At 36.3% G+C, this 72,089-nt stretch overlaps 2 protein-coding genes across 3 annotated transcripts; both read right to left on the bottom strand.

The window, feature by feature from the left end:
• Positions 1-31,300: 31,300 nt before the first annotated feature.
• On the bottom strand, positions 31,301-34,873 carry LOC113277426 (ankyrin-1-like). 2 transcript variants are annotated; one of them, XM_026526525.1, is made up of 8 exons: positions 34,732-34,873; positions 34,553-34,618; positions 34,165-34,337; positions 33,480-33,611; positions 32,722-32,846; positions 32,334-32,417; positions 31,805-31,930; positions 31,301-31,648 (listed from the first exon to the last, which is right to left on the bottom strand). In XM_026526525.1, exons 5-8 carry the CDS (start codon positions 32,836-32,838, stop codon positions 31,484-31,486), a joined length of 492 nt encoding a protein of 163 aa, XP_026382310.1. In that variant the 5' UTR covers positions 32,839-32,846; positions 33,480-33,611; positions 34,165-34,337; positions 34,553-34,618; positions 34,732-34,873; the 3' UTR covers positions 31,301-31,483. The 2 variants fall into 2 exon arrangements, with proteins under 2 accessions (XP_026382310.1, XP_026382311.1); XM_026526526.1 differs by lacking the exons at positions 34,553-34,618; positions 34,732-34,873 and having other exon boundaries at positions 34,165-34,363.
• On the bottom strand, positions 33,314-39,727 carry LOC113279056 (serine carboxypeptidase-like 46). Its single transcript, XM_026527768.1, has 11 exons — positions 39,478-39,727; positions 39,288-39,392; positions 39,121-39,216; positions 38,941-39,033; positions 38,773-38,858; positions 38,574-38,672; positions 35,885-35,996; positions 34,553-34,618; positions 34,165-34,269; positions 33,480-33,611; positions 33,314-33,357 (listed from the first exon to the last, which is right to left on the bottom strand). Exons 1-11 carry the CDS (start codon positions 39,725-39,727, stop codon positions 33,314-33,316), a joined length of 1,188 nt encoding a protein of 395 aa, XP_026383553.1.
• Between the last annotated feature and the right edge of the window lie 32,362 nt (positions 39,728-72,089).

Genomic DNA, 72,089 nt, shown 5'->3' with positions numbered 1-72,089 from the left:
TTCCCCCACAATCCAAGGGCCATTTTGAATGACTTCATCTCTTTCTTCTTTAGAGTTAAGTCTCACCAGCATTAGATTATGACCCATAACTCTTATCTTCTTATTTCTATATCTCCTCCAAAGAGAGTTGATTTCTTCTCTTATGATTCTCATATCAATCTTATGTTTCCATATTAGCTTTCCAAAAATTTCATTCTTCTGCTGCTACATTAACTGTTTGTTGTGATCCAACAACTCTTCTTCTTTCAGGGAGAGCAATTGTTGCTTTCCTCAATTGCCTTGACAGTTGATTGATTCGGTTCTCAGAGGGTTGAGCCATTTCTAGAAAAAGTTTGTTTAATTCTACTGATTGGTATCCTGTTTATGATATTAAATAATCCTTAGTGAAACATTCTCAAGATTTATATTCTCTCTAGTACTTCTAGGGTTTATACAATCTCGCCTTTTTCTGTTACAAAAATACCGAAAATCTGGTAATTGACCCTCAATAAAAGGATAGAAAAATATATTGTGAGTTGGGTGATAATTCTTGAATAAGGTAGGATAATAATTATCCCTCATAGAACGGCTGTAATTACGGAATTTTGACGGGGGAAAGTTTTGAATTTGAAATCCATGGAGAAGATGAAGGTTACTATGATTGATTTGAAAGAGATGATAAAAAGTTTGGGTTTCTACCTGATTATGGTCTAAGCTTAAACCTAGACTTCTACTACTAATATGGACCCTCACAGACTTGATGGGTAGCACCACTGCTTGTATAAACGCATTCTTCAACACCACTGTTCTAGATTCAAGGAAGTTCCACATGTTGAACAGAATAACACCACTGGATCCACAAATTAGTTAGGAGACCTGCATGAAGGAAATTAGTTTCCCATTAGAGCAAGAAATCTTAGATGAAAAGGAATTGAAAAAACAAAGCTCAAATAAAGTGAGAACATAATTAGTGAATTAGGGGAAAAAAAGGCCATTATATGAGTTCCACAACCATTAATGGTGAAACTATAAGCATAATACCAAGGAATCAAAGAAACAACGATTTAAGAGAAGATTTTAGAAATCATGATCAGATTAGATCTAACAGAATACGAGAAATCTCAAGATTAAAGAACCGATTTTTGCAAATGAGTTAACTCATTAATCGCCCGATTTCCAAAGTTTGTCTCTTCTTTCTCATATATTCCAAATGTTTCGCTTGAAGTTTGTGTGTGCTCGTGGATGATAGTCGTACACCATCTTTCTAACTTTTACATACTCTTGCATTGCACCTTTAATGTATTGGAATCGAAATGCCAAGTCTCTCCATTTGCGGTTACTGGGATTCCCAGTACGCCTGTAAAAGAACTCCTTAACTCTCTTCCAAAACATTGAATAGATTTCATTCGGACGTTCACGGAACGTATTAGCAAACGATTTAACGAGACACAAATCTTCATATGGCTCCCATTCCATTTTCTAGGCTAAGTGTGTGATATGGGAGTGGCTGAAAGAGGTTGTCCTTATATAGATAAGGACTTAATGACTATTTTTTTGAAATTCAAATCAAACAATCGGATTTTATGTATGTCCACATAGTCCGATTATTTTCTTGTAAAAACATTAAAATTGTCCCTCTCACTAATCGGGCTTTTGTAACCTATATGTAATCCGATTCTGAGTTACGGAAGTTACATGATTTTTCTTCACAACAATCGGATTACACAAAGGTATATGTAATCCGATTCTTGGCAAAAAAAAGTTTCAGGAATTTTCATCACAACAATTGGATTACACAAGGGTACATGTAAACCGATTCTGAGCTGCAGAAGTTACATGACTTTTCTTCATGACAATCGGATTTCACAAAGGTACATATAAACCGATTATGGAACTGAGCCTATGGTGAACTTCCAGAATCAAATTACATTAGGTACATGTAAACCGATTCTGACAGTGAAAATGGTAAAATCCTTAATTTTTTGCATACACATTAAGTCATTCATAAACTAGAAACCAGATTAAGTCATTCATAAAGTACGAGTATAATCAAACATAATTCGACAATAAGTTTAAGACAAGACATAAGTTTTGACTCCATAATTATCCATACTTAAAGACATAAACATGAATATAACCATCCATTCATGAAGATCCCCACCACGACCACGACCACCGCAACGTCCACCTCCACCGCGTCCTCGTTTACCAGGTTGGGAGCTTCTCGATGCACCTTCAGTCATCCTTTTGGGTGGTGGTGGGGGGGGGGGGAGGGGGGATCTCTTCCTCTTCTTCGTTGTCTCCTCCTCATCTTCCTCCTCCAGCTCCCCAAACTTTGCACCAGCTTCTACCTCTTCGAGACTGTTCAATTCATCAATCAGCTTTTCATTGGCCTTAACATTTTTCCCTTCCCTGATTTGTAGCTTTGCTTGGGTTATCAAGTACCCGACTCGCCTTCTCTGTTTCTATTTTAAAGAACAAACCATAAAAAAAAACGCTAATAACATTAAGAAAACTGTAATTGAGTAACAATATGCACCAGGAATTCGAGATCCGTACCTATGTCCTCTATCTTTGGCCTCTCATCTCTCGTATTACTCGGGTATGCGAAACATTGAGGTACCACGGCATGTAATCCGAAATTGCCTTGTCATCTGTTCGAGATGGACCACTCAAAGGATATCTATGAAACGCTCTGTCTTCCCAACAATCACATGATGGTAAAGGCTTGTGAACAATGTCAATATCATTATCATATGAATTGTTTTTTGTCTCATTTATTTTGAACATCTTGTGTGCCTTTGGGATTTTTTGTACGTAACCGCATTGTCTTGCGGCTCTCGATGGGTTGTACATTACATATCCTCTTGAGTGAAACAAAGTCCCAAAATAATCATTTTGCTCTCGGCACACAACCTTATTTCCTTTTCTTTTATCCAAATCCTCCTTGTAAGGATCAAAGACAACATATTTCGTTGTCAAGTTCTCCAACTGGCGTCTCAAATTCAGATAATCCTTTATTTGCTTCTTTGGATTACTTCTTAAGGTGTACTTGTGTCCATAACACTCGTGGTTCCATTCCTTGTTCTCAAATGCCCTTTGAGCAAATATTGGGAAGTGCACATATATCCACGCTTGCAGAAAAGTCATATTACCTCCAATTTGGTTCCTTCGAGCCCTAGAAGCGTTTCTCAACTCGTTCAACGAGTGTGCAAGAATGGCGGTGCCCCAAGAGTATTCATGAATCTTATCAAATGGTTCCAACAGTTGGATAAAGTTGGCTCTCACACGGGCACCGGAAACATCGGGAACATAACAGCTCCAAGGACGTAGAGGACATACGCATTGGCCTTGGCGATGATACGTTCCCGCGTCACCTCTTTTCCCTCTGCAAGAAGCTTCTTTGTTCCCATGAAGTTGTCCCTCAGCTTCGAGAGATGGAATATCCTTTGCTTTGCCTTGCCTACTAGCATCTCCTTCTTGGTCTTATCCTCATCCCATTGGAACACTTCCTTGGTGAATGCATAAATGTTATCCCACTCTAGCTCTTGCGTGTACCCTTTGTGCTTCACGAATTTACCTTCTATGCTTAGCCCGATAATGAACTTCGTATCATTTGGAGTTATCGTCATTTCTCCAAACGGAAGATGTAAATTATCCGTTTCCCCGTAATATCTCTCGACAAAGGAGGAACAAAGAGGTTTGTCGTAACCAGGGTCCAAATTGTCGACCGCGGGTATCAACCCCGTAGAATTGACTAGATCGATTAATTCCGGAACTTCTCCAGCGGTTGTTTCTATTCCTTCCAGTGGCCACTGCCTCATCATACTCACCGATGTTCCTGGCTTCATAAGACAAACGACATCCTTGTGATCCTATAAAAAAAACAAACCCGATGGACAACAATCAAAACACTACACGGATAATAATGTTTATGTTACATAGCATAAGGTTTAGGTACTTACTATTGTATGGAAAATGACGGCGACCCAACTTTCTTTGTACCCCCATAACATCTGTCCTCCATCACCTGGTAACCCGTAAACGTGATCATTAGGGCCGCGAGGAAACATCTTCAGCGGGTCGGGCATGTGGTCACCTTTCTTCTTCTTTGGAACATCTTTCTTCGTACCATCTGTCTTACCTTGTTCTTGAGCGTCACCTCCTTGGACTTGTTCTTGCACTTGTTCTTGAACTACTCATATCTCTTCATCAACTTGATTCTCACCTTCTTCTTCATCACTTTCATCCTCACCTTCTTCATCACTTTCACTCTCATCACTTTATTCTTCAATACCTTTATTTCCACGACTATCTTCTTCATCACTTTCACTATCATCACTTTCTTCTTCAACACCTTTCTTGCCACGACTATCTTCTTCATCACTTTCACTCTCATCACTTTCTTCTTCACCACCTTTCTTGCCACCACTTTCTTCTTCATTCCTCTCCTCCTCACCACCTTCTTGTTCAGTAGGTATCAGAATCAGGTTCTTCGTGGGTTGGTTGCTCCGCTTTAGGTGGTGGGTCATTGATGTTGATCCCTTTGGATTTACTCCCCGTGCCCCTTCGGTGAGAAGCATTCAAATTTTTACCGTCTTTTCGACAAGGTCCCAAAGGCTTAGGAGTAGCAAGGTCATGTTTATTCTTATATTTCTTTTCGGCTTGCTTTCGTTGCCTGCAGAATACGAGTTTAAGCGACAAAAAACAATGGAATAGAATGCGTTTTTTTTTTAAGTCAGGGTATATAATCGGTTTACTCGATATACATATAAAATCTGATTCCTAACATACTAAAACTAACAATCGGATTTTATTAAGTACTAATGTAACCCGATTCCCAGAATCGGTTTACTCGATATACATATAAAACCCGATTGTCCGTAAGAATATAACAATTCAAAGGCTACACACTCGGGTTTTTTTAACACATATGTAGTCTGATTCTAACAAAAATAAGTTACATAAACAATGGCTACAAGAATCGGGCTATTTATACATTAACGTTTTCCGATTCCAATTTACATGCAGAACAATCAGTTTATAAGTTTAAGAACATAACCCGTTTCTAACAAGAATCGGGTTACTTAGACATTAACGTAATTCGATTATGTGAACACAGAAATATTTTGATTTCAAAATTTTCGATTTGTAACCTATTGCATATTAGTAAAACCTAGTTTAGAGGATTGGGTTGATAGAAAAATACCTGATTCGACTCATTTCCTCATCTTGTGCGATAGGAGATGCTTCGGCTTCCTCGTGCACTTCCTTTGTTTTCTTTCGAATCACTTCAACAATTCCGGGATCGTTATCACTAGAATAATTCTTGTTAGTAGCATACTTAATTCTTGATGGTTTAGACATTTTATAGAAGAAACAAAACGACTAATCGTTTTTTTATCGTCGATAATCGACGATATTTGGTTTCAAAAAAAAGGAAAAAAAAAGAGTAGAGGAGATGAAGAATAGGTTTTTAGGTTGGAAATGATAAGGGTAATTTAGTAATATTTAAAAAAAAATTAGAGGGAAAATTTGGTAATTTTCATAAATTTAGACACTCCTTATCATTGTGTATTAGGGGACGAAGTAATCTATAAACCCCAATTTAGGGAGGTTTAAAAAGGACGGTCAACTCAAAACAATATCTAAACTTTGAGACAATAGGAAACAGATGGGAAAATGAAACTCAAAACAATATCTAAGCTTTGAGACAATAGGAAACAAATGGGAAAATGAAAACAAAGCCCCACGCGTGAAAACAACCAACATAATTTCTATGCAAATACCGACTGAAAATCCATTTGTTGATGCACTGTGTATAGTTAAAACAACTAATTTCATTTCTATGCAAATACCGACTGAAAATCCATTTGTTGATGCACTATGTATAGTTAAAACAGCTAATTTCATTTCATCTTAATACTCCATCGTCCCAAATTAATATAGCTAATTGGTTTTAAATTTTGTCTCACAAATAATTGAGCCATCTCACTAATCAATGGGATATTTCTAAAACTATCCTTTTAATTAATTATTTTTTCTGTAAGAAATATGTATAATTTGATATCCATGTTTATATTCGTTATGTAGGTGTTTTAAATGTTTTCAATGGTATAAAGTTTACGAAAAACCGTGGTATTGTTTAAGAGATAAATCATTTCTAAATTTTACTAGTTATTATCCATAAGGATATAATTGTATAAAATACTTAAACATACTCGTCTTTTCTCCTTTCCTTAATAATTATGCAAACTACAAATAACCCAATTAATTTTCGACGGAAGGAGTACATTATTTCCAAAATCATTTGCAGGTGTTCACACTAGTTTTGAACATGTAAAGACAAATGCAGTATGACAAAAACTATAGAGGGTACCCCTGAGTCACGCTTAGTTTAATTGTGGATCAATCAGTATGAAGTAAATATATGGACCACTAGTTCCTCCAAATTTTTTGGCTGCTTTATGTTCTCTCTCCTCTCTGCAACTAAACTTCTCTGAACCAAAACTTTCAGAAAATCAACACTTCAACCCAATCAAATCTTATTCTTAAACAAAAATCAATTTGACATACTCGGATTCCCTGATCGTTACCTTTTCTCTGAGAATTAAAAGTTTTGGATTTCTTCGTGGATATATGAAAATATCCTTAAATCTTTAAGTTTTCAAAATCTTCATTCCTTTTCAACCATGGGAGATTTCAAGTAACTGTTTTTTTGTGTGTTTATTTCTCTGAATGGCTTTTCCTTCCAATTCTAATCATATTCAATCACGTCCAGAAATGGATATGATAAACCAATTTGCAAATCTTCTCAACCAAGATAATCCATTCAAAACTATCCGTATAGAATCACGTTTACCAAATTTATCTAATGATTACCAAAAATGTCTGGTACTTGTGATAGTCTCTCCAAGAACTTTCCAAATTTCTAAGGTCAGAAAGTTATTACATAAAACATGGAAATCTTTTAGTTAGAAATTCTTTGTTTCAGACTGCAGAAACTTTCCTTGTTAAGTTTGAATCTAATGTTGACTTTGAATTTATTATGGAATCCTCTCCATGAGTAGTTCGTGATGATTTATTGACTCTGGAAAGATGTCTACCAAATAAGCTTCCACATGAATACCTTTTTGATAATGTGGAATTTTGTGCACAACTTCATGGATTGCCCGTAAATTATCTTAACAGGAATTTCATTCAAAAACTACTAGCATATGCAGGCAGTCATCGAACTATTACTTCCAGAGAATCAAGAAATTGGGGTAAGTTCGCTAGAGTTCGTATTCTTGTAGATATCAGAAAATCTCTAAGGGATTCAATATCATTCCCTATATCCACTACACAGGAAGTTGCGGCTGAAATCCGGTATGAACGATTACCCAGGTTTTGTTTCTTCTGTGGAATTCTTGGTCACCTAATGAAGATTTGTCCTAAGGTTCGTCAGTATAAGGATAGAGTCCATAACCAATTCCCTCCTGAGTTATGAACTAATTGTTCCAAAATATCGACGTTCAATTGATGCTAATGTGAAGAGTTATATTACTGACATGGAAAATATTAAAGATTCTGATAATGGTGATGAAGATATTATTGATTCTGTGAACAATATGAAATCAAACTCTAGGGAGTTTACAGGGACGATGACGAGTCATCATTCCATATCAGATTCTTTTGGGTTAAAGGCTTTCACATTATCAGCAAATCCATTCACCTTTCATTCAGTTAACTTGTAGGGGCAGTTATCTTCGGATGAATTTTATCTGGACAATTATCTTCAGACGCAAGGGATCTGTTAGAGCATTGCTCGGTCTAACTCGCATGCGTTGTTATCTCAAGCATGTTTGTCAATGTTAGTGATCAAAACTATAAGTCTTGATTTCTAGTCTACTACAGCTAAGGTCACGGACTAGGATAAAAAGTGTAGTTAAGCTCAAGAACTCCATGATAATGATCATATAAGACGAATGACTACTCAAGGAACTGGTGGATCTTTATCGACTAAAAGGTATGTGGAGACTTGAACTTATCTATAACTCAAAAGTCTATTTATCTCATATCTTGAGACAAAATTCGTTTTTCTATATAGACTTACATTATACACATTTGGTATTTCGAGCCGAGTTTACCTCGCCTATCTATTTCTCGAAATATGTGTTGGTAAAGCTTTCGCTTTAGCCAAGTTCATCTTTACCTAGTGAAGAAAGTCATGTTAAGTTTCAATCACTTTCAATCACCTGGTGAAGAAGGATATGGTTGATATGAAAGTTATCATATGGCTAACCATTTGGTTAACTATTGTTGAACCAACTAATGTACACGTTTGGGTATGGTTACACAAGCCTACAAACGTACATTTTATTTGTGTATAATAAGCTATGTTTTCGATCTAATAGTTGAGAAATATTAGCTTGAATCTAATCAGGTTTTCATCTAACGGTGAATATTGAATGCTTTGTTACCAAGCTAACATTGATTGCAAACCCTGATTTGAAAGACTATATAAGGGAGAACTCTAGCAACTGGGAAACCTAATCCCCACACATGTGATACTAGTTTGCTAAGCTAGAGTCGGTTCTCCTTTAACCTTTGGTTTCTTCTTCTAAACCAGGTTAACGACTTAAACACTTCATTGGGATTGTGAAGCCAGACCAATACTACTTTTATCGTAGTTGTTTGATCTGATCATGTTGTTTCTATCATACGAGTAAAATTGTAATAATTGGCTTGAGATTTCTATCTCCGATAGGCAAGATAAAAATTAATCACAAATATCTTCTTATCATCGTTTGTGATTCCACAATATCTTTTTTCGCTGCGTCGATTAAGACTATTGTGAGGTGATTGATAACACTAGGCTGTTCTTCGGGAATATAAGTCCGGTTTATCAATTGGTTCATGTTCACCTTGATTTATCAAAAGACGGAATAAAACTCGTAGGTATATTCGTGGGAGACGGATTTATCAATTACCGTAGACTTTTCTGTGTGATACATATTTGTTTATTAAAGTCTTCGACTTTGGGTCGTAGCAACTCTTAGTTGTGGGTGACATCAGCTAAGGGAATCAAGTACGTAGGATCATGATGGGATCAGAGACGTAGGGAGCATAACTGTACCTTGGATCAGTGTGAGATTGATTGGGGTTCGACTACAGTCCATTCTGAAGTTAGTTTGAAGTAGGATAGTGTCTGTAACGGCTTAATACAGTGTGTGTTCAATCTGTACTAGCTCCTGGGGTTTTTCTGCATTTGCGGTTTCCTCGTTAACAAAATTCTGGTGTATGTGTTATTTCTTTTCTGCATTATATTTGTTTATATAATTAAAATAATACAGGTTGTGCGTTGTTCAATCAATTATAATATCCGACCTTTTGGTTGTTGATTTAAATTGATTGACACTTGGATATTGGTCTTTGGTACCATCCAAGTTATCTCTCTTTGATAAAGACTCGCAGATTTCTATTTGCTTGAGTAAAGATCAAATCGAGAGATAAAGATATAAACTCTTTGATATGCTTTTCTATAGATTGAGTCTGACTGTCTAGTTGATTCTCTAGAAAGTATATTGGAGTTTTCCATACATATTGCTAATCGAAATATTGGGTGTGGTTGTTAGACACCCGCTTTTCAATTGGTATCAGAGCAGGCAAACACGTTTAAGACCTTACAAGTCTGTGTTTGTAGCGATCTGACTCTATGGACATGAGTAGTATCTCTGATAAACGCGTCACCAGAAATAAAAATCTGTCTCCTTCATGTCTATTAAAGAGAAAGATTCTCCAATCTCAGAGATAGATGAACGTTATGTTCAAATAAGATAGACAGACTCCGACATGTGTTCTTCTGATTACCCTTCAAAAGAGTATATCTCTCTAAATAAACGAGAAACAACTAAGAGAGTGAGTTGATTCTAAATCTGGTTAGAATCCAAGCTGATAGATTTAATCGGTTAAAACATCATGTTGAAGTTCTCCTTGGTGTAGTTAGAGACTGTAAATTCAAAGAAAATACTAAAGATTATTCTTCATGTATGTCCCTTGAGGCTAGCCTCAAAAAGGATGCTTTGGAAATAGAACGCCGCTTGAGTAAACTCTTTATTCAAGGATGCTCTAAACAGTCTAATATACCGAGTACTTCTGCTACAACTGAAGATGCTTCTGCAACAGAAGTAAATTCAGAGTTCCTTCCAATCAAGCAAGATGTGTCTGAAATCCCCATTGATCAGGGATGTTCCACATCACATGGAGGGAAGAAATCTCCTAACGATGTTGTTAAGACTACTTTGTCTAATCACACTTGTGATCAGAAAGTATGCCTTTTTTGCAATGCAATAGGCTCTGCTAAACAAAAGAGAAACTCTAGGTTGAATAAAAACCCATTGGTTCAACTTCAACACACCTTAGACTTAATTCTCAAAGGTGTAAATGACATTCGTATGTCTAAACCAGTTGGTTTTCGTACTTACCCTGTGTATGTTTCCAGGAAGGTCAGTTCAATGAGTTCCTCAAATGTTCAGAAGCAGAACAAAAGTCTTAATAAGAATCGTCTAAGGAAAGATCAAATAGTTTCCTCTGGAAACAAAATTTCCCTTGATGCGAAAGAAATTCCAGGAGAGATAAAAAAATCGATGATATGAGAAAAAACCTGATAAAGATAATTAAAGGGTATAAAGATATTATCGGCAGATTGCCTTCCTCCTTAAGTCAAGATTCTTCTGGTAAGAAGTCAAACTATGTCTCGTATTTTGATGACAATAAGTTTTATGATAATTTCTCAAATCAAAAGGGATCCCTCTCAAAATTAAGAAGGAAAAAGAGACTTGATCGCAAACACAATTCTTTTAATGAGCTCATACTTGTGCTAATTAATCACAAGGGTTAAAGAACTTACTCGTAAAAATCCTGTTGAGTAAGATATGTTATTTAATCAGGTATACTAATGGCAAAATTGTTTAGTTTAGCTATTTTCTTATCGTCCATAGCTAAAATTTTTACTACATACAAGTTTTTCTAAGTATTGTTTGTATTTATAGTTTTATTGTTTTTCTTTTTATTAAAGATTTTTATTTATTTTTCCTTGTGGGACGTACTGTACTCGAATGTGTACACGGGTTATCATCTCGAGTCAACAGTTTGAAAACCCTAAAAATTCTTCCTCCCTAACAAACCTTTAAATACCAAACCTCTAGGTTACGTTTGCGTACTCTAGGTTTATTTCGTTTTATCAAGAAATTTCTTCCTATTCACGAGCGTGTGGTTTTGCTAGAGGCTTTCTTGCTAAAGGTATTGGTTTTGAGTCCAAAGGAAGGAAGAAAAGAACCCTTGTTGAAGATGATCATCCCAATGCTTCATGTTACTATGCTTACTCACATGAGAACATTGAGAATGGGGATATGATCTCTGCTGAAGTGGTTCATGACTTTCTTAAATATTACAAGGAAGAAAAACTGCAACTTGATGGTACCTTGAAAAGTCTTGACGTGTTAAAAACTGAGTTGGAAAAGGTTACATCTGACCTTGATCTCATGAAAACACAAATTAAAGATCTTCTCAATGAAGACATCTTTTCTATAGTTGCAGTAGATGCTGTCGATCACAAGTTCAACGATCTCAAGACTCATGAGGATCCAGAGCAGTCTATATGACTTCAGTTCGTGTTCGACATTGGCGTTGATGTGTTTTCGTTTTAGTCTCCTTTGATTCAGTATTTCCTAGTAAATCTTCTATTTTCTTGTTTTGTTTAGAAGAATAACTAGAGTTTGGAATAGCCATTATTGTGATTACACATAGCTATGTCTAACGTTTTCATCTTCATGTTTTTAGGTTTATTGGTTTAAATTCTAAAATTGTTTGGAAGATGATTTTTGCAATATTAATCTTTATGGTTTCATATATTGCAATATTTTATGAGATATGTGTGTTTGCGTCCGTGAACTTGATTGTCCCATATTTTGTCAAAAGTAAAGTCATTCGTGAGTTGATATGCATGTATTGATGAAGGAATGAATTGATTTTTGACAAATACAAAAGTTAAGCCTATTATGTCAATTATTGATGGAAGATAGGTTAAAATCTTTTCTGTTTCAAGGATTATGGCTATTGGATGTCATTGTGCAAATGGTGATGGAAAACAGAATGAGTCCTTGATTATTCCACGGTATTAGGTCGATCTCCGATCCACAATTTTTGTGTACATACTGTGTTATTCCATAAGGTGTCTTATGTTGAGCACGAAACAACCAAGTTGATTATTTTATGATTGGCTTTGTTGTTGTTGCTCCGTAAGGTACTTTATGTCGAGCATTTTGAACTAAATTAATCATCTTGTTTGGTTATTTAGTTATAACTCCATAAGTTCTCTTATGTTTGAGCATTTTTGATTGGGTTGATTATTTCATGATTAACTTAGTCATTGCTCCATAGATTTCTTATGTAGAGCATGACCAATTAAATTGATTACTTTTGTGATTAGTTTAGTTGTGTATTTCGATTAGATTAATTATGGGTTCTCTTGTGATTAATCTAATTGAATATTTTTAAGTCTTCGTAAGTTTACTTGTGTTGAGCATGATTGGTTAAATTAATTGTAAGTTATCTTATAGTTAATTTAATATTTTGGATTCAAATTCATACTTGTATGTGATTTGTTATGTCCAAAAGAAATCCTTCTTTTCTTTTTGAAACTAAGGTCGCTCTTGTTGTTCTTTCGGGAATGACATATTATGTGGGAGAGTTCTTAATTGAACTTGTGCTTAATAGCCAAATCTTTGTGGGGAGTGCGGTTGTGGAATATTTTAGGGGTTATCGTGTATCTTTATAGACTCCTTGATGAACGCATTTAGCTTCGGCTTTATGATTTCACCTAAAAAAGATGATATATACTTGCTTTTGGTCATGAAATGTCTCCTTTGGAAATTTCATTAGGATCCCGCTTGTACCTTTGCCAATTTTATTGACAAAAAGTGGGAGAATTAATATGTAGTTCACACTACAAATACATATGGTTTTCGGATCATTATGTAAGGGGGAGTGGTTTTCATGTGAGATGGAGTATTTGACTAAAGGGGAGTGTTATATCACCATAATATTGTTGTTAAAGTTGTGATGAAATTGGACTTTGACGCTGTGTAATGATATTATGACACTGTATAACAATGATTGAGAACCCTTGTTTTCTCGTTGTTATAGCTACGGATTTTCAACAACGATGATGCTAAACTTACAACCTTTGGGATCATTGGACTACTTGGAAGTGACGAAGATTTCGAGTAATGTTGAAGATTGGGCATGTGGAATAGGAGATACATAGTTTATTTATATATTTTTTGTATTCCATATGTATTGATAGTTTTGTCACTAAAATTGACAAAGGGGGAGATTGTTAGAGCATTGCTCGGTCGAACTCGCATGCGTTGCTATCTCAAGCATGTTTGTCAATGTTAGTGATCAAAACTATAAGTCTTGATTTCTAGTCTACCATAGCTAAGGTCTCGGACTAGGATAGAAAGTGTAGTTGAGCTAAAGAACTCCATGGCAATCATCATACAAGACGAAGGACTACTCAAGGAACTGGTGGATCTTCATCGACTAAAAGGTATGTGGAGACTTTAACTTATCAATCACTCAAAAGTCTATTTATCTCCTATCTTAAGACAAAAGTCGTTTTGCTATATAGACTTAGATTATACACATTTGGTATTTCGAGCCGAGTTTACCTCGCCTATCTATTTCTCTAAATATGTGTTGCTAAAGCTTTCACTTTAGCCAAGTTCATCTTTACCTAGTTACGAAAGTCATGTTATGTTTCAATCACTTTGAAAATTGCTCTGACGAAAAATGGTTTGTGAATAACAGCCATATAACGTTCTCTGAGAATGTTTCAATGACGGAAAATGTTTCAATGATCAAAATGAGAGTTTATATTACATAACCATTGGAGGATATAAGCATTGTTGGGGAAACACGTATATGTATAAGTCCTTATTGCTTGAACCAAAGTTTGCGAACTTTATTTATCAAGTGAACTGGAAGTTTGCGTGAGCCAAGTCCCGAACTGGCGGGAGTACTTGATCCGAGAAATTCTACCGGAGTTTGTGAACTCCTTCTAGAATCTTAAGTCCGCGAACCCAGTCTGCGAACTTGAGTGGTTATCAAAAAACGGTTGTTTTTGAACTCATGTTTAAATAAACTAAGGAATGCTTTTGCAAACCGTGGCTATAAAGTTCATGAACCGATTCGAGTGAATCAAACCGTTTTTGCTCCGATTGTGTCTTGTGTAGTTACATAAAGATCTAAGCAATTGAAAAACTCTCTATCTAGTTCATTTGAGTCATTTGAACTAGTTATGGTGAAGAAGAATATGGTTGATATGAAATTAATCATATGGCTAACCATTTGGTTAACTATTGTTGAACTAACTGATGTACACGTTTGGGTACGGTTAGACAAGCTTAGAAACGTACATTTCATTTGTGTATAACAAGCTATGTTTTCGATCTAACAGTTGAGAAATATTAGCTTGAATCTAATCAAGTTTTCATCTAACGGTGAATATTGAATGCTTTGCTACCAAGCTAACATTGATTACAAACCCTGATTTGAAAGACTATACAAGGGAGGACTCTAGCAACTGGGAAACCTAATCCCCACACATTCTGTGTGATACTAGTTTGCTAAGATAGAGTCGATTCTCCTTTAACCTTTGGTTTCTTCTTCTAAACCAGGTTAACGACTTCAAGACTTCATTGGGATTGTGAAGCCAGACCGATACTTCTTTTATTGTAGTTGTGTGATCTGATCTAGCTGTTTCTATCGTACGAGTACAATTATAATAATTGGCTTGAGATTTATATCTCCGATAGGCAAGATAAAAAGTAATCACAAACATCTCCGTCTCATTGTTTGTGATTCCACAATATCTTTTTTCGCTGCGTCGATTAAGACTATTGTGAGGTGATTGATAACACTAGGCTGTTCTTCGGGAATATATGTCCGGTTTATCAATTGGTTCATATTCACCTTGATTTATCAAAAGACGGAACAAAACTCGTAGGTATATTCGTGGGAGGCGGATTTATCTATTACCGTAGACTTTTCTGTGTGATACATATTTGTTTATTAAAGTCTTCGACTTTGGGTCGTAGCAACTCTTAGTTGTGGGTGAGATCGGCTAAGGGAATCAAGTAGGTAGTATCCTGCTGGGATCAGAGACGTAGGGAGCATAACTGTACCTTGGATCAGTGTGAGATTGATTGGGGTTCAACTACAGTCCAGTCTGAAGTTAGTTTGGAGTAGGATAGTGTCGGTAGCGGCTTAATATAGTGTGTGTTCAATCTAGACTAGGTCCCGGGGTTTTTCTGCATTTGCGGTTTCCTCGTTAACAAAATTCTGACGTCTGTGTTATTTCTTTTCCGCATTATATTTTTTTATATAGTTGAAATAATACAGGTTATGTGTTGTTCAATCAATTAGAATATTCGATCTTTTGGTTGTTGATTTAAATTGATTGACACTTGGATATTGGTCTTTGGTACCGTCCAAGTTATCTCTCTTTGATAAAGACTCGCAGATTTCTATTTGCTTGAGTAAAGATCAAATCGAGATATAGAGATATAAACTCTTTGATATAATTTTCTCTAGATTGAGTCTGACTGTCTAGTTGATTCTCTAGAAAGTATATTGGTGTTTGTCCATACAGATTGTTAATCGAAATATTGGGTGTGGTTGTTAGACCCCCGCTTTTTCAGGATCAACAATCATTGTTGATACAGACGCAGATGTCCTACATCAGAAGAGATCCCTACAGTATTTTTTTTCTTCAACACCCATCTATAAAGATGGTCGCTTCACTGATTTGTCATGATAGTCACATGGTGAAATTGATTGTGATGGTGGCCGGTGATGATGTCTTTGGGAGAAGAATGAGATTTACTCTGGCAATTATGTAAAGAACAGTAAAGCGAAGGGTAGTGTAATAAATTAGTCTAATAATTAAATTTTATATATTTTTAAATAATTTCCAAACTGAAGTCCAAACTTAACCATGTCAAGTCAGGTCAACGTCAATTCCAAGTACCAAATACCAAGCTGAACAAATGTTAGGCCAAATTCAAAAACTGAACAAAACCTGAGTACCAAAAACAAAATAACCCTTTTTTTTCCTCTTTTAATTTGTTAAGTGTCATTTCTCTAAAATGCCCCTCTTTCACATGTTGGACATGTGTTCAATTGCATCTGTTGATATCATAGCACTCAAGGATTTCATTTAAGAAAAACTTTTCTATTACCCACAAAATTTATTATAAAGCCACTTGCATAAGAGGTATATGGGAACTCTAAATGCAAAATTCGACTAATGGGTTTAATTAAACCCAGAAAAACTTTGGGGTCTTGCATTAATCCTCAAGTGATTCTCAAAGTCATCACCCATTTAACATATTCTTTATCATCATCACACCCAACATACTCGTTCAGAATATATGTCGTGCGAATACCCATACTTAGGTGGTACATGCTTCCGAGATCGAGCACATTCTCGATATTACGTGCAAGACATCAAGAATACTTTAGCACAGATTTAAGAACATAAGTCTGTACCATCTCGTGCATAACTTCGAAGCGTTGCTAAACTTGGTTCTACATGATAACTCTTAGCCTCATCCTTTCTTCAAATTTTGTAACTCATTCTTTATAGTGTATGATTACTAACATTCTTCAAGAAGTATATATGTAATCCACCTCATTCTGCTTTTATTATGCATCTCGTACTACATCATAAAACTAAAACGAAGAACATACACTTCTACCAAGTTGAATCTCCAATTTGTAAATCACAATACAAATCCCATCTTTGTGTAAACACCGGTTAAAACATTATCTTCAAAACATATTTCTCCACCCGAATTCCCGAACAATAAACTAGCATTCAATTCCATGTTCAATCACACCAGCCCGTCCTTGCTCAGATACCAATTATTGGGAAAATTGGCACCCCGAGCGTAACAAAAATCAGGATCACAAAGGGCAATTGGTTATTTGAACCAAACATCGGAGAAATAATAAGAGAGACAGAAAATAAAGATGGACAAACAATGATATACGTGGTTCACCTTTACAGACTACATCCACGGCCAACACTACCACAAAAACTACCATTATAACCAAAGAAAATTATATGCTCTTTCCGCAACATAAGATAAGACCAAAGACTTAACAAGACATATCCGGGAACACCATCGAAAAAACCATAAAAACCAACTCTGTAAACCATTCTTTAAACCAGCCTCATGTCTTCTGTTCTACACAATCTTCATAGCCGCTACCAACAGAGGAGAAACATGGAAACACTAGAAACTTGGTTTAGGGAAAATCCCCAAACCATAAACACTAGAACACCAAAAATCCTCTCTCGACAAGTTTTTCTCTTACACTGATATTGACCTTCACGGTAGAACACGATCCTCCCAACAAGAGACCAAAATCCTAAGCACAAGGATTTACCATTCTTTTAGGTTGGATACATACAGACCTAGATTAATTAAGAAATCCACCTCGATGTGGAACCGGTTCTAGAATAGGAAACCCACTGTTTTCCTAACATTACCATTTTCCTAATAGTAACTAGAAACTGCTCCCTTTTTTATTTTAGATCCAAACCTTATTATTTACCTTCTTCTTATTCTTCTTCATCATCAATCTAATGATCAATTCTTATCTTCTTCTCAATACTTTATCATTTTCAAATGGAAAAAAAATCTCTTATTAGAATTTGTTTTATTGTTTCTTTCAAACTCTATCTAATACTTTGTTTTGTTATTTGAATGGCATATTAGGTCAGAAAAATTAAAATTGTTGAATTGCAGATACACGGTCGTCACGGTATCTCTTCGTCGAGCGTGACGACTTCATATTTATCTTTAGTCGTCAGTGTTGTAGGATGAATAACATGACGACTTTTCAAAGAGTTTTATTTCTGAAAGTAACATTTACAGGGTAGTCATGGTCTTCATCCACATCGAGGTGGATTAAGAAACCCACCTTGATGACTAATGATGTAGTATGAATAATCGTCAGGTTTTGAAAAACTAAACATTGACGATTAATAACTCAAAGAAAAAAGTTTTCCTCTATCGAATTTTGTTGTTGGTCGTCATGGTTTTGTAAAAATAAGATGACGACTAATAGACAGTCATCAGTGTGTTGCAATTTCGAACAAGACGACTGTAAATGCGGAAAACTATGTTTGGTTGGAATGCTTAGTTTCTTGTCAAGCATGCCGATTGTTCATGGATTGGGCTCTGAAGGTGCTTAGTCGGCGTGTTTCTTGTCAACTTTGATTATTATGATTTCTGAAAGTGTTGCTTTCTTTTGTAATTTGGAAAATGAAACCATAAACGGCTGTGCAGTCCTCTTGTTTGAAGTGTTTGGCTAGTGTGGATCATTTCCGTTATAAAAGAAATTCTCATAACAAAAAATTTTCCTCCAAAATCTTCCAACAAAATCCATGATTTCAATCTAGCCAAAACAAAATTTTATAACTTTTAATTCAACTAATTAATCTAACTTTTAATGAAACCATAAAAGATTGTGCAATCCTCTTATTTTATAACTTTTAATTCAACTAATTAGGGGGTCGGTGCCCTAGCGACTACCAACCGTCCCAATGTAAACACTTCTTCTATGATTTCATTATATAATAAATTAATTATTATTAATCTAACTAAATTAATTAAACTAAACATGTTTTATTAGTGCTAATAAAAATAAGGACATTTTAATCGTTTCCAAAAATATATAGCTAAGGGTCTTTGGTTTCACCTCCTGATAATCCTATTAATATATCCCAATTAATTTGGATATATCCCAATCTTGATTTAAATTGATGTAGTTCAACTAGTTCTTAATAAGTATTTTCTGATGTGTCCAAGATTAGGGGAAAGTACAAGAATTTTAAATATTGATACTACTAGTTTGGAATTATATATAGGAAAATAAAAACAAATTACTTCAAAATATATAAAAAAGCATCCTCTGCGATCGAAGAATTTTCAACTTGGATTAGATTGTCCAATAAAATGAAAAATCCTAAATCTCTATCCAAACAGTCCCTTCCAAGAAGTAGTCTACCGAGGAGCCCAAGTCGGACAACTTTCTGTATAAAATCTATACAATCCCACAAGCATATCCAAACACCTAAATATTTCATATACGATCGGTTCTAAACTCTATCGCATAGTAAAGCTTCTCATTTATACACAAACACCAAAATAAAAAACAAGAATTTTATTGTGTGTGTTTTAGAGGAAGAAAATGGTGGTAGCCATGAACTCCGGTGATGGTCATGGAGATATAATGCAACTGGCATGGCAAGTTTACCGTGGCCGTTGGTTCATGATCCTTCTTGATCATCGCGGCAGCAGGAGCAACTTATATGTTTGGTTTATACTTGAATGATATCATGAACAACCTTGGTTATGATCAGGAGCAACTTATATGTTTGTTTTATACTCAAATAATATCATGAGCAACCTTGGTTATGATCAAACGACGCTAAATTTGTAAAGTTTTTTTAAGGATTTAGGTGCAAATGTAGGAGTACTATCTGGTTTAATCAACGAAGTAACACCTCCATGGGTAGTTTTATCTATTGGTCCTGGTATGAACTTTGCCGGTTACTTCATGGTATGGTTAAGGGTAACAGGTCGAATAGCGAGGTGCTTATTATTAAAAGAGAAGAAGAATCACTCTAACAAATATGCTTGATATTAAAAGAGAGAATTATGAAATTCAAGTGAAAGAGAACCCTCGTTAGAGCAATTTACAATGAGACTGATAACAAAGCTAGATCTCTCTGCTCCAACTCCTCCTTGAGGGGATCCCCTGTCTCAGTCCTCTTTCGGGTTAAACATCACCTAGAAATCATTCAGCTAATAGGAGTACAAACAGTTGTGACACATTATTCTATCAAATTGCACCAGTCACTAGAAAAGCCTAGGTGAACTAAGACTTTCAACAGGAAAGGCCATTCCATCGTATCGAAGGCGTTGGATATGTCCAATTTTATAGCCATACCATTTGAAGTGCTAAACCAATGTTGTCAGTGATTAACCTACAAGAGATGAAAGCAGTTTGAGATGGAGCCACTATTTTGTCCAAAACAGTTTTAAATCTACTTGCCGACAGTTTAGAAATGATTTTGAATGCCACATCGCAAAAACTAATTTGATTAAGTTTAGGGATGAGGGCAGCAACGTTACGGTTAAGTTGCTTCAGCAAGAACTTAGAATGAAAAAAGGATAGAACCATTCTGACAACATCAGGACCAACAGTGCTCCACATTGTTTAGTAAAAGCCAGGTGGGAAACCATCTGCTCTCGCTGTTGTCCATGGTTGCGTAGCAAAATCAGTAGGTATTACTTCATCAGCAATAGGCATATCAGTAAGCATAAGATTATCATCATGAAATGCAAGGGTTGTTGCAATACAAATATGAATCAGCAGAAACGGGGTTAGCAGTTCCGCTCATGCTTGAGAAATGCTCAAGCAGCTCTATAGCATCTTATTCTGTAATGTTTCTGTATATCCTGCCTATTATCACCCAGCCAAATACCATCTTATTCTGTAAGGCATTTATTTGAGGTCTCTCCTCTTCTAAACTTTGCCTTACTATGATAATATTAATAAGCAGTATTTCTATCATCAAGTTTCGTAGGCTCAACTTTCCCTCTCTGTTCTCCTCTATATCATCCCAATGATTCAGGGAAGCACTTAGCTCTTTAATCTTTCATGACTCTGAGGATTACCAGAGATAGAGAGAACACTAATCTGATTGCTTATTTGAGTATTGAGTATTAATGTTTCCAAAATGGTTGTAGTTCCAGTCTCTAAGAGCAGATTATTAGTGAGCTAGAAGGCACTAGATCCAGAAACATTATCGGTCCACCTACTTCTACTGATTTCAAAGCAGCTAGGGTCTGTCTCTAAACCAGGAGCTATTCACCCTTAAAAGGTTTTTCAGTTGTTTTCGTTCTTAGAAGTTACAAGAATGATAGGGCAATGATCGCTACCATTAGGAAATAAGTGATAAATACCAGCATTAGGAAAATCAGACACAAAATTCAGACTATAATAGCTCTATGAAGTCTAACAAGAATAAGATCATTACCTAGTCTCTTCTTAGACCAAGTGAAAGGATTGCCAATGTAAGACATGCTATGCAGACCACAGTTTTGGAGTAGAGGGTTATTTTCCTCTAATTGGTTTGTGTGAGGGGCATACATTTTTTTCATCATTAGACAAGATAAAGTTTAAACCACCAATTATGACCCAAGAATGTTTACATTTCTGGCTTATGTTGTTCAGATGAGACCAGTGTTTCAATGATTTAAACACCATATAAGCAAGTCAGAAGATAAAGAAAACTCTAATAAAGTAGTTCCCCCACATAGATTTTAACCTATGAGAATTATATTAAGAATGCAGGGATTTTCTAAACATTGAGCCAGGATACAATAATTGAATTTGAGGAGCTGAGAAGCTAACCTGGATTGCAGCATCCCTTTGACCATCTAGAGTGCGAGTAGTATAAAATACGAGATGATATAATATCAAGCTTAGTAGTATAATCTTTTCTTTGTAACAAGCATTTCATCAAGGAAAACTACGAGGACCTTGGAGCTCTGGGACAAACTTGGCTGATCTTGGCACGAAATGTTAACGCCATAGACATCCCAACAATCATAAGAACTGCAACACTAGGTTTACTAGCTCTGGGACAAACTTGGCTGACCTTGGCACGAAATGTTAACGCCATAGAAGAACTGCAACAGTAGGTTTAATTTGTCTGGTAGACCCAAGCGAGCTCTTTCTTCCAAATATTCTGTCACGTGGTCGTAGCTGAATTCTTCATTGTCTGTAATAGGTACGATTACAGATAAACGTTTAGCTGATTTTCTTGTAAAATAATCGACCACTGAGAGCCCTTCTCTTTTTGTATGCCTAAACTCTATCTCTGGCTCCGGGTGATTCCGAACGAAAGTTTTAGCTTCCAGGATTATATTTTTGACATCAATATCCACTTCTTCTTCCTTGCTTTTCCGTTTTGTTTCTTTTCTGTCATTCCTCTTGTCCTTCTTGCTCTTCTTTATTGGCGTCGCCAACTCATCCTCTGTTGGTTTAAGATCTGCTGGACTACCCTCATTTCTCCTAATTGGGTTAGACTCGACTTCACTATACACGTCTGCCATCACTGCCATTTTTTTCATTGGATCTTCAGCATCAGAAGTCAATAGAATAGTCTTTGCTCCAAGTTCAGTTGATGCTTTAAGCCCTTCCATAATTGCCTCCCACTCACTTATATGCTTGTGACTTTCATTACAGATTTTCCACAAAGAACTTTGATGATTTTTAGAACCCTGTCTCTTGTTACCACAGCCCACCCAGCCGGAACGATAAGCTCCGTCACAGCAAATAAAATAATCATAGGTAGCTAGAAGGGGATTCTGCTTAAGAGGAATAACTTTTTCGTACAATCCCGGCGGCAAATTCCATTCATTACAGAAAGCAATCTCCACCTTCCTTAATCCTTTTGTTTCCTTCATCTCCCTAAAGAAAAAATCATCATCTGGTGGTTCTGCAAATTTATCGAGGAAACCTCCCATTTCTTCAATTCCACTCAACCTTTCCAAAACTGCTTTTAACAATTCCAAAAGAATACCCTCAGTGTCTTGCGGCCATGCTTTATTCTTCAATGGAAAAGCCTCATTCATAATAATAGAAAGAACTGTTTTACGAAGACGGTCATCTTTCATTTCTTTAAGCTGCTTAATATGCGTATCAAAAGCTGTATGAAAGAAACCCGTTGTCCATGATTCGTCGCATGACTTTTTGTTGGAACCCAGCCGCAACAAAGAAATCAGTGCTCTTTGCATTAGCGTCGTGCTCTAGATATTGATCTTGAAAGTCGGTGCTCTTTGCATAGCGTCGTGCTCTAGATACTGGACAAACATGACATGATAAGCGAGTAAATAATAACAATCCTGACACATTTATTGAAAGTAAATAATAATGCACATGTTCATCTTAAAATCCTAAGCTTTCCTACATATTTATTGTTATTGCTTGTTTAACTGTTAGGACTTCCCCAAGAACAGTAGCAATTTCTTTCGCACATTCAGGAGTATCACCACAAAGAAGGGGAAGTCCTCGAATTGCTAGAAGTCGGACCTGTCAATAGCAATAAGACCATTGGCGTCTCAGTATCAAACGAAGTTATCAAATAATAATTGTTCACTGCTCTATGACATTTTCTAATAATTTACCTTAAACGCATCATCTTTGCACAAACTCAATTGGAAGTTAGCAGCTTTACTCTTCAGAAATTGGAAGTATTTTATATATCTCGGTATTAGCTTAGCTGATAACAGCTTCGCCTTTACACTCCAATTTTCCGCATCTGACTATGCAACTGAAGTCCGCCTCAAACCGCAATTATTAAAAATCTTGCATTAAAAACTAAACCCTAAGAAAAGCTAAACAAACTTCATAATGCAATCGAATATTGCAATTGGTAACCACTAACATGATTTATAACCGTGATATAAATCAGTTCTTAAATTCCCATAGATCCAGGCATTGCCAGAATCCCCAATAAGTACTAGTCAATTATTAACAGAAATGGGCCTTGACACTCCCCAAAAAGAACACTTTATATAGAACTATTTTTTAGGCACCATGGTTTTTTTTTAGGGGAACATAGTTTTATTAGGCCACCTTCCCTATACTTATAACGGGTGTCCTAAAGCGTTGAAATGACTAACATACCCTTAACCTAATTTAATTTAAAATCAACCTAATAACCACCTATATATATATAACCACCACCTCCTCGCACCACCACCGCCCACCATCACCGATTACCACCACCATCATCTCCGATTATCACCACCACCAACCACCGATTACCATCACCACCACCTCCCACCACCGCCGATTACCACCACCACCACCTCCGATTATCACCACCACCAACCACCGATTACCACCACCAACCACCGATTACCACCACCACCTTCGATTACCACCACCACCTTTATATATATAGCTTAATTTAAATCATTAACAAAAATATTCTCACAAACCCATTACTTGTTATTTGTTTTTGGTTGAAAAAATGAGAAGTAATCATCAAAATGAGTTGAAAATGGAAGTTGAGGTTTAATGGAGGTTTTTTTCAGAGAAAGGTTCGGTTACGTCGCAAAAAACAAGTCTCAGCCGAACTTTTAGTTCGGTTACGTCGCAAAACGTTCGGTTTCGTCGCAAAAAGTTCGGTTATCACGAATTAATTTGTTCTTAACCGAACTCAGAGTTCGGTTGATTCGCAAAAAATACTTTTAACCGAACTCCTTGTATTAGAACAACACAAATCCATAACTTCGGTTCCTTCGCAAAATAAGGATATCACCGAACTTTAGTTTACGAAAATAATGAGAAGTCCAAAAGTTCGGTTCGTTCGCAAATATGTTAAGTTTTTACTTTAACCGAATTTCACTCTGATATTGAGCTCGGTTAGATATGTTGTTGGGTAAAAGTTTGCGAACCAACCGAACTTCTTACACTTGGTATAATTTTTTTTTAACATAAAGTTCGGTTAGATAGTTGGTTGGTATGAAGTTTGCGAACCAACCGAACTATGTACACTTGGTATAATCTTATGTTCACGTAAAGTTCGGTTAGATATTTTTTGCGAACCAACCGAACTTCTAGATCCTAAAGTTCGGTAACATTGCGGGCAAACCGAACATTACTCTGTAAATCCTATAAACAAAGTTCGGTAACATGTCTATTAACCGAACGACTAAAAACCTCCATTAACGAGCGAGTTCGGTGACCTGCTTGTTTGGAAAAAGTAACCGAACTACACTTTCAGATGTGTTCAGTTACATGTTCTTCACATAAGGTAACCGAACAAGGCCAAATCTACTTAAAAATTTTACATTTTTTTTGAAAATTTGGAGCAATTCAACCAACTATATCTAAGTTTGAAGCATACCTGAGTACCCAAATACTCTTCCTACGGTTTTGTTCGGTTACATGATTCAGATGAGCCATCAATTGAATCATCACTTGAATACTCAAGCTTAGTGAACTCAATTTTTTTTTCCATGTTTTTCTTCTTCATCTTCTCTAACTTTACTCAGTAATTCTACTTCTTTTTAAGAAAACCCATCTTGTTGTGATATTCTCAATTCATAATTGGAACTCAAATTATATACTACGAGAACAAAACATATGAAAAGATAGAAATGAGAGATGGGAGAATATGGGAGATGGACTCCCTTTTATTAGTATTAAGTTTCTGTTCTTTCTCTAGTTTTCTTACATCAGAAAGTGGGGAGGCCACTCAGCTATATATATATAACCAAAAGTATTAAGTCGGTGTTTAAACAAACAATACAGGTGTTTACAATGTGAGACTTACTTAACTATTAAGTTGTTAATGCTTATCTAGTTTAGGCGGTTAATACTTAACCGAGAAGTAAATCTAGTGTTTGCCGGAATGTTCCGGAAAATGGTGGGCCACCCCTGTAATCCATGTTCACGCAACACTCCCCCTTGGACCACCATTTCTAAAAATACTTCCTTGTTAAAGCTTTGCTGGTAAAACCTGATGGGACAAAACCCGAGAAAATTCGTTGCCTCGTTAAAACCTTGCCAGAAAAATCCGACTGAGATAAAAACTGGTCGAAGAAAAAATATTACAACTCTTGGAGCTTTAAGGTGATGATGGTCGTCACGAATTTTCTCCCGTCGTTGAAACTGCATCAGGAAAACCACTTGGGACAAAGTCTGAGCTCTTAATGAGGTTGATTACCGTCATGAAATACTTCCGTCGTCAAAATTGCATTATGAAAACCACTCGAGACAAAACCTAAATGCCTACGTCAGGAAAACCACTTGGTATAAAACCTAAACTTAGAATGAGGGTGGTCGCCGCCACAAAATATTTTCTTTGACAAAACTGCGCCAGGAAAACCACTTGGGACAAAACCTGAACGCCCGCACCAGGAAAACCACCTGGGACAAAACCTGGGTGCCTAAAGTTCATAATAATGCTGACGTCGATGCTAATGTTGCCTCGTTAAAAACCTCGTCTGGAAAACCACATGGGACAAAACCAGACCAAAGGAAAAGAGTACAACAGACGTTGCCTGATAATGGTGCTGGACACGCATATGCTGCCTCGTTAAAACCTTGACAAGGAAAACCCATCGGGACAAAACCTTAGTGAAGGAAAAAGAGTACAGCGCGTTTAAGTCCAGCCTATGATTCTACGAGTTTACTCCCCCTGAAGCATGATTTCTTAAAGCGGTTGGTGGTGCAAATATTATATGGCTTTCAGAAAACTGCTTAGAACCATTCGCAGTTTATGGAGGATTGACTGCAGGTCTTGCGTCGGGTGCACCACTAGCAATGTACACCTCGCATTTAAATCCTCCACCAGTGCACACCAAATTCAGTTTTCCGCTTTAACTTCAGGCATAACATTGAAAGACCTTTTGTAAACTCATAAATACCGTAGAATCAATTTCAACCCTTAAAGGTGTAACCTGCAAAACAAAAGTTAGAACGCAACAAGATAATGCATGCATTATATTCGTACATGGTACCTCTGGACCATAAAGTATTATTTCTACGTACGTATCAGATAGATCGATCACTTTCCACTTTTTAGTAGCACAATAAGTATTACCAGTATCAAAAATTAGATACTCTAGTCTGTGCTGGCATATTCTCGAACTTCTGGTCGAGAAATATTTCAATTTCAACGAGATCTCATAGTCTAGTTCAAGCGTGGATTTTAGCACTATTAAAGGCTTTAAAAAAGCCGATGATGATCACATCAATTCATCCGGATTTTAACCTTATACTAAGAACTTAAAACACATACAAGGATTGTTCACAAAATTCTCCTCTTCAAAATGGTGATTATGACTTAATTTCAAGCCTGACGTAATTCACAAGGTCAGGAGGCTGTCGGAGTTAAAACTAGAATCCTTCAGGGATTCAAATACAATCACCAAAAACTAGTTTAAAAAGATGCAATATGAGTCCTTCAGAGACTACCACGCTAAAGTGCATCAACATTGGGAGAATATTTTAGTATTACAGAACCAATCCTGGGGGTTCAGCAGGAAAAACCCTCAATCGCACTTAAAGCGATAATACTACTCTCTTTGCGCTTTATCTCGAACACCAACCTGTAACATTCAGGCCTCACAATTTTACGGTGTGAGTCGGATCCGATCTTTTGCGCTTTTTGGAGAGATTACATCTTCTATCTTATTTTGAGGGGAATAGATTATATGCCTACCAATCACGATGTCGATGTTCCTCTGCAGAGGGGTACATAACCACCATTGTAAATAGATAATCGACAACTATATAGATCCCACACATTTCTCTAATGCATGCATACTCAACAAAAGTTTCACATACTGGTACCAGCGCCACTTCAGGGGCATTATCATCTCCTCATCTTTAATGAGGTATACTTACAGAGTGTGGATCATATTTCGATAGTCTGTAGTCTCTCTTTAAGAGCACTACATATTAGAAAAGTGATTGGGCTCTCTTTTTAAGAGGCATATATGAGGCAGTTATTCAGGCCTCAAGCGTGTTTTAACACACGACTTGGTCATTGCGAGATGCATGATTTAACCTGCTGTGACAACTTCTCGTGTCTGCATCCTCAAGCAAGTGACAAACAATATTTTTCCAGAGCTACTGCAGTTATTTGTTTTAATCATGAGTAATCTCCAACACCTCAATTACATCCAATATCTTGGTGTGAGAAAACAAATGAGATATTTCACGCCAATTCTAGTGGCAGCAGAACTTTCTTTGATCGGGATAGAGCTTAATCAGATAACCTATTTGATTGTTGACGTCTCTTACTGCAACCTTTAGGTGATGTCTGTCATATCCATGACTTCAAAGGAAACCCCTTAAATTTGTTGACATAATACGTGGCATCTCCACGTGGCAGTCTTTCTCCCCCTGGTTTAGGCGGGAGAAACCTTTTTAGGTTATCAACATAATTCTCACCAACTTCTTATGGTTACATTTTTCCCCCTGATTAAAATGGGAGAACCTTAAAGGTTGTCAACCTTACTCACGCCAACTTCTGGTGGCGCGTTGTCATGCCAACTTCTGGTGGCATTTTAGCTTTCCTGATCATGGCAGAAATATTACCATCTTATTCTTGGAAACTTCTGATTCCATAATTGCCTGATTTTCAAAGGCAATTCTACTCATGATAGTTTTTGGGTTTTACTTTATCTAAACAAAGACTACCCAAAAACAGCTGCAGGCTCGACAAGAGATGAGATATTTCACGCCGTTCCTTTTTGACGGCTTACTTCCTCCCCCTAACGGCGAGATTACAGTCTCATCTTCAGTAATACATTACCAGCTCAAGGTTTTAAATGTATTATAAACTAAAACCATTATATATAATTTGGTGACGCTATAGACAAAACACGAAATATAAGGTTGCTTCCAAAACAATATTGATGGTAAATAGTTGGTCGAGCAATCAACTAAAAATGCTTTACAAAGAACTCAACTAGACCATGTTGAGCATGCACATGTGCTATTTATATGCTCGATATAATACCAACTTAAGGCAAAGCATCAAAAGCCTATAAATTTACCACCAAAATAAATGGACTTAACTGGAAAGTCCAAAAATGGATACGCAACCACAAGATTTGCACAAACAGTTTGGCAAAATCTAACATCACGTGTTAATATAACAAGAGACCATCCAGTAGATGCGTTTATCAATACAATAAAGTATTGAAATAATTGTCTATACTGCAGGGTGAATAAGTCCTGCATATGCCACCTTGAATCCTTTCTAGGGATTAATGTTGGTGATTCAGCAACGGGTTACCATAATGTTAATGTTAATGTAATTTAACAACTAATTGTCTCAGGGACCAACAACACTATTTACATCCCCATATAATGGAAGCTTCAGGTTCTGTAAAGGATTTCCATGAGCATTTTGAATCGTCTACTCATCTTGGTATAACTTTTGATGTCCATATCGACCATGCCTAAGCATGAAAAATCAAGGTCATTAAACTTCTGGTTAATGACACTGTGAGATTCTACTGATAGAATTTTCATATGGCACACCTCATAAAAGAGAGAGCCTCAAGCTTCTCTAAACGTGCTTCTGGCACAAAAACAAATGAAGTAACAAAATACTCCATAAAAATGCTCATTTATCATTTCAAGGTGGTAATACCAAATATTTTTAAAACTCAACAAATTCTTCTGGAACCTGATAGAATATACGACAAATACTACACCACCAGATAAAATGATATTCGCTCTTCCGTAGTCGTCTATCATATTATTCGAACCCTAAATGACATTTCACATTTCCCAAAACCTCTACAAGGTTACAAAAATGGTTCGAAAATTTGTATTTGTCGTTGCATTGTATTTGAGACAAATATCTCCATCGTCTATTAAATATGGATAAATTACTTCAGGAATCCATATCTGTTAGTACAGGTAGACGAGAGAATTCGTTGTTTACAGAACAAGTAAATAAAGTAAACAGAAAAATAAAGAAAACATAAACATATATGGTACTAAAAGAAACAACAAATCTCCATTTTCGTCACCTTCGGGGTCGCCGAGATATTAATTTCCAAGTGCGCACATGGATACAATCTTTGTGGCAAAAAGTTGCCTCAATATTAGCTACAGGTCACTTCAGGGACCACCGATAAAATCCGGCTAACACTTTGTACCGGGTCACCTCTGGAACCGATTAGCTAACCGAGCACCATCCAATATCCATATCGTTTCGCACAGTATTCCAACTTCAGGTGGAAATTTTTTCATTTCTGTAGATCATTTAGCGAAGAAAATTTGAATTTGTGTTGTCCCTCTGGGATGCAAGAATTCTTCGCTCTAATCATATTAAAACTCTTAGTAACAAAAATAGAGAAAAAATCAACGAGATAAGTAATTATCCACTACGACTATATGAACTCACCGTTGATATACAAATTCCGCTAACTAATTAACTTACCCACAAATATCAACTCTTGGTTGATATCTTAATTAGGAAAGAAAACAAATTAGCCTTGATTTGATCGTTTATCGACTAACTCATGGTACAAATAGGATTTTGTGGAAGAGCCAACCCACGCATGGTGTCTTATAGGACCTTCACTCACCAAAATAACAATCAAGTGAGTAGAAAATTTGACAAGGCTATATATCAATAATGAAGAAAATAAATTAAGTAAAGAGAAGAAGTGTCTGTCTGTCTTCTTTATGTCATCATCTCTCAATTCTCTTTGTTTGTATATTTGAGCGGATAGCACATCGTTCCATATGTATATTAGCATCTGTCCGAGAACGATTTCGTGCTGATAACGTGTTGTGATATTCTCAATTTATAATTGAAACTCAAATTATATACTACGAGAACAAAACGTGTGGAAAGATAGAAATGAGAGATGGGAGAATATGGGAGCTGGACTCCCTTTTATCAGTATTAAGTTTCCGTTCTTTCTCTAGTTTTCTTACATCAGAAAGTGGGGAGGCCACTCAGCTATATATATATAACCAAGAGTATTAAATCGGTGTTTAAACAAATAATACAAGTGTTTACAATGTAAGACTTACTTAACTATTAAGTTGTTAATGCTTATCCAGTTTAGGCGGTTAGTACTTAACCGAGAAGTAAATCTAGTGTTTGACGGAATGTTCCGGAAAATGGTGGGCCACCCCTGTAAAATGGTGGGCCATCCCTGTAACCCATGTTCACACAACACATCTGATTTTTAAATTAACTAATTATCTTTAACTTAATCATTTCACTAATGATTACACTAACTAATATTAACACTAACTAATCATTACCCAAAATTAATCAGAAGGATAGTTTAGGTATTAATATAAATATATAGATAAGGGGTGATCTAGATTTATTTCTAAATGTCTTACTAAAAATAGAATCATGGTCCCCACAAAAAAACCATGGTCCCAACAAATCGGTCTTTATATAGCACCACTAAAGTGTCACCCATCCTATTAGTGAGGGATCATTTGCTTTCAAAGTTAAAGATAAATACTGGGGACCACAATGCTGCCAACAAAGGCTTCCTACGGTGACTGTCTTCCATACAGTCCATCCTTGGCCTTGCGAGAAAAAAAGTCTCAAAAGGTTCCTTCTCAAACAACTGGAAGTACAAGGCATTTAAAATTTAAAAATGGCAGTGATGGCAACAAAATATAGAAAATATGAAATGATGGTTTATCATAATGCGATTAATTTTACTTCATTATGCCACCATCCCCTCACTTCCTTCAGTATTCTTATATTCTTTTTGAGTTGTAGAGAATATAAAAATACTAAAGGAAGATACAAAATATGTACATATATATATAAATGAGTAAGATATAGATTCTGTAGTTATACCCCTGCATCATAGTCTTCCACAGAATCAAAAAGATTGATAAGTCCATCCGTAGTCCAACAGTCCGGATATTTTGAAATGAGATCAGTCACGGGAAGTAGATCCTTAACCATTTCTCTATTACCCGCTGCAGCAGCAATTTCTAATGCGGTCATCTTATCCTGTGTATTAAAAAAAAAAAAATTGACTCCACAGTCTGGATCATAGGATAACCCATCCAGTCAGCTTCTCTCAAATGGAATTGCAGGATATACGTTTCAAAAAAAGTTTGAACTGGAGAGAAATGAATTAAGAGACCAAGTATTAGGTATCCACACCTTATCAGTAACACTTGTATTAGCATTAGCTTTTACTAAGCTTTTGACTATATTTGTCAGCCCATAATGCGCGGCAAAAGTCAAAGGGACAAATCCACGTGATTGCTTATCTGGACAAGCTTTTGCCTAGATGGATGCGGAAAAAGAAAGGTAACATTTGGATCAGAAAATACCATAATCGAAATATAATGCGGATGACAACTAATCCAGCTTAACTCAATGTAATCAAGGATTACCTTAACTAAATGGAGATTAGTCAGATGCATAATTATCTTTCCCATTATTATGCTTTTATTTATTGTTTGTTCAGGATTTCAATTTTTAATGAACCAGAAACATCAATTTTAAGCATATCCGAGTTATGGGCACTTATGACCAGCAAGCTAAAAATTATCTTCTATCATTGTAATTTCAAAAAGGTGCATATCCATATTAATACAACTTGGGGTAGATTAACAATTACCTCTGCTCTGGATATAGAAAACAAGCTATACACCGAACTAAAAAAAAGGTTGAGACCTATTTGTACCTCTAGTAACATATTTACGATGTCCACTGAATTGCTAATAATAGCTGCTACTAGCGGTGAAATCGAGTTGGGCCCTCCATCAGGCTGCATATATGAAGGAGCATAGATTTAGTGAATAGCCCACCAAGTTAAAAAACCAATAATAGACAAAAAAATCATTTGTGCACTACAGGATACTCCAATTGTTTTCAACTAGATAATTTAGTCATTTTATACAAAAGTCAGTTAAAGAGTTTTGTAAGGTTTCTAAAACGCAAGAAAGGCATATCTTCCATTTTATATAAGATAACAAAAAGATTGTAATAGTGCCCTGTTTCTATGTATCTCCGTTGATCAACTACTTAAAAAAAGATTAATTGTTTACGTAGTTGCAAATAAGTCTACTTACATCTAAACCCCATTTCAACAAAACTCCAACAGCAGCAACCTGGCCAAGAAGAGCAGCATATGGCAAGGGTGTCTGAGTTAAATTCGCACCATTATCAAGTAACAGTTCTAGTATCATTGCATTTCCTGCAGATAAAGCGGCATATGATATCCACGATTAATTATAGGTCCAAAATCCAAATGCAGAAGGGTAAAAAGTATAGAAGAAATAGGCTACGGCTTTACGTCTTTATGCTATTTTTTGAAGACAAAAAAAGCACTAGCATGGAAGAAGTTTACATTGCTCCCCAGCCGATTGATCCAAAAAAAAAATGTCTACATTGCTCTAGTTAGACGGAGCACCAAGGTGAGATATTTGTTATGTCTTAAGGTTCACTATAAGAGATTCCCAGCACATTCGCACTCAAGTATGCTATGTATATCTAACTCTTCTAATCTAGAGTAAATACGCGTAAGTGTTTGCCTCTATGTGGCCAGAGGTAAGCCGTAAGCCTCAATCTTCCGGTGCTCCAGAAAACTCAAAACAGCATAAACGAACTTATGGAGGACAATTATTGTTTCATCTAATCCTTAGGTTAGCGCGGATACGTAAACTACCATCGAGCGAGAATATACACCGTTAAATTGCCTTCACTTGCTAAAGATTTGAAAGTATAAGTAAGTGCATGCATGCGCGCAAACATACATACATATACAGAAAATAGGTATATTTATAAGAATGTACAAGTTCTCTTCTTAGGTTAAAGATATGTGAGGTACCTCCCAACAAAGCATACTGCAACGGGGTTTTAGCTGAAACTTTACCACCATCAGCATCAGCCCCCTCCTCAAGAAGATAGTTGACAATTTCTAGATGTCCATTAATAGCTGCATAAGATAAGGGAGCTACATCTGGAAAACAAAAACAACAAGATAAAAAAGATTATTTCAGTTGAAGATGTTTCTCTGTATGTTTCACACGGATAGTTGGGAAAAATACCAAACCTCACTGATCAAATGAAACAATTAATCTAATCAGTCCCCTAAACTAAGTTTGTTTAGGCATAATATGGAACGTATTTTAGTTCTGTGACATCTTTCTGAATAAAAAAGTGAACAATAGTTGTGAGATCATCAACTATGAAAATCTACAATAAGGGTAAGGGACTTAAAACTCTGACAGAGTGCTTGAATTTGTATTGTTCCAGCAAACAACTTCAGCAAGATCTACCACATCGTGTTGACTGTAAGAATTATAGTTAATAGAATTATCCTTACAAGTTATATTAATCAATGGCTAACAGCAGCTAAATCCATGGTAATGAAGCAATAACTGGACAATAGCTAATAGCAAAATCTGCTCTCTATGTGTTTGTTGTCTATGAAAACAAGATCAAAATTACATAAAAGCCGAATCTGAAACGAACAAAAATCAAAACTAAATCATTACAAAGAAATGTATTACCATGATGATCTGTCACATTAATATTAACGGACAACTCTTTAAGCAAGTATCTACAGACATCCAATCTTCCTCCAGCAGCAGCAAAAGCAAGAGATCCTCTTCCATCTGCATCCACAAGACGTCAATCGTTTTTGCTAATACATCCCCTTTCTGATCGAAAGATAAAGCTAAGCCTGAAAATCACCCAAAAAACAGACATACAAATATATTTTTAGAAACGGAATTTTTTTCTTAAAAAGGCAACAAAAAAATATCTTATACTACAGTAAAGAAAAAGGTCCTTTTGTGTCTGTAGCCAAATAATTTTCAACCAACGTTGAAATGACAAAAGTTATGACTATTGTGTTTGTAATCATAATAGTAAAAATAAAACTAGATTAGAGATTACTCCTAAAACGATCAAGGTCCCCTGTATGCGCAGCAGTAAGAAGGTCAAAATAAGCTGGCGTAGGGCCTGCAAAGAGAAACAAACTCAACATCAACATCAAAATCGTAAAACCAAGAGAAGAAGATTCAAAATGAGAAGGAAACAAAATAACTAGGGTTTTGCAGAAAAAGAAAACGAACTTTCATTGCTCTCCATACTGGTTGCAGAGAAGAAGAAGATTAGAAGTAGAGCAACTAACTAGGCTTTTGCGGAGAAAGGAAATGAACTTTCGTTGCTTCCCGTTTGAGGGTTTTAGGAGTAGAGATAGTTGTGTAAATTGAAAGGGGAACCCATGTGATTACCACTGGAATTCTTTTTTTAATAATTCGTGACAGACCGAAAGAAAAACTACGTCAAAACCATAGTAGACGTGGCGCTTATGTGGCTGTAAGAAAGAGAAAAAAGGCGTCTGAACTCTCTGCCCAAAGCCTGTAAACTGTCTGTTGGAATTTGGCCGTCGATTTCAATTTTTTTTATGTTTGAGTATTTTTGTCCATTGATATATGATCTCCTTTTATCATTTCAACTGTACCTCTCTCACTTTCATTTTTTCTCTCATGCCTAGTTAGCAATTCGGGTACGGGAGATGTTCGGAACGTAATACGTATGGGTATTTTACAGATTTGTAAATGTCGAATTCAGTCAACAATCCGGTTAACGGGTCGTGGTTCTGTAGTAATACAGAACGACATACATACGTGTATAATTCGTTTTGGAGATGTGCATTCGGGACGCGAAATTCGACATACGTAGCAATTGTGAAAAATATACAAGTATACAAAGAAATTTGGGGCAAGTATGATTTTTTGTACTGAAAATAGTGTGTTTATATAAATGTAATTACCAATTAGTTGTCGATGTTTGTTCAGTGGAGAAGAGGTGTCTTCAAATTGTTGGACTGCAGGGGTTCGAATCCCTCTATCCAAATTTTTGGAAAAAGATGGAAAAAGACGAATCAGTACGACTTAGAGCAAATTGGACCGAAGTTAGGAGTTTGATACTAACGAATCAGTCAGCCCGAATCTCATTCGGAACAGAAAAACCATGAATAAGTCGTGAAGCTCATATAGTTCACGTATAGGGATCGGAATTTCAATAGGACAGGCGTACAAATCGTTCCCGACCATTTCGCAATAATTCGTGAATGATTCGCGAATTGCTAACTAGGATCTCACGATTAACTTTTTATTGAGCTCGAAGTTTGGTTTCGAGAGTTGAGCCTAGGTGTTTGCTGCTGTAAGTTGGTTTTGTTGCCACGTGTCGGCGATTAACAAACATGAAAAATGGACATACAGATAATATCAACACCAATTTCATTTCCAACTATATTGAAAACATCATTACATTCCTGAGTCCATATCTCATGAACATACTCTCTAAGGAACCTAGAATCATTACAAACCGTCTTTTCCAGCTGGGTTAAGTGGTAAAATGCCCCAAAATGGACCACGTGGTTGTGAAAATGCCCCGAACGTTAGGCAAAAGATCAAAATGCCCCATTCCGTTACTTTTACCTATAATAGCAAAAAGGGCATTTTGACTGGTCAACTGTATTATGAATTGTCTCTTTTGCCTTTGACAAAAATATTTTGACTGGTCAACTATTAACACGTGGACTGTGACTGACACGTGGACTATGACTGACGTCTGCACCACGCGTGTGGGTTCGCACGAGTGCTTCAAGGGTTATCTTCAACCTTGGTCGTGTTTGAGCCACAGAAAATAAAATCGAAAAAAAACCAGACCGATTAAGAGAGAGAAAGAGATAGAGAGACAGAGAGAGATCGAGAGAGGGGGAAGAACAGTGAAGATATATGAGACGGAGAAGATAAGAGTCGCGTTTGTTAAGTTCTTAACATAGTGAAGAACAGGTAATTTCTACTTTGAACCCCAAATTTGATTTACGATTTATGATTTTCGAAATCCAACCTTGTGATACTAGTATCTGCGATTTACGAACTTAGGGATTCATAGACTTGAAATGAAGGGGTATGTTTCAGAGTTGTAATTAGGGTTTCAGGGAAACTAATCAGGGTTTCAGGGAAACAAAATTAGGGGTTTAAGAACTCTAATCAGGGTTTGAAAGAAACGAAATTAGGGATTATAATTTGAAACCGCTGCATATATATTAGCTGACAAACCTTTATAACGTTTTGCAAAGCTTTTATCTAGATGGTTGGCCGAAATTTAAACAACTTTGTGTACAACTGAATTTTAATGAGCCATCATGAACCTTATCATCAGATTCCTAATCAGCTATGTAGCAGAGCCGATATACTTCTACTGTTTGAGCAATAATGTTACCTATTCAAGATTGCATATTAGTTAATGGTTACATTTTTTGCTATGTGGTCAAAGATTAGAGATTGTTAATTTGTTATATATTCAAGAGTATACATGGACTCGGTCCACACCTGATTCTGGATCTCCCTAAACAAATTACCTTGTGTCGTTGATATATAATGTATATTTATTCTCATAGTATGAACAACATATAATAGAAATGGATACGTTTATCATTCTAGGATTTTCTGCACGCTACTGCCGAGCATAAACTTGTTTAGCATCTTATTGCAGTTCGTTTTATGGTATGTTAGACTAATCTTTTTAGTTGTCTTCTATTTCGGCGGCTGGTTATCTTGGTATAGTCCAAACACTTGCAGGCTTGGCTAAATATTTGTTCGGTTTCTGTCAAAAACAATTCTGAATTTGTTTGGATCAAATTAGTGGATTCTCAATTTTATGGTGGCGCGGTAGTATATATTGGGTCATCTGAATTTTGTAGATTCACGATGTGTCATTGTTGTTCTCGTCTTCTGTGCATACTAAATTTAGCATTGATAGTTGGTTCTTTTAAGTATTCATTCTGCCATCTTTTTTGGGTGGTGTGCATTATAAGATTAAATGTTGGTGATTAACAAAATTGATTTATCCAATTGATATGAGACTAGTGTGTTTGTATCTGTCTTTATATTTATGTTGGGCCAAATAAGGCCAAGACTTCATCGACTTCTTACAACAACTGTGCAAGTACTAGAATCACCAACACATAGTGGTTCGCAAACATCCATACACGTTCAAGCTCGGATCAACTCCAGCAAGGGGAACAGTCCAGTGTCAGTTGGGAAGTCCCCTCTTGCACGCTGAAATGTAGAACCAGCAATGCCACAAGTTCAGGTTGGGAGTAGAGGTAGATAGTCGAAGTTGTTTGGAACGCAGAAAAAGGGTAAGACAACTGCACCATCCTCCTTTACTGCGGCTGATGTTGGTGTTGAAAGGAAGGTGACACATCCATCTCCAGACTTATAATGGCACAATGAATATTTCTAGCCAAACCATCATCTAAAAGGGTTAGAAAGCCTAATTCAAAATTTCAGTAGGCGGACATCTTAATCACTCTATGTTTGAAGTACTTATGGTGTTTTTAACAATCATTGCTTATGCAAGTGCAGACAGTTTAGCAATTAAAATCATGCAGTGTTGTTTTTTTGTTTTTTTTTTTTGTTGGTAAGAATGCAGTGGTTTGTTATCTCGTTCTATTTCATTTGAAATTTCTAAATTGCTAGCATTATGTTGATTGAAAAATGGAATGTAAATGGCTTGGATATGTGGCCGTCCATTTTTAATCACATGACACGTGTCGCAATCTAGCCATTTAGGACACGGTGGTCATTTCTGAAAAAAACTTTTAGAGTTAATAAAAATACTTTCTCAGTCATTTGACTCAAATTTCATAGCATAGCCGTTGGATCAAAATGCCACGTGGAGTACATTGGTTCAATCCAGTTCTGAAGGATAGAAATGTAAATGTTTCGCACGTGGGAGTTACATGTGTGGGAATTTGACCATTTAACTCTCTTTAACGGCTAAGCTAACGGATTGAGGCATTTTGCTAAGATTTTGGGACATTTTGATCTTTTGCCTAACGTCCGGGGCATTTTCACAACCATGGAATCCATTTTGGGGCATTTTTTCACTTAACCCTTTCCAGCTTTAAGGTTGCATCTGATATAGCTCCGGGAGACCATAAGTAATCAGCAGCGTCAACGCTTATGTCCAAGTCTAGAAGTGGATTTCCAAGCTATCAACAAATAAGAGTATGAAATCGAATAAATATGTTTATCTTTTTTATGGTCTTGTGAAATCTTATAAATTTAGAAAAATGGAATGTATATGATTACAGCAATGGCTTTCAGGTTGATTGGTTTGATGTTTGGTTGCTTGTTATACTCCAGCAACAATGCTGTAAGCTGTGGGATGTAATGCCCTGCAACCAGAAATTCCAAATATAAGTTATTACAGGAAATTAGAAACATGAATCTTGGAATCTAAATTTGTTTTTTTGTTACCTGCGTAGCTCTCCCCAGTCAAATACAAATCTAAATCTTTAAATTCTGGAAATTCTTCCAACCAATTTACAATAAACTTTGCATTGTCTTCAGCTGTATCCCAAAACCAAGAATTGAATTAAGCCGGCATAGCATCACATAGTTAACTATGTTTAACGCGTAGAAGAAAAAGATACCCACCGGTTGTAGTACCGTTCCAAAGTATGTAATTTGAGCTTGTATTCGAGTACGAATATCCAACACCAATTGGCGATTCCACATATAACATGTTCGATTCTGCTCAAACGAATATTATCAGTTAACATGGCATATCTCATTAGTTGAGCATGAATTCTACTATGTATTACCCAAATTCCATGAATATTTGTTGTTGATTAGGAATCCGTTCTTGTCTGATTGAAACGGACCATGTTCCATGAACGCACCGAAACCAAGAGAAGAACAACCAGGACCTGATGACCAATACAGAAAATAATCAATTCTCAAGATGCACTTGGGAAAATGGAAATTAAACATGAATTTTGTATGTGAATTAACCTCCATTAAGCCACAAGGTGAGGGGACGTGAAAGTGGATCAACTGAGTTGGCTTTGACGAAATAATAAAACAAAGCTCGGCCTTGTTGAGCATCGGTTACTATGTAAACAGAATGTTGTCTAAATGAAACATTTATGGGTTGTCCTGCCAAGCTAGTTATCAATTCACTGGAAGAATGGTAACACAAGAAAACGATAAATAAGAAATAAAACAAGATGATGTTTTGCAAGAATAACATAGACAACTTCATTGATGATATTTGCTTGTTTACTGCTTGGAGGGGTTAGTTAAAATGTGTATTTAAATATGAACGGATATGCATCGGAGATAACGGTCAACATATTGTCGTTTGTTTTCTAGGTTTGTTTTCTAGGTTTTCACGAGGAATATTGAGTTAACGTAATGGTTACGTATAATTTTGGAAGTTTACCATTCATAGGAGTCTTGTATTTTAGGAAACGTTGTAAAGAAGGAATTACTTGTAGAGGTCGTTACCCAGTGTGTATATAAACACACAAGTCCTGTTGTCTTGTACTTACGAAATTCTCTTAATAGAAAACATATTTCTCTTCTAAACCTAAACCCTTTCTCTAACACGTCCAAAACCTAAGTTCCAACTTGGTATCATCCTCGTTGTGATCTTCATGTCTTCTGCTGCCTCTACCGTCAGTACAATTTCAACAGTTATCTCCTCTGCCCAATCTATGATGGCTTCCTCTCACTTTTCACAACCCCATCATATTATTACCGTCAAACTTGATGACACGAACTATTCTCTATGGCGTGCTCAATTTATACTCTATCTTCAAGGATATGATCTTGATGGTCATGTCACAGGTGCAAAACCTTGTCCCCCAGCTACTTTACCAGATGAAACCCCTAACCCAGCCGTTGCTCCCTGGGTTAAACAGGACAAAATCCTTCTTGGCTGGATTTTCTCGTCTCTTACACCAGCTATTCTGCGTCAGGTTCATCGTCTTCTAACCTCTCAAGAAGTTTGGTCGTCTCTTGAATCTCTCTTTGCCTCCAAGTCTGATGCTCACATCCACCACCTTCAGTGTGAACTCCGTGCTTTGAAAAAGGGATCTCTCTATATGAGAGCTTACATAGATCGTGCTCGCGATCTTGTTGATAGCTTAGCTGCTGCCGATACTACCGTCACCAACTCTGAGCTCCGACATTGTATACTTGCTGGTTTGGATTCCAACTATGATGCTATTGTTACTTCTCTTACTACCTCAATGGGAACTATGAAACTTGAGGACTTCATCGCTTATTTGCTCACCTTTGAATTGCGACTGGATCAACAGACCAGAGCTCTCAACTCCCAACCTGTTGCTGCTGCATCCTCCCGGTCTTCCACAACTGCTGGACTTTTACCTACACCTGCTACCGGTTCCCGTCCGACACTGCCTTGCCATATGTGTGACAAACCTGGTCATCTAGATCCTCTTTGCTGGAAACCTTTCGACCGTAACTGGCGTCCTCAACCTGCTCGTCGACCACAGTCTGGTTAACAGTCCCAACATTCCTAAACCTGGCGTCCTCAACAGTCTAGTCCTCGTGCTTGTGTTGCTGATACTCAACGTACAACTTCTGCTCCTTGGGTACCCGATAGTGGAGTTACTGATCATATCACACATGATCTCTCTAAGCTTCATCCTTACTCGGAGTACACGGGTCCTGATCAGATTAAGATGGGTAATGGTTCCTCTATTCCCATCTCTCATATTGGTACCTCTATCTTAGGTACTCCTGCTAGTAAGTTGTACCTTAAGAATACTTTGTTTGCACCTCAGATTTCTCATAATCTTTTATCAGTTTCCCGTCTCACTACTGATAATGATGTATTATTTGAGTTTCATCCCAATTTTTGTCTTGTGAAGGATCGATGCACGGGGAAGGTGCTTTTGCGCGACAGTAGGGTTGGTGGTCTTTATGTTCTTGATTCTGCGACAAGTCCTGTTGAATCTGCAAAAAGTCTTGTTGGTGAACGTGCTAGTATCCAAGAATGGCACTCTAGATTAGGACATCCTATGATGCGCACTGTGCGTCATGTCATATCTAAATTTTCTCTTCCTGTTTCTAGTCACACTATTAGTTTTTGTTCTTCTTGTCATGAACATCGTAGTAATAAATTACCTTTTTCTTCTAGTACTACTATTTATCTAAATCCTCTTGATTTGATTGTTTCGGATGTTTGGGGACCGTATCATATCGTTTCTAATGATGGTCATCGTTATTATATAATTTTTATTGATGCCTATTCTCGTTTTACATGGATGTTTCCCATTACTCATAAATCTGATGTCTATTTTGTTTTTCTTGTTTTTCAAAAACATGTTGAGAATCTTTTTGGTCGTAAAATTAAGATTTTTCAGTCAGATAATGCGCTTGAATATCGTAAGCTAACTCTCTATCTTCAGCAACATGGAGTCTTTCATCGTTTCTCCTGTCCACATACATCTGAACAAAATGGATTAGTTGAGCATAGACATCGTCATATAAGAGAAACCGGTCAAACTCTATTGTCCATGGCTTCAATACCATCTTCCTATTGGTATGATGCGTTTTTTACATCCTGTTATCTGATGAATCGAGTACCATCATCTGCCCTTGCTACAACGTCCCCCTATGAAGTATTATTTGGCTCACAACATGATTATACTTCTCTTCGAGTTTTTGGGTGTCTTTGTTTTCCTCATCTTCGTCCTTATCGGTCTCACAAAATGGATTCTTATTCTTCTCCTTGTGTTTTTATTGGCTATAGTCCGCAATATAAAGGATATAAATGCCTTCACATTCCAACTGGTCGCATATATGTTAGCAGACACGTTGTTTTTGATGAAACCACCTTCCCTTTTGCGGCAAAAGCATCATCCACGGTACCATCTCCTTCTAATGACAAGGTAACATCTCCTCCCATGAATATTATCTCTACTGTTCCGATTACTGTTGATTTTCATCAGCCCTCATCTTCATCTGTGGACGCTGTTAATTTGGAGTTCCGTTCTACCGCTCAGCCAGATCCGACGACTGTACAATCATCTCACATGCCCATATCCGCTGCCCAGTCAGCGCCACCACCTGCACTATCAGCACCAGCAACTGCATCGTCAGCACCAGCAACTGCACCGTCAGCACCAGCTATTACCCAATCAGTACTTGCACCGTCAGCATCTGAACAATCAGCTTCAACGACTAAACAGTCAGTTCCCGCAACTGTACAGTCCTCTTCAGTACCTGTAACCCAGAATGATGCTCCATCTGCTGTTATTCCTACTCATCTTATGGTCACTCGAGCTAAAGATGGGATCTTTAAGCCAAATACTTTTAAGTATTCTCTTGTTTGTGATTCTCTTATTGAACCAACGTGTTTCTCTCAAGCCCAGGCAGATCCCAATTGGCGTCAAACATCTGATGATGAGTACAATGCTCTCCTCAAAAACGGTACGTGGACTTATGTTCCTTTTGACCCTTCTATGAATTTAGTTGGTTGCAAATGGGTTTATCGAATTAAACGTGATGCAAATGGCAAGATTGTACATTACAAAGCTCGTCTGGTTTCTAAGGGGTATAATCAACAAGAAGGTGTGGATTATAGTGAAACATACAGTCCGGTTGTTAATCCATGCACTATTCGTATCATTCTCACTGTAGCTTTATCATATAATTGGGATATCAATCAGTTGGATGTTCAGAATGCGTTCTTGCATGGTAATCTTGAAGAAGAGGTTTATATGAAGCAACCACCAGGATACACTGATCCTAATTTCCCAAACCATGTCTGTAAACTTCAAAAATCTCTTTATGGTCTAAAAAAGGCACCACGGGCATGGTATCATCGGCTTAGTACATTTTTTCTCCAGCTAGGCTTCATAACCTCTAAGTGTGATTCTTCTTTATTTATTCGTCGTGATGAACAAGGAGTTGGTTTTTTACTTGTCTATGTTGACGATATAATTCTGACTGGCTCACATACTGCGACTTTGGAGTTTATTCGTACGTCTCTACATAAGGAATTTGCTATCAAGGATCTTGGTTCATTGTCTTATTTTCTTGGGATTGAAGCTACTCGCAATTCATCTGGTATGTTTCTTACACAAAAAAGATATGCTCATGATCTTCTTATTCGGGCAACAATGGATGGTGTTAAACCAATCCAAACTCCATTAAGTACTACAGGTGATATATCGTCTGATCGAAGTACATTGTTGCAAGATGCTACAGAATATCGCAGTATTGTCGGTGCATTACAATATCTGACTTTTACTCGTCCAGATTTAGCTTATGCTGTGAATAAAGTTTGTCAATATATGCATGCTCCGACGGAATTTCATTGGACATTAGTTAAACGCATATTACGATATCTTAAGCAGACTTCTACATTTGGAATTCTTCTCAAACCAGCAAACACTCTACAGTTGTCTTTCTCTGCCTATACTGACTCCGATTGGGCTGGTTCTTTGGATGATCGTCGTTCCACGAGTGGTTATTGTGTTTATTTGGGTGGAAACATTATATCTTGGAGTGCTCGAAAACAAAAAACAGTCTCTCGTCCTAGCACTGAAGCTGAGTATCGAGGTCTTGCTATTGCTACTGCTGAAATTATGTGGATTCGTTCTCTTCTTTCGGAACTTCAAATTTCTACTACATATCCACCTGTTTTGTGGTGTGACAATCTTGGTGCAACCTATCTTACAGTGAATCCGATTTTCCATGCTCGCACCAAACATATAGAAATTGATTATCATTTTGTTCGTGATCAAGTTGCTTCTAAACAACTAGATGTTCGTTTTATCTCTTCCAAGGATCAGATTGCAGATATCTTTACTAAAACACTTCCTAAAGATCGTTTTGCTTTATTGCGGTCCAAGCTCACGGTTCATGATGACCCGTTGCGCTTGCGGGAGGGTATTGAGTTAACGTAATGGTTACGTATAACTTTGGAAGTTTACCATTCATAGGAGTCTTGTATTTTAGGAAACGTTGTAAAGAAGGAATTACTTGTAGAGGTCGTTACCCAGTGTGTATATAAACACACAAGTCCTGTTGTCTTGTACTTACAGAATTCTCTTAATAGAAAACATATTTCTCTTCTAAATTGTTTCTCTTCTAAACCTAAACCCTTTCTCTAACACGTCCAAAACCTAAGTTCCAACTAGGAATTTCAGTATCTTAGTTGTTTTTTTCTTTTTTTAATGAGTCAATACAACGGTTAGTTATGGCCCCTAAATACTACTAGCAATTACAAGGTTCAGGGGTTCGAATCGTTACCTCCTCCAAAGGAGGGAGCACGAAAATCATCAGGCCATTTGATGGTTCTCTTCTTAGTTGTTGTTGCAAGTTGCAACAATTTGTTTCTCATGCCAATATTCTTGCTCATTTACTTGCAATTTTGCCTCATCACAACGTCAAGTCACTTGGACAACAATGTCAAACGAAGCGGAACACAGTAATTGTGGCGTGCTTTTTTGCTATATGTAACGTGCTTATCTTGTCCAGACTAACAAAGAAGTATCACATTGCCAAAATAGTAGGTAGGGGAACTTCATGATTTATCCCAGGATGTTGGGGAAATTCGCCATAATTCAAGTCAAAGATTGGATTAATTTGATTTACAGCGGATATAGCGTTTGTGAGCTGGGCAAATTATTTATTTACTTTTGGAATGAAAATAGGTGAAAAAATATAAAGCTTCCTATGTGGGGGTCATTCCGATGCGGCTAAAACAAATAAAAGTTGGACATTTTACCTCAAGTTTCATCTCCAATACTAAAGTCTTCATACCCTAAATTCAATTTTGGAATAAGGGTCATAATTATGAGGAAAAAACATCTTTGAAATTATCACCCAATAACAATATTTTCTGATTAAGAAAAATTAATTTTGGAATAAAAAATTGATGATGTGTCAATAGACCCAGGGTCATGGAGAAGGTGAAGATATGACTTTCTCCTTTATCCTTCTTATGAGATGGCATCCTTGTCATGATTTGTCATTAACCTTGACCCTAGCATTGAAGATTAATTTTTGGCTAAAAAAATGTTAAATCCTAGATGTCATGTCTTCTTAAGACCTTCACCCCTAGCATTGGAGATGCTTAGAGCATCTCCAATGCAAAGGGTCAAGGTCATCCTAGGTGGAGGTCTTGTTGTCACCTTTTTTTGGTGGGTCATTTGCTAAAAGACAAAAATAAATAAAGATCAAAAATTTGACCTGAAGTCCATCTCCAATCTTCAAGGTCTTACCTACACCTTTTTATTTAAATTTAGAGACAAAGTGATGATGTGGACCTAAGATCCAAGGTCGTGAATAAAGTCTTATTTAGACTTTCTCATTTACCCCCACTTAGCCATGTCATCTTTTTCTATAACCTTCACCTTTACATTGAAGAAGAAATTTTGGTGAAAAAGGTCTTAAATCCTAGGTGTCATACTAATTTAAGATCTTTACCCCTTGCATTGGAGATGCTCTTAGGGCAATGAACTCAATAGATAGAGAAAAGAGAACGCAGACCTGGAGATCTGCTACAGGGAGGAAGAAAACATCTTATGGTGGAAAACTCTTTTTGGATTAACTGATGTGAACCATTGGATGAACTGTTTTTTCCTCCCATGAGATATTTTCTTCCTCCTATAGCAAAACTTCTAATCCTAGACTGAGAGACAACTAGTATATGTACAAAGACATAAAAGTAACATGAAAATAACGTTAAAACAAATCAAAGTTAATAAACATTGTAGATGAAGAAAAAGCCCCGTACATATATTTGTGTGTACCAGAAGGGTACCCATTTAATCAACGAGTAAATCAGAGTCTTCACTTTCATGGCATCTTTTCTTTCTTGTCAATTTTATTGTTTTCCTTTGGTTTCTAAAGATAGTGGTGTGATAGAGTGTAATTTAGGGAAAATGCTACTTATATACCAAAATTATACACCAAAACTATACCCCGCTTACGTGTCAAATTTGGATTGGTCCATTCTTTTAAAGGGACCCCCTGTTTTTCCTGGTGGGGTTGGGTGGGAAGCAATGAACGGTGGAGATCGCTGCCACATAGGGGTATATCTATCCGGTGTATGAAACCGGTAAATATGTAGCAACTTCGGTAATTCAGTCACTGCCAAGTGTCTTACTTTCTGTCAGTGGGGTGTAACATGTCAGTTTGTGTAGCATGTCCTGATGTGGACATTTTGTAATGAACTTTGTATTTAAATAAATAAAGCTTTTGTTTATCTGTCTCTCTCAGAACCTGGCTTGATTGGGATATACCAAATGAGACAAAATAAGGTCATTTTGAAGTAAAACACAAAGCCCCTTATCCACATATTTACGAAAATGGCTAATCTACCATTGATTAATTAACACTAATAAATATGATTATGATAATTAATTTAATTAGTTGATTAAAATTTTGAAATTAAGTTTTATTTTAGATTGAACTAATGGATGTGGGTAGATTTTTTTTTATTTTATTTTTTTAAGAATTCTACTTGTAACGGAAATGGCTAATCGTATTACCCAAACACTTATAAATATGGGATTGTAGAGCTGCTGGGCGATTTTATACTCAAAATTACAGAAGGAATCAACATTTTCAGTTCTGAAAATATGAAAAGTCGGCAAGGTGTACGGATGGAGAACATGCCGACTATATCTGGCCAGGTCTGCGTATGAAGAACATGCCGAAAACTTATGGCCAGCAAGGTCGATAAAAAAAATACTCTGCCGACTATAGGATTTTTGACATACAGAGAAGGTGTTACAAATGCATGATTAGTCGGCAAGGTATTGATTTCATAACCTGCCGACTAAAATATAGTCGGCAAGGTATAGAGATGGATATCTTGCCGACCTTGTAACTGCTAATTTCAGATATGGAAAGTCGGCATGATATTCAACCTTGTACCCTGCCGACTATATTTTAGTCGGCAAGGTCGACAAAAAATACCTTGCCGACTTTTGGTTCGTTTTGATTCTTCGTTTTTTTTTTTTTTTGATTTCACATGTATAATTAGAGTGTAGAAGAAAGATTTTGATTTTTTTTTAATATGTTTTGGTCGGCATGGTTTTTTTTTGGGCATCTTTTAACACCTTTTAGACACCCCTTAGCACACTAGTTTGTATATGAATAAAATGGGTATACCCCAATCTCGCCAGGTTTGAGAATAGCAGAGGTTTGTCTTTGATTCTTTCCTGATATGGTATCATATTTAGTTCATTTATAGGACATCTTTTTTCCTCTCTAAAATTGAAGTTTTCTTCTCGTAAATATTGATGATATATCTGATCAACCTCATACACGTATTCTTTTAAATTCACTTCAACAAATTATGCTTTATACGGAAACCTTAGATTGTTCCCCTTTTTAAGGAGTTATGATATATTTTGTTTCGTTAATGGTTCCTTTGTTTGTTCCACTAGGGCTTAATCTGTGCCGTAAAGACACGGGCTTCGTAGTGCTTTCTAGTTGATGTGCTTATAGAGTTTTTTTACCCATAAAATTCATCCCTAGAATTTTCATTGATTTACCCCACCGAAATACCTTCGTTTGTAGCTTTTACTGGGGTTTACATCTCTTTGTCAACTGCCCTTTATATTCAACTACCAAGGATGTACGGTAATTAATAATCAGCCAATACACATCATACAATTTAAAACAACCCTTCATCTTCCCATTATATTTGCATAAAACACACATACCCTGTATTCCACTTGATACAATGGCGCATCACATTAAATATCATCTCTAAAATGTTTAAAAATTCAAGGTGATTACAGATCCAATGAAGTCTTGTACATCAAAACTTTCAAGTTTCATTTATCTTCTAGAGGGGGTCAACTCTCCTCAAAGGATCTAGATGTATCCCTTTTCCCTATTATGGTGTAGGTACTTCGGGTCCTTGTACCTATTATATGGTGTAGGTACCGCAGGCCCTCGTACTTCCTTTCGTCTTTTGCCTTCACGCTGGAGTTTTGTTTCTGTGATGTGACTTCCATCTCAATTTAAAGATGCACTCTAACATTCTGATACCAAATTATGAGTGGCGGAGCCAGAAATTTAAAATGAGGGGGCTAAAAAAATCTTGCGTCAGTCATACTTTAAACCTTGATGGTGGGACAACGACACCTTCATGTACATCGAAAATTGTATAATCCTCGCAACAGGGCTTTAGCTGGGATAGTAAAACCTAAAACAACAAAGTCTCCCAATTTAGTATAGTTGTAACAGAACAAATGATATAACTCAGTCTAAAATTAGAAGCCTGGTAATGGAATTCAGACCAAAGCTAACGCAATGAATCATGCATTCCAACCCAACCATTACCATGGGATTGGTATTTGTCCAGTAGTTTCAGTTTTGAGTACCAAAGAAAATTTGGATTACCTTATTCACCGCATGAAATAAGTAGACCAGCAAAATGTAAGCGCAAATTGTCCGATTATAAACCTTTTTCAAAGCATGCGGCAAAAATTACCATAAGACTTCAAATAAATCTGCGTAGGAAAAAGAATGGACGTATTGGTAACAATATCAAGAACTAAACCATGAATCTAATACTATTAACTCAGGTGTAGCCGCCTCCAACTTAAATCATTCACCATGGGGATGGACTTCAATCACTATATAACACTTAGTGACATTACCATGGTTGTGATAACAACATTGTTCTACCACTATAAAGAAATCTGATAGAGTTTATGTGCCTTTAAACTATAATGCCAATATACAACTTAGGAGCTATACAGCATGTGTAGTAGCATAACAGTGTTCAACTATTCAAGGAAATTGGAGTTGTCAGAACACCCGAATCCCGTTTACCAATTGTTACTTCTCGAAGTGCTCAAAATTCTAGTCATTCCCAGTTAGATTGGATTGCAGAGACAGATTAACAACTCACAAACAGGAGTTGTATATATTATATAGCAATTATGTAATAGTTAACAATTTACAATTTCTTGTGATAAAAACATTTCTAAGGCGCATTTTACATTTTCTTTTTTGTGAATGAACTACCACCTTATTTATAAAAAATTATTTACCGAGGAAAAAAAAAAGAAAAGAAAACATGAGTTATTTATGAATTATTCCATTTTCGATATTGTAATTTTGCAGAACGCTAAATGAACTAAAAACAATACTAAACTCTATGAAATTTGATCACATAATGTCTATTCAGAAATTTCATGTACCTGTATACTTGTTTTACCGATTCCCGAGTTTACCGGCAGGGTAAAGAATATCTTGCACATGTTGGCAGTAATGTTCTTGTAAGTCTAATAACGAAAATAATCGTATGAGAGTTTTATATTATACATTGTGAAAAGTAGGAGTTTCAGATAATGAACACCCACAAACAAAAAACTAAATCGATCCTCAAGGTGAATAGTTACCATGGAAGAAAGAAGGTAGCGATGACTTTTCCCGTAGAACTGGTTAACATTAAATTTTATTGGGGTGTAGAAGGGATAGAGATGGACTGACTGCATATCTTTGTTTCCATCTTTTCCTCTTTATCAGATGCGTCGGGTCAAGGTACTTTATAAAAGCACACATATTGCTATCAGAGCACCATTAAGAAACCTGTAGCACCAGCAGTTGAGAAAAAAGACTTGAAGAGTACAAAAATGAACATGCTAAATCCGATGAAATCACATGTTTTAAAAAGATGTAAAATCTGTGACAGAACTTACAGAGGGTACATGGTAAGACTCATTGTGCTAAGTGATCTCCTGTGAAGCTGAGAGAGCCAGCGAGAAAAGAAAAAAACCCTAAAATGTAAAGGAATAAAGATAATGAATTTCAAACAACGAATAACAATCACTGAAGTTATCATGGTTGGGATGCCAAAATGATTACCAATTTACCATACTTTAAAGGCAACAATATTCAAATATTCAAGGGAATAAAAATTAGTAGAACACCTATATAATAAAGTATAAACAGTAGTTAACTCAATGAAATTTAATCACATAATATGTATTTAGAAGTTTTTGTACCAGAAAACCTCTCTTATTATATCCTTATGTCATCCTTGGAGTAACGAAGATCCTGCAAATGTTCGATTAATTATTTATATCAAGAAAAACAATGAGGAACAAATAACTCCACCCCTATAAACTAATCAAACCAAATGAGTAAAACTAAACTGGAAAACACTGTACCTTTCCTGTGTTTTTCAATTTGGGGAAGGTCGATGGTGAACACACGTGATAGGAATAGGAATTAAGGTATTTCATTAAGCAAGCTAAAAGAACCTATGAAATTGATGTGAAATCTCCAATCATAACTTACTGAGGCAGTCACAATTGGAAAACCCATGAAATTGATGTGAAATTCGCCTCCTTCCACCACCAGGTCCACAACCTATTTTTGTCTACCTGGCCATTTCTTAGTTCCATTACTTACACTCTAAATCCTCCACTACTACCAGGTGTATAATATTCCTAGAACCACACAAGATATAAAATGGATCATCGTCGTCTAAAGCATGAAGGATACTATCTAGAAGAATGAACTTGAATTCTTTTGGTTTCGGTTAATCATGCAACAACCCAAATCTCTAGACCACCCTTTTTAATACCCTGTCACACCAATCTGCAAATGTTGTTACCCAAGCATCTGATAATATGCAGGTTTACTGCGCAGTAATCCACTATACTCAAGAAATAAAAACTTAGGGGAAAGGTTAACTAATCCAGCAAAATGCAAGGCCATAGAAAGCAGGGAGGCCCTATGATGATTATTTTCAATGATGTTGTAGTAATAAGTTCGTTGAGACTTGTGAAAGCAGATTTTTTAGATTTAATTTTTTTATAAATAAAAATAATAAACTCAATTAAAAAGTGTTGTGAAAATTATGAAGAGGCTGGAGCTAGGATTTCACCATTCATCAATACTTATGTGGTTCTAAGTTAATTTATATCATGCAATTTAAACAATTGATTCGATTCTACATTATTGGAAAAATCAGATTTCCAAAACATCAAATGTTAGTCGCAAGCATAACGCATCAAGAGTCTAAAACTAAGCATGCATCAACAAGAGAAAACACATTTGATTAATAAAAATCATTTAATTCATTTTTTATCAATGCAATTAATCATATAAAAATATTGCATAAATTTATAAAATAAATATTACCACATATTCTTGAAAGAATGGTTTCCTCCATCACCCCAAGGATTGGGTCTAGCACATCATGTTGGAAACACGCTCAAAAATCATTATTACTGCTCAAAGGGTGTTTACAAAAATGAAATGGAGAAAATGATGAAAATCGGGTGTTTGCAACGTTTAATTGTTGCAAACACTGTTACAGAGAACGATAAAGATGAACAGCTGCTGTTACTGTAGCTCTGCGACCCTCGATTGAATGTCGTTGTCTCTGTAGCAGGAACGACTGCCTCTGTTGGTCTTTTGTTCTTCGTGTTCTTCACAACAGCAGCAAAAATGGTGGTTTTCTGCAACTTGATTTTTCAGCTCTGTGATGTTCTGTCTCTCTCCCAAACTCTCTGTCCCCGTTCTACTGTCCCTCCTCGACTTATATAGTCTCTCAACACCAAAATCTTCCCTCATAACTGCATATAATTTTCACTTTATTTCTCCCTGTTACGGGATTATTTTATTTCCTTTTAAAAACCTTCCACGCATCTTCTGGCAGTTACCACCCCCAAGATGGATTAAACACAAGGTTACACGATTCAGCTCATGTTAATCACGCCATAACCACACATAATCTTCTTAAATATAACTCGGAATTAAAGCAGAATGTCCGAGAATATTTTCATTCCATGTTTTATGAGAATCACATCATATCTTCCCTTTAATACGTGCATGAGTCAACTACCTTCCCTGTTTTAGTGAAACAGGCCATTTGCAAACTAATCCCGTGAAAAACTCACAGAAAATCTCGTCCAATTCTGCTCCACAAAACAACGCAGTGCAAAGTTAAGTTTCCCGCCAAATTTGTTTAAACGTGGAAGAAGAAGGAAGTGCCCCTATCCAACATCCAAGGTGTCGAATAACAGTGGGTGCTAAAGATGAAATGGGCTACACATAGCCGTGGGGGTCCGTATAGCAATTGTCCTTCGGAGGTGCTCCGAGCAACTTTTCGAGCCGAATTTTCCAACAATATTTATTTCCAAAAAATACCTACAAACACACAAAACACCATAATAAGGACGAAAACGAGTACTAACAATACGAAATATTGAGGACAAATTAGACACATAAATGTGTCTATCAAATACTCCCAAACTTATTATTTGCTAGTCCTCGAGCAAAAATAAAAAATAAAACCGAGTTAATCTCGGGAGGGTTTACCAGAGGTGTACCCACAAAACCATGACTTCTAATTGGTCACAAGTATCCAAAGAGCTATGACGACATACAAATTCTCAACCTATCTCCAAGTAACTAGAATGCCAGAGAAATTAAAGGTGTCAGCTCTAAAGCTGACTAAAGAAAAGGGGAGACACATCCGCAATACTGCTAGATAAAGAGATATCCGCTATACAACTAGATAAATATTGTAAGATGCATCCGCTTTACAGCTGGATAAGATTAGGAGAGAGATAAAGATGAGAGGGATATCTGCTAAACAGCTGGACTAATTACGTGTGATGAGTTGAACCAGTGCTAGAAAGAACTTGTGCCAGATGGAAATCGGACTAACAAAGTAACCACTATGCATCTCTCTTCGACTCTTTCATAGTGCTCAGTAGAAACAACGTCTTTTTCGGCTTCAACTGTTGATGATAAATTCTCGAACTCGTAGAACCTTGACAATTAACTTTTCTCTTCGATTTCTTGCTTGAAACTTCTCCTTATAGATTTCTATTTCCCTATGGCCTTATTGAACAAAAAGGTAACTACAAAAATTAAACTTTTTTTTTTTTTTTGGAAACAGAATAATAACAAGATACAAAATTTACATGGCCATGAAAGAAGGACTTTAGCACTTGGATCTTCGCAACTTGTAATGTCTTGGTAACATGAACTTCAACAGCCTATATCGTTTAATTTTCTTCGCTCTTATAACCTCTTGTAACTTAGTCTTACACTTTGATTTTGAATTCTGATTTTCTATTATTGCTTTTAAACCTCAAACGTCTTCAACTTTATTCATAGATTTGATGTCGCTCCGCTTGTTGATGATGATAAGTTTCTACTGAGAGAGAGTCGTAATCCAGTAACTAAGACTATATTGTGAGGTTGCTTTGTCTTTCTGGCATTTCCTGACCTACTTGCCTTTCCATCATGGATGGTTAGGTCCATCACGGTTACCCTCTAAAAGGAACAAGTTCTCTCCTGAATTTCAAGGATCTCAATGTCTTTTTCTCTAATGTCTCAATAGATTGTTATCCCTAGCATTCCAAGTTCTATCTTTTCGGTGAGAAACAATATGTAAACTTAGCTAGCCGGATACTATGTGATGCTAGAAGTTTCTCCCTTACCCCCTAACTTAAATCTAACATTGTCCTCAATCTAAAGATAAAATTAAAAACATGAACAAGGAGAAACTATTACCACTTGAGGGAAAAGAAATAAGGAAGGATATTACCATAAGCATGAGCGTTGGTGCCTCCCAGAAAATGCTAAATTTAAAGTCTTTAGCTAGATATCAAATACCTCAAAAAAAAAATATTCACCATCCAAAGTCATAGACCAATAGCCGAAATAGCTGCGGGTCATCAGAACCAAAAAGAGCATACACAAATGAAAGACTACCATCTTGGATTAGAAAAATGAGCATACGGAGCATAACTTGATCTAGGGATTTTATCAAGGCAACTAGACTTATATGGGGTGTCTCTTTGGGCTCTATGGGCTCTATATGAGTGTCTAGAAAAACAGGTTCAGCCGAATAACAGGTATCTACGAACTGGATTTCCTCATGGAAAGAATCTGGAGGATCAGGTAGCAGAGTTTGAAGAAACTCAAATAATACCTTAGAAGCACAAAGATCGAGTCCCAAGTTAGGGACTTCAAATAGGGATACTTGACGACCACCAGAATCATCATTACCCCCAAACTTAGGGTAAACAATAACCTCAGATGGACCAAAATCTATGGGATGGATTCTAGGGTCCATAAAGTCAGCACAAAGACTAGCTTCTTTTGGGGATTGTTCATCTAAACAAACAACATCCTCATATAACGGATTATCAAAGAAAATCTCTAGCATATGCTCATCAACTAAGGTGTTCGTCATGGTTACCTCCTCCGAAGCACTGAAAGGTTCATCAAATAATGGATTATCAAACATAGTGCAGGCTAAAGGATCAGGAACTAGAGTGCTAATCATGTTCACCACTTCTAAATCATCTTTATCAGAAGACTTAATGACATTAAATACATTTAGCTCAATAGTCATATTACCAAAAGATATGTTCATAAGTCCGGTTCTACAATTGATGACAGCATTAGATGTGGCTAAGAATGGGCGACCTAAAATCACCGGTATTTGAGCACTTGGGTCCTGAACAGGCTAGGTATCTAGAGCAACAAAATCCACTGGGTATATGAACCTATCAACCTCAATAAGAACATCCTCTATGACACCACGAGGGACTTTGACAGACGTATCAGCTAGCTGAAGTGTCATTTTGGTCGGTTTCAACTTACCAAGACCTAGCTGGGTATACACATGATACGGGAGTAAGTTAACACTAGATCCTAAGTCAAGCAATGCCTTATCAACTACATGATTACCAATAAAACACGATATGGTGGGGCATACAGGGTCCTTATACTTAGGGGGTGTTTGGTTCAGAAGAATTGAACTTACTTGACCAGCTAAAAAGGATTTCTTATGAACATTCATCTTACGCTTTCGTGTACAAAGATCTTTAAGGAACTTGGCATAAGCAGGAATTTGCCTAATTGCTTCTAATAATGGAATGTTGATGTTCAGCTGCTTAAATGTTTCCATTATCTCGTTGAAAATCGACTCCTTCTTTGTTGGGGCTAACAACTGTGGATATGGGGCTCTAGGCACAAAGGTGGTCTTATCAGGAATTTCTTGGGAGTCCTTAGAGATTGTTTCAGTTTCCTCAGCTACGGGTTCCTCTTGGGAAGTAGAAGGTGGAACTACAGTATGTCCACTAGGCATGGCTACCTTATTGTCTACCGTTTTACCACTCCTAAGGGTTGTTATTGAATTCACATGGTTTGATGGTTTCTCACCAACTAAAGATATTTGATGAACTCCTCTAGGATTGGGTTGTGGTTGACTAGGGAAACTTCCATAATCTCTTTCACTTAGAGTCTTAGCTATTTGACTAACTTGAAGTTCTAACTTAGCAAGAGTCTGATTAGTAGTTTGAAAATTTTGTTCGGTTTCCTGTTGAAAAATTAACCTGGCTCTTTACTAACATTTCCTGGCTCTTTGCTAACATATCTTGGCTTTTTGTCAATATACTAAAAGATTCCTCTAAGCTAGTCATTTTACTCCCAGAAGGGTTCTGAAACTGGGCTTGACCTAAAAAGTTCTTAGTATAACCAAAACCTGGGGGAGGTTGAGAATTACTAGATTGACCTTGATTCTGGCCTCTAGACCAAGAGAAATTAGGATGGTTTCTCCAACCAGGGTTGTAGGTCTCTGAGTATGGGTCAAACATCTGACGGTTTTCAAACCTAGAGTTGTTATAGACAGCATGGGCTTGTTTTTCACTAACCTGACCTTCTTAAAACGAGTTATCGGGTTCTACTCTACAACTAGAGACTTGAGAGGCTCTAATTCTATCATTAGGTTCAACAAGGGACCTATTTTTAGACTGACCCATTTCCAAAGCTTCTAACCTTCTAGACAAAGCAACAAACTTAGCATCTGACCCAAATCTTGTATCTACCACATTGGTGCTACTTCTATTGACCAAGAGTCTTTTAGGAGGTTCAACACAAGGCTCCCACTGTTGGGATTTTTCAGCGACAACTCCTAAGAAGTTAAAAGCATCATCAACATTTTTACTAGTGAACTCACCAGCGCACATACACTCGACCATGGCTTTAGTCGAATAGTCTAAGCCATCATAAATAATTCCTACTAGTTTCATCTTATCAAATCCATGGTGAGGACATTGGTATAGGAGATCATTGAATCTCTCTAAAAACCTATAAAGAGATTCTCCCTCTTGTTGCATACTGGAACTAATTTTCTGCCTAGCAGCTGCAGTTTTATGCTTAGGGTAGAATTTCATATAGAAAGCAGCAATAAGTTCCTGCCATGTTTCAATGGATTCAGATGGTAGGTTGTTCAGCCAGGTCTTAGCTTTATCTTTCAAGGAAAAGGGAAACATCTTAAGTTTCAAGATTTCATCAGTAAGGTCTTTTATTCTAATTGTCCCACAAATTTCCTCAAAGTCCCTAATATGAAAATAAGGGTTCTCATCATCTTTCCCTAAGAATATGGGGATCATCTGAAGAATACTAGGTTTTATCTCGAAATTAGCCGTAGTGGCTGGCAATTTAATGCACAAAGCTCGGTTGGTCCTAGTTGGGAACATGTAATCTTTCAAAGTTGCCATCGCTGGCACAGATGAAGTACTTGGGGTACTTTCCTCACGAAGAGACAGATTCTCAAAACTGAAGTTTCCAAAAACAGGGCTTTCAAAAGAAGAGTCTTCGAGCTCCTCGCTTCCACAAGAAGAACTACTAGGTTTTTCACTAATCAATCGACCTAGATTGTCTCTTTTCCAAGCCCGTTTTCTAATGACCTCGGGCATACACTATAAAAACAAAATTAAGAAGAAAAGTCCTAAAAGGAAGGGAAGTTCTATGCAAACACAAACAAGGCTGACTTCACCACAACAAACCTACTGATTTCTAGCAACAAAAAAGCATGATGGCTCCACTTAGATTGTTTCTAGACCAGCTTCTAATCCTTCGAAAGGGAATTCGTTACAATTTAAGCAAACCCCTCTGGAATCAATCCGAGTCAAAGTAAGTTGAATAGAGGAGAGGGAAGCTCCGTGGAGCTTTGATACCCAAGGCCTCACCAGCATTACAAGGCGGCGCAGTCACGCATTTAACTCACAGAAACCATCATGAACTTCGAAGTATGCTTAAAAGAGTAACCAATATTTTTCGAATGACTTTCCTATTAAGCTCGTTACCTTATCAGTCTCGTTCTAGTCAGTATTTTAAGCTACCCTTCCGTAGGGTTTAAAAAATAATGTCCCAAAGTTTAAATTCCAAAAATAAAGTGCAAAAGAAAAGGAAAGTCTAAAAAAAAAATCTAAAAAAAAAATGTCACTCTTTTTTTCTCTCTCTTTTTTTATTAAAAAAAATATTCTTCTTTCGCTCCTTTCGCTTTGCCTTTTACTCCAAGTCTTTAAGTATTCACCAAAAGCTTTGATAAAATTTTCTTTCGCTCCAAATTCCAAATTATGTAAGGAAAAGACAAAAACCCAAAAACGTAAAGAAGAACAAATAAAATAAAAACAAATAAAAACCTAAAAAAGAAAAAAAAAAATATATAAAAACTCTAGCCTAAAGACAAGTCTGCGTCGGCGGCGCCAAAAACTGATGATTATTTTCAATGATGTTGTAGTAATAAGTACGTTGAGACTTGTGAAAGAAGATTTTTTAGACTTAATTTTTTTATAAATAAAAATAACAAACTCAATTAAAAAGTATTGTGAAAATTATGAAGAGGCTGGAGCTAGGATTTCACCATTCATCAATACTTATGTGGTTCTAAGTTAATTTATATCATGCAATTTAAACAATTGATTCGATTCTACAGTATTGCCAAAATCAGATTTCCAAAACATCAAATGTTAGTCGCAAGCATAACGCATCAAGAGTCTAAAACTAAGCATGCATCATCAAGAAAAAACACATTTGATTAATAAAAATAAATTAATTCATTTTTTATCAATGCAATTAATCATATAAAAATATTGCATAAATTTATAAAATAAATATTACCACATATTTCTTGAAAGAATGGCTTCCTCCATCGCCCCAAGGATTGGGTCTAGCACATCATGTTGGAAACACGCTCAAAAATCATTATTATTGCTCAAAGGGTGTTTACAAAGATGAAATGGAGAAAATGATGAAAATCGGGTGTTTGCAACGTTTATAATTGTTGCAAACACTGTTACAGAGAACGATAAAGATGAATTGCTGCTGTTGTTGTAGCTCTGCGACCCTCGATTGAATGTCGTTGTCTCTGTAGTAGGAACGACTGTCTCTGTTGGTCTTTTGTTCTTCGTGTTCTTCACAGTAGCAGCAGAAATGGTGGTTTTCTGCAACTTGATTTTTCAGCTCTGTGGTGTTCTGTCTCTCTCCCAAACTCTTTGTCCCCGTTCTACTGTCCCTCCTCGACTTATATAGTCTCTCAACACCAAAATCTTCCCTCATAACTGCATATAATTTTCACTTTATTTCTCCCTGTTACGGGATTATTTTCTTTCTTTTTAAAAACCTTCCACGCATCTTCTGGCAGTTACCACCCCCAAGATGAATTAAACACAAGGTTACACGATTCATCTCATGTTAATCACGCCATAGCCACACATAATCTTCCTAAATATAACTCGAAATTAAAGCAGAATGTCCGAGAATATTTTCATTCCCTCTTTTATGAGAATCACATCATATCTTCCCTTTAATACGTGCATGAGTCAACTACCTTCCCTGTTTTAGTGAAACAGGCCATTTGCAAACTAATCCCGTGAAAAACTCACAGAAAATCTCGTCCAATTCTGCTCCACAAAACAACGCAATGCAAAGTTAAGTTTCCCGCCAAATCTGTTTAAACGTGGAAGAAGAAGGAGGTGCCCCTATCCAACATCCAAGGTGCCGAATAACAGTGGGTGCTAAAGATGAAATGGGCTACACATAGCCGTGGGTGCCCCTTAGAAAAAGTGGGGGCCTGTATAGCAATTGTCCTCCGGAGGTGCTCCGAGCAACTTTTCGAGCCGAATTTACCAACAATATTTATTTCCAAAAAATACCTACAAACACACAAAACACCATAATATGGACGAAAACGAGTACTAACAATACGAAACATTGAGGACAAATAGACACATAAATGCATCTATCACTCTACCTGAAGCCAGGAGTAAGGGTTTACTGTAAATCCAGATGAGAGAATATGCCAAAAGTAGCGAGAACCTCACAACAAACCATTCCAGTGATGAGATCACAAAAGCACAGAAACCAAAGCAACACATTTCCATGTAAAGCTAATTTTAAAATGCCTGAAATGTCCAATTAAAATCTACATACGGGAAAACCTATGATACATCGGTGTTGAGGTAACCTCTAATGGACCTGTTAAAGTTAGATTATGCGAGAATAGAAAAAATTCACATTCATCATATGCTTCACTGAATGATGAGTGTTTCTGGCGCGACTATTTGCCAGTGAATAAATTGGGTTGAATAAACATTTTACACTCATCAATACATATTTAATGTATCTTACCCACTCTGATAGGGAAAGCTTTGCCGCATTAGAGGAACATAATAAGTTATTACCTGCCAACAAAATAGAAGAAATGGTGCGAATAATATAGCGGAATGGAATAAGTGGCAACGGTTAGGTAGGCAGATAAGACCTCTCATAAACATGTTATTCTCCTATACAGGGGAATACCTTCGAGTCACTCTCGATTAACATAAATAATGATCTGGTCAAACAGACTAAACCTGTAAGATTTGCTTCCCTAGTTACACTTATATAATATCCTAAGGGTTCTTAGCCATGTATGATGACGATTAATTCAAATACTTATAAATATTTTTAACAACCACTCTATCTCACTCTCTTAATGATGCCTACAAATTAGTCCAAAGCGACTCTTTTACATTCTTTTATGTTACTAAAACCATCAATACCGAAACAAATCTCACCAGTTACCTTGTAACTAAACAGTAAGAACACCTCTTTAGAATTTTTTCCATCTGTTTGTTCTTAACAGCATCCTTGCGATCCAAAGTTACAAGTTGACATGTTCCGTTTCAAATAATTAGACATAAGCGCAGTAATTTGAAACAGTAGCCAATCAAGGTTCAGATTAGCAACTCATTTAGGTTCTAAAAATGCCAACTTGCAGAAAGTTATTTAACCATTTACCTTTAGTCAGTATTTGTACTCTCAATTGGCAGATTTACTTATCCGAAGAACACTCATTAGAAATTCCACAAATTTTGGAACAACACCCGATTGTAAAAATTTGAAACATCGAAAGTAGACTTTCAAGCTATAATAACTTGTGAAAAAACTTTAAATTAGGCTTTAAACTTACTAAAATCAACCGCAATAAACAATATCGAAGAAAATTCTCAAAAAAATAGTTATAGACTTATAGTTATGCAAGTTTTGTGCGCAATTTTAGGACAATGCAACAAACTTAAACATATAACTAAGAGAACAAAAAACTTACAATCATTTCATGGGTGGTAAAGATGGTGGCACTTCTGAAACATATCATTTCATGGGTGGTAAAGATGGTACCTAAGCAATTTCAGTCTTTGAAACACCTGAAAAAAGATGGAAGAAAGAGAAAAAAATAAACAAAAATTAAGTTAGTCCTCAGTGTAAAACAGCAAGAAACACAAACATAGTCTAGTAGAAATTCTTAATCTTCAACCGCGAAAGGAAACACAGGAAAAAAATTGCTTGAACCTTTCCCTTTTCACCATCACTACCACCGGCGGAGCAAAAAAACAAATAATCACTGGCATCATCGCCTTAAAAATCCTCAGGTTTAAAAGTAAAATCAAATCCATCCAATAATATTAAGATCAGAACAAAACATTTGATCTAAGTAACCGAAATATATCACATTTAAGATTTTGCTTTACCTTAATGTTTCTTCTCCTTATTGTTTGCCAAGTCTAACTTAGCTACTCTAATACATTCACATACCGATAGAATCTATTTTCAGAATTTTGAGGAAAAAAAAGTCAAATGGATAGTATGAACAGGCTAATTTAGAAATCATAGATCTTGAGTTTTCAATTGCTATCATGAAAACAATGAACAAATAATACCTCAAAAGATAAGGTGTTTCTATTATCCGTAGGGTGATCTCCTAATTGTACGAAAATTGAAGAAGGAGAAGAGGCGTTTTGGGGAGCATTTTCTTTTGCAATGGAAGAAAACCAAGTCGTGAGAGAAGCGTTTCATAGGATCACATTTACTCGGTAGAATTAATGAGATTGTGTTTTAGGAAATCAAGCACAACCATTGATTTATCTATTGGGAGGACAGATCCTGACCACTCTTTACATAGGCAAAGTTATCCAAACTGTGTCATGTATTTGAGATTTAGTATTTGAAGTCTTATGTAGACAGTTCTTCGTCGGTTGGTCAAGATTTTACTTCAACTTTGTCCGCATTTTTTTTGAATTCGACATTTATTTCTTGGTTGAATCAAGATCATGAAATATTATCTTGGTTAGTCATGTTCAATTTCTTGGTTGTAAAACCTCAAATGATGTATGAAAAACATTTGAAAGTGAAATTAATGCTACAATTCGATCTCGGTTGATGCAGTTGAAGATATAACTTCACAATATGAGGAAAGGAACACATTCAATGATTGTTTTCTTCAATAAGGATTGACCAATTGCTCATCAAACAACATAGACTGAAAAGAAAGCTCCACATGAACATATTGTTTATCATATTCTTCATGGCTTATTGCCATCTGAGTATAATTCATTTACTACATCTGTCACCACTCAACGATTTAGGAAATCAGAACCAATTACTTCTTCTGATCTTCTTGGATTGCTTCTTGCTGAAGAATCACGATGTCTCCTAGTGATAATCCTAATCCTTTGACAGCTTCTGCTAATGTTGTTCAACCATATGCAACATCTAATTTTCAACAAGATTCGGGTTATTCTCGTAGAAGCTTTGCTCATAATGGATATCGATTCTTCATAATTTGATGGACATCCTGGTTTTAAAAATAATTTGCGTCCTCCTTCTCGTGGTAGTACATCTCTTTTTAGATGTGGTTTTCGTGGTGGTCGATTTAATCATGGTGGTAAAGTTTCTCATTCTAATTTCTGTCCTCTTACTCCAAAGTATGAATATTATAATTATTCTCAAATCTGACAAAAACCTGGTCACTCTGTTGTTGAATGCCGCTGTAAATTTAATAGGTTTTCTTGTTTGTTTTTTTCCAAAAAAAACTACTATATGGATATTAAGTTACCATTGTTTCCCTGAATAGGGCATCGGTAAAGAGTTACATTTTCATTCCAAGTTTGGATATTCAGGTAGGTTAAAAGATCCCATAAGTTATGATCAGTCCAGTTATGTTTGATCATATACTTGTTATAAAAAATAGCAAGTTTTACAGCCCATATTACATTTTCCGTCAGAACTAAGGTGAAGTCTTGAGCTAGAAAGTTGATTCCAAACTCTTCTTTGTTACCAAAATCTGCACTGATTTTGTATCTTTGTTTTCGCGCTCTTGCGTACATTCCTATCAGCAACAACAAGGTTGGCTCCGAATCGCTCCTAAAGGAAATTATGTGGCCACTCCAGTGCGTTGCCCATTGGAAAGCAGCATCCGCTCCACTTTTTTCTAATTCCTCCCTGGTTGTGTAGTCTGCATAGAAACCCCTGGCTTCTCTGACAGTACCTGCATAATCACATAGAGTCGGGCCAATTCCTACTTTTGAGGTTCCATCTAACATAACTAAAGCAATATTAATTGTGATTGCCAGATTTCCTTTTCCCTGTATCAGATTATTCTGCGAAGACCAGTTTCTGAGAGTAGTAGTAATCTGCAATGTTTCATCCTGTTTTGGAGTGTAATATAGGTCATTCATTATATTATAACTTTGTTTATTTAAAGCATTGAATCTATTGATGAACTGAATTATGCTATTGGTTGTTACTGCACTATTCTGTCTTTTTTATTTAAACACAACTTTGCACCTTGCTTTCCATATGAACCAAATAATTGTACTACATAGAACATGTCGTTCAATATCATACTCTCCTCTTTGTGGATTATCAAAACAGTTAGCTAGCCATTCATGAAAGGTGACGGTACCATTTCTAATATAATCTATATCAAAATTAAAGTGCTTTCATACCTGAGTAGCAAAATTACAGTGCAAGAATAGGTGAGAGAGTTTCTTAATTCTCATTGCATAGTTTACAGGTTGTATCAGTGTCCGGGAGAATGGAAGTTATGCGCATACTGTTAGGTAAGATTGAATTGGCCGCCTTCCAAACAAAGTTCTTAACAGCTGGGCTGGTTTCCATATTCCATATCTTTTTTCATTTGTTGTCAGCAGAACTACTCGAATTAAGATGATTGTAAAGGGATTTGACTGAAAACATACCTTTTTCATTTAGATTCCATCTTGGTGTGTCCAACTTATCCTCCATAGGTATTGCTAGTTGTGTTATTTTCCTTATTGTTTGAGTGTCAAAACATCGATCTAGTTTTTCAAGTTCCCATCTTTTATTATTTGTCATCAAGTCACTAACCTTTTTTAGGTCCACATTGTTCCTATTTGGTTTCTGCATAGGTATCTTTGTATTTGGGATCCATAAGTCATCCCAAATATCGATGTTCATACCATTACCTAGTTCCCAAAAGAAATTTTTCTTAATTTGTTCTATGTCATTTAGCAGTCCCTTCCAAATCCAACTGTCCCTTTGGTTTGGTTTGCTATCTATATGTAGAATACCACAGTTAGGGTAGTACTTTTCTTTTAGGATTCTAGCACATAGAGAATTGGGGTTTTGTTTTAAATTCCATCCCATCTTTGCTATCATAGCAATGTTAAACTTCCTTACATTTTTAATGCCCAACCCTCCTTCTTCTAGTGTTTTGCAGATAGAGTTCCAATTCTTTAAACACACTCATTTTTTTCCGTTTTCATTTAAACCTTTCTCATTTTTCCCCCACCAAAAATCCCTCTGAAGTTTTGTTATTTTATCACAAATTTTGACCGGAATTTTAAAGCAATTCATTTGGTAAACATACAAAGAGGATCCAACATTTTTTATCATAACAGTTTTCCCTGCGTTATTTAGATTGTTATTGTTCCAACCTATTACCCTAGTTCTCATCTTATCCACTAGAGTTTCAAAGCATTCCACTTTAGATCTATTAGTAAAAAGTGGTGAACCTAGATATTTGTCAGTCAAAGGTATAGCAGTTACTCCTAGAATCTCTTTAACTCTTCTTCTTATATTAGTATCAGTCTTAGGACTAAAGAAAACCCCTGATTTGATTAGGTTTATCAGCTGCCCTGAAGCCAAACAAAAGTCTTTAAACAGTTGCACTAAACTCTTGCAAGTTTTTCACTAACTTTGCATAAAAGCAAACAGTCGTCTGCGAAAAGAAGGTGACTTATTGGGGGTGCCTTATGAACCAGTTTTATACCCTTTAGAAGACCTAGGTTTTTAGCCAGAGATATAGTACGGGATAAAGCTTCCATACATATCAAGAAGAGATAAAGGGATATTGGATCCCCCTGTCTCAAACCCCTGGTTGGTTTAAAAAAATCTGTTGGAGACCCATTTAGAAGAACTGCTAAAGTTGTAGTCGAGATGCATTGATAGACCAAGTTACACCATTTATTATTGAATCCCATTTTAGACATGATCTGCATTAAGAAATCCCATTCGACCCTGTCAAAAGCTTTTGACACGTCGATTTTTAACCCCATAAAACCCTTTGTTGATTTAGAGTTTTTCATTTTATGAATTATTTCATGAGCTAGAGTTATATTTTCAGAAATCTGCCTTCCCGGGATGAAGGCAGATTGATATGGTGAAATTAGTTTTTCTAGAAGGCCTTTCATTCTCCCTGCCATCAATTTTGAAACAATTTTGTAGCAAGTATTTGCTAGAGCAATAGGCCTAAACTCCACTGGAGTTTTCTTGTGATTCACCTTTCAAGCACACAATGTCTTTAATGAAGAATATTTTCAAGAATTTGATGATCCTTAGTTAGCTGAACCTAAAGTTTATGCTTCTTATCATGATGATTTTAATTCAACAAGGATTTGTATATCTAACTCAGACGCAATACATCACATAACCTCATATTTTTTCAACCTCAATCTATACTCTTCATATAAATGTTTAGATCGTGTTAAAGTCGTCAATGGTTCAGGTTTGTCCATTGAAAACATAGGTTCTGCTTTTTTTTCATCTTCTACCACTATATTGACTATATCTAATGGTATTTATGTGCCAGCTATAACTAGAAACTTATTATTTATTCATCAGTTTAAAACATAATAGTTGTTTCTTTGAGTTTCATCCAGATTTGTTCTATGTTAAAGATTTAGATAGCAAAACAGAACATAGCAATTTGTCCGAGGTGGTATTAAAAAAATGGTTTATACGACTTGTAATTTGATTCTTCTACACTCAAGGGAGTATTTAAGACTGAACTTAGCATTACTAAGGATTGACACAAAAGATTAGGCCACCCAACTTATAGGTCAATTAAACATATTATTTTTACAATCAATATCTCTGTTTTACCTAATTTGGAAAACTATGTGTGTGTTGATTGTCGACCGTCCAAATCTCATGTTCTTTCATATCCTGATTTTCATAGTAATGTGCATAGTCTCCTGCAACTTATACATTTAGATATTTAGTTTTTGTTCAATCAATGGATATAAATATTATATGTCATTTGTAGATTTATTTAGTCGATTTACTTGGATATATCCATTTTCCTAAAAGTCTGAGGTGTTTGCTACATTTGTGAAGTTCAAAACTCTTGTTCAAAGTTGGTTTAGTAGAAGAATTAAATATCTACAATCTGATTGGGGTGGTAATTACAAAAATGTATCTACATTTTTGCAGCAATGTGGAATTAGTCACAGAGTATCGTGTCCTCATACCCGTTAACAAAATGGCAACGCAGAGTGGAAACATAGAATGTAGTAGACACTATTTTAGCCTAACTGAATCATGCTTCCCCAGCACTCACTTTTTGGTCTTATGCTTTTGTTAATATGCTACCATATTCTGTTCTTCATGGTAAATCTCCTTTTGAGACTTTATTCAATAATTCGTCTTATTGTACATTGTTTAAATAGTTTGGGTGCTCTTGTTTTTCCTGCATGAGGCCCTGTATATAATACCCTAAAATTCAAAATAGGGTGTCAAATGTATCTTCTTTGGATATAGGCATAAGGGAAACTAATAAAATTATTATATCCAAGAATGTTATTTTTAATCAGCCAAAATTTCCTTAATCGAGCATGTTTGCTCCTTCGCCAAATTGTTTACCTCAATTTACAAATATTTACATTACATCTTTGTTACCACCTGTAATTCCTCATGAGCCAGACACTGTTAGAGAACTGCTCGGTCGAACTTGCAAGCTTGCCATCTCAAGCTTGTTTGTCAAGTTTAGTTGATCAAAACTACATACTTGAGTTTTAGTCTACTTATAGCTATGTCTTAGATTAGGATAGAAGTGTGTAGTTGAGCTTTAGACTTCAGGACGTTCACCAATTGAAGAAGAAGATCTACTGAAGATCTTGAAGGAACTTCATCAACAAAATGTATGTGGAGATTGTTAGAGCACTGCTCGGTCAAACTCGCAAGCGTTGATATCTCAAGATTGTTTGTCAATATTAGTGATCAAAACTGTAAGTCTTGATTTATAGTCTACTTATAGTGATGTCTCGGACTAGGATAGATTGTGTAGTTGAGCATTAGACTTCACGACGTTCATCATTAGAAGACGAAGAACTACTAAGGAGAGCTTTTGGAACTTCATCAACAAAAGGTATGTGGAGACTAAAACTCATCTATCACTTGGAAATTGTATTTCTACTCTATCTCCTATATTGAGACAAAAGTCGTATTAGAATATGGTATTCGATTATATACATTTGAGATTTCGAGCTGAATTTAACTCGCTTACATATTTCTCGAAATATGTGTTGGTAAGCTTCGCTTCAACCAAGTTCATCTTATATTCTTGATGAAAGTCAAAAGATGATCATGTGAAAATCGCCGAGTAACATCTTACATGGTTTGTGTAATACAATCATTTAGTGTAGACTTGGAATGTTTTGTTATGATTATTTCAATAACTTGAAAATTGCTTTGATGCTAATAGTTCGTGAAAAAACTATTGTCATCCTCTAAGAATGTTTCAATGATTGAAATAGAGTTTTGAACACTTAATCATCATTGGATTATGAACATAGTATGCGTGCTTGCATATATGTGATCCATGACCGGAACTATAGTATGCACACCCGTATGCGTACCTGTTAGTTGTGAAGTTCCGCGAGCCTAAGTACACATACTCGTACGCGTATTGACGAAGGGTTTGGGTCCGGGAATTTCTGATGTGTTTGGAAGTATGCGTACCCGTTTGCATACCGGCGAACCCAAACTCAGTCCGACTACTTTAAGTATGCGTACCCGTTTGCATACTTGAGTGGTTAAAGTTCTAAAATCGGGATGTTCATGAACTAATACATTTAAATATAAGGAATGCATTCTATGCAAACGTGGCTATAATGTTCATGACTCGATTCGAGTGAATCAATACGATTTTGCTTCAATTGTTTTATTGTATACTTCTATGAGAATATAACAATTGAACAACTCTATAACTAGTGTCATTTGAGTCATTTGAACTAGTTGTGGTTAAGATGAATAAGGTTGATATGAGAGTGTTCATATAGCTAACTTTGGTTAACTACTGTTGAGCCAACCTACTGTACACGTTTAGGTACGGTTACTCAAACCTAAATGAAGGTACATTTCATTTGTGTATAACAAGCTAAGTTCGATCTAACGATTGAAATATATTAGCTTGAATCTAATCAGGTTTTCATTTAACGGTGAATATTGAATGCTTTGTTACCAAGGTAACATTGATTGCAAACCCTGATTTGAAAACTATATAAGGGAGAACTCTAGCAACTGGGAAACCTAATCCTCACACCTCCTGTGTGATACTAGTTGCGACTAGAGTCGATTCTCCTTAACCTTAGGTTTTTCATGAAACCTTGTAAGTTAACGACTTGAAAACTTCATTAGGATTTTGAAGCCAGACCCAACTATTTTCTCTGTAATTACGTGTTCTGACCTTACTTCTACTATCGTGATTAATGATTATCTTTGCTAATATTTTCTTGAGATTTATCTCCGATAGGTAAGGTTAAAAGTAGTCACAAACATCTTCGTCTCATCGTTTGTGATTCCACAATACCTTGTTTCGCTTCCATACAATTAAGATTATTGTAAGGTGATTGATAATATTAGGCTGTTCTTCGGGAATATAAGTCGGGTTTATCAATTGGCTCATGTGCACCTTTATTTATCAAAAGACGGAATAAAACTCATAGGTATTTCTGTGGGTGACAGATTTATCTATTCCAACAGAGTTTCTGTATGAGACAGATTTTTTTATCAAGTCTTCGACTTTGGGTCGTAGCAACTCTTGGTTGTGGGTGAGATCAGCTAAGGGAATCAAGTGCGTAGAATCCTGCTGGGGTTCAGAGACGTAAGGAGCGCAACTGTACCTTGATCAGTGTGAGATTGATTAGGGCTCAACTACATCCCATTCCGAAGTTCATTGGTAGTATGCTAGTGTCTGTAGCGGCTTAATACAGTGTGGTGTTCAAAGATGGACTAGGTCCCGAGTTTTTTTTTGCATTTGCGGTTTCCTCGTTAACAAAATTTCTGGTGTTTGTGTTATTTCTTTTCTGCATTATATTTTATTCAATTTCAGGTTGTGCGTTAAGTTCAGTCAGTTCTTGAATCCGACCTTTGGGTTATTGATTGAATTGATTGACACATGGATATTGGTTTGTGATGTCGTCCAAGTTATTTTTCTTATTCAATCGGGCTCCCAAATTCCTATTTGTTTGATTGTAGATTGAATTGAGAAATTCAGATATAACTCTTTTATATACTTTTCTATAGATTGAGTCTGACTGTCTTATTGATTCTCTTGAAAGTATATTGGAGTTTGTCTATTCAGATTGCCGAACGAAATATTGGGTGTGGTAGTTAGACCCATGCTTTTTCAATTGGTATCAGAGAAGGAAAACACATTTAAGACCTCATAAGTCTGTGTTTGTAGCAATCTAAATATGGACAGAAGTGTTATCTCTATAAACGTACCACCAGTCTTCGATGGCTCAAATTACTTCTGGTGAAAAATTGATATGCATGCGTTTCTTCGAGCGCGTGATTTTCAATCATGGGTTTATGTTGTTAGTGGCTATGATCCTCTGTAAGTTACAGAAGGCGATGTAACAGTTCCAAAGTATATTGGTAAATATGATGCTGCCGAGATTCTTGCTGCAAAGCAAAATTCTGACGGATTAAATGCCATTACCCAGAGCTCCAACATCATTTGACTACCTGCAAAAAGTCTAAAAATGCTTGGGATATATTAGAAACCGAATTTGAAGGGAATACCTGTGAAAAAGAATTTAGGCTTCAAAACCTAAATTCTGACTGGGAAAACCTTCGTATGGCAAATGAAGATTCATTTGATGAGTTTAATCACAAAGTGTCTGAAATTGTTAATGCATCTTTTGTATTGGGTAAGACTATTTCTGAAAAGGAAATTTTAATGAAAATTCTCAGATCGTTGCCATCCAGATACGATTCTAAGAAGCATGCCATCGTCGAAGGAAATAACCTTGATACTCTTTCCATAAATTCTCTTGTTGGAAAGTTAAAATTACTTGATCATGACCAGAATACAGTCATAACGTCTACGTTCAATGTTGTGACCATTACAAGTGAAGCTTCTAACTTGTCACGGGCTGATGAATGTTGTTCTAATCAATCTGATCCTAACAGATCACTGATTACACAAAAGATCAAGAATATTGTAAAGAAAAGCAAGGGATCCGAGAGACTTCCTTCTCTCTCTAATGCTTTTGATGATTCAGTTCACGAAGAAATATCTCAGTGTGTCAATGATATACATACTCCCGAAGCATGTTCAGAATTTTCAGCCTTCTCGGCGGAAGTTTCCATTAACTCAAATTCTGATTCAGGATGCGAGTCTGACACTGAGATGTTAGAATTCTTGGAGAAAAGTGAAGAAATTCACAAAGGTGGAAGAAACTTGAATCATCACTTCAGGTGAAAACTCTTGAGATCGATTGGCTTAATGATGAATTCACCAGAACCCTATATCTGAAATAAAAGGAGATTAATTCTCTCAAGTGTGACCTGCAAAGGTTTTCAGGAAGCTCCGACAAGATTTCAGCAATGCTATTTGATCAAAAGGCTTTTGGGAACACAAAAGGTTTAGGGTTCAAAAATAAGACTGTGAGCACAATCAACTCGTTTTTTCCGGCCGGTTCTGGAACATCTATTCTCGAAAGTTGTGATAAACAGGAGTCATCTCTAAAAAGCAAACACTCTTCTATGTTGTGCTCGTTTTGGGAAGTGCAATTCATGTTCAAAGTAAGTGTTGTAAATTCAAGAAGAATAACAAAAGAATTTCCAAACTTCAAAATGACATGCAAAGGATGAATCTGACTTTGTGGAAAAACAGCAAACACCTGAGTACAAGAAGAAGATGTCTGAAAGAATCAGAGTAAGACGAGGTAAGTCTGTTTATTCAACAAACCTTGATATGTCACCTTGTGACACAAGAAGTGAACATTTTGTTTACTCCATTACTATCTAATCATAGTAATGTAATGTATCCTTATTTTTGACTTGAGAATAATGATCACATCAAGGTTGCTCAAGTCTTGTAAAGTATGGTGGTTAATTCTCTTTAGTAGGGCTGTTCATGGTCGGTTTTGGTTCGGTTTCTAGCCAAACCAAAACCGAAACCAATACTATTGGTTTCTAAAAATCTAAACCAAACCAATCCATTAACCATTGGTTCGGTTTCCAAATGGTTCCAGTTGGTTTCGGTTTGTCCCAGCTGTTTTTGGTTAACCAATAATTATGTCAAACCAAAAAAAAAAATACACAAATTTACAGATTTACAAATAAAAAAATCATAGTTGCCGATAGTATTGGTTTACACAAATTTACAGAAAAAAAATATCAAGAATAGTTAAAGCTTACTCTAATTCTAGAGATCAAAAGAATATATATAATATATCTTAATTTAGTTATTGACAAATAAAAAAGAAGGAAGACGGGAAGAAAAAAGTCGAGTAGCAGCAGCTGTAGTTGGGGGTGGAGAAGGGAGGCGACTGAGAGAAGGAGAAAGAGAAAGAGGGAGAGTATCATAATGAAATATTATATTTAGGGTTTCTATTTATCCTCTAAATCAATGGGTAGAATCTAATACTTGTAAATCGACGGTAGAAACTAAGTTTAAAAATTAATCGGTTTTCCAATGGTTTTTGGTTCGGTTTTAGAGATCAAACCAAACCAAAACCAACACTATCGGTTTCCCACTTTCTACACCGTAACCAATCCATTAGTAAATGGTTCGGTTTGGTTTCTTCCTAATTGGTCTGGTTTGGTCCGGTTCCAACGGAAAATCGAAACCATGTTCAGCCCTACTCTTTAGTCTATTTATAACTAAAAGTTATTTTGAGCAAGTGAATATTTTGTTGTTAAGATCGATAATAGATCATGAACCGTGGAGACTTTTTCAAAGGTTATTTAGGTTTAATTAT

This window comes from Papaver somniferum, chromosome 5, assembly GCF_003573695.1.
Source record: "Papaver somniferum cultivar HN1 chromosome 5, ASM357369v1, whole genome shotgun sequence".
NCBI lineage: Eukaryota > Viridiplantae > Streptophyta > Magnoliopsida > Ranunculales > Papaveraceae > Papaver > Papaver somniferum.
This window is presented reverse-complemented; position numbering and strand designations above follow the sequence as displayed.

Coding starts and splice junctions, on each gene's coding strand:
- LOC113277426 (XM_026526525.1), bottom strand. CDS start 32,838: ATGATACTAGAACTGTTACTTGATAATGGTGCGAATTTAACTCAGACA. Junction 32,418..32,721: donor TGTTGAAATGGGGTTTAGAT/GTAAGTAGACTT, acceptor TCATATATGCAG/CCTGATGGAGGGCCCAACTC. Junction 31,649..31,804: donor ATACAAGTGTTACTGATAAG/GTGTGGATACCT, acceptor TTTAATACACAG/GATAAGATGACCGCATTAGA.
- LOC113279056 (XM_026527768.1), bottom strand. CDS start 39,727: ATGAAGTTGTCTATGTTATTCTTGCAAAACATCATCTTGTTTTATTTC. Junction 39,217..39,287: donor CAAATATTCATGGAATTTGG/GTAATACATAGT, acceptor TCGTTTGAGCAG/AATCGAACATGTTATATGTG. Junction 38,673..38,772: donor TCAACCTGAAAGCCATTGCT/GTAATCATATAC, acceptor ATTTGTTGATAG/CTTGGAAATCCACTTCTAGA.